General features: G+C 41.1%; 1 protein-coding gene and 1 long non-coding RNA gene across 2 annotated transcripts; both read left to right on the top strand.

Annotated features, from left to right (window-relative positions):
• The first annotated feature begins 17160 nt into the window (after window positions 1-17160).
• LOC144588949 (uncharacterized) lies at window positions 17161-17932 on the top strand. Its single transcript, XR_013544727.1, has 2 exons — window positions 17161-17246; window positions 17517-17932. It is a non-coding gene; the product is annotated as an uncharacterized LOC144588949 (long non-coding RNA).
• A 7944-nt stretch (window positions 17933-25876) lies between these two features.
• On the top strand, window positions 25877-51298 carry PAX1 (paired box 1). The gene is made up of 6 exons (XM_072999549.2): window positions 25877-25880; window positions 26705-27358; window positions 31028-31173; window positions 32308-32533; window positions 36715-36717; window positions 40972-51298. Exons 1-6 carry the CDS (start codon window positions 25877-25879, stop codon window positions 41070-41072), a joined length of 1134 nt encoding a protein of 377 aa, XP_072855650.2. The 3' UTR covers window positions 41073-51298.
• Window positions 51299-72089: the final 20791 nt, after the last annotated feature.

The following is a 72089-nucleotide window of genomic DNA, read 5'->3' on the forward strand; positions in this document are numbered from 1 at the left end:
TAAGTGCTTTGTGGCATTCAACAAAATCATGCTGAGGGGGGGCTTCTAATGGATAATTCACTGGCTCTCAGGGTCAAAACAAACAGGACAGGCAGCTTCACACTTAGGAGGCATTATGAATTCATAAAATGTTATCAATACATTTTTAGAGCTGCTGTGTTCATATGAGCATGTACAATAAATGAAGCCTATTTATGCTTATTAACTAACTAATTTTTAATTTGCTAAACTGTGAAAGACCTTAGGGGGTAATCACAGTTCATTTACTGCTTAAGTCAGCTCTGTATCTAACTGCTGAGTTTTCCATCCAATGTGAGTTTTGGTCTTCAGACTGGTCCTCTGGAGGAGATAAGCATGTGCATAGCAAAGAAGAAGATGCAATTTTAAGATTTTGAATGAAGACAGAAACCAAGGAGAAAACTAAGAGATGCAAAAGCTTTTTGGCTAGCTGAAAACAGAGAGCACAGACTAGGAGAAGACACAAACTGCTCTGTGCAGATCTGTTGCCTATTTTCTTCATCTTTTGCTGTGCTTAGAAATATTACTGTTTCAGACTACAGTAGATGGAGGGTTCTGGGAACTGTAGTCCAAGAAAGTAGTTTTTCCAAGCTCTGCTCCATTGATTAGATTTGCCATGTCTTTCATGTCATTTCTGAAATCTCAGAGCATGGGATGCAGCCACCTAGTAACCATTCTTATAGTTTAAGGACAAGCCATTTAGACGTGCTTATAAGAAGGGTGCAGCCCCTGGCTCTTGGAGAGAAACTGAGAGAAAAATTAGCTCTATTCACACCTGGGGAGAGTTCTCTGTATGAGATTCCTCCCCACACAAGAAATCTTGTAGGAAATCCAGTGGAATTTCTCAGACATTTTATAGTCACTTTTGTCTGGAAGAAATGCCAGCCTGTGCAGGATTGTAAGAATTCCTGCAAGCAACAGAACCTTTCCTGTGCAGGATTCATCAAAACATAATACGATGTGTAGAATTTGGCAGTTTCCTGTCAAATCAATAGGCAAAAACAAACAAACAAACAAAAAGAATTTACAGATTCTCCAGTGCAGTTCTCACAAAATGCCCAAAAAGAGGAGTTGAGGAGTTGGGGGAGATGAGACTAGCCTGCATGAGGAAACTTCAATGGAGAGCTCTTAGCATATTGAGACTCTGAAAATTGCCACAGATGAGGTGTTTTGTGAGCAGTTGTCACATCCCTGGCTCAGAGGCACTCTTGCATTTTTCGTTATCTTACATATTGTAGAGTTGCTGCTGTGGCAGCAGCTGCTGGCATTCATACATTGGCCTTTAAATTAATCGTAGAGGGTCTACATTGTTAGTCGGGCACATATAGACTATTTTGCTATTGGTAATGTTGGGTTTATTCCCCATGACATCACAAGAGGCTGCCCAAAGGTCTCAGATCATGGCCCTGAAATCTCCAGGAAGTGGGTACTGTCAACCCTACTGGTTATATATTTGCAAATAAAGCAAATATTACTGAGGACACTTTACATTTCAGTTCTCTCTCTCTCTCTCTCTCTCTCTCAGCCAAACCAAGATGAAGACTACTCCACTCAGGTTTCACACTGCTGGGAAGGTGGGAACATGTCCGTACTCACCAATGTCTGGAGTGTTTCTCAGGGAGCAAAACCTAGCAAGAAAGAAATGCAAGGGGGAGTGTGCGGGCAGCCAAGGATACTCCTTCCCTTGGTTCGACATTGTTTGTGAATGACAAAAAAAGTGTTTGCAACTGCAGTTATCAAAGCATCATCAAAGATACGGTGCAGTGTTTCTCGATGTTTTCCACCCATGCCCCATTTTGACAAACATAAAAATCTCATTATTTGTTTAGTCATGTCCGACTCTTCGTGACCCCATGGACCAGAGCACGCCAGGCCCTCCTGTCTTCCACTGCCTCCCGGAGTTCGGACAAATTCATGTTGGTCGCTTCAGTGACAAAAAAAAATCTCATACAGCTCTTCAAAATTGCCCCCTACAATTACCTTATTAGAAATGCTGTTATATGCCACCAGGTTGCTTCCAACGCATGGCTACTGAATGGGTTAATGACATCTTGTCATTAATAGCCCTGCTCGGGCTTTTTCTGTTGAAACAATTTGATATATTGTCTAGAAGCCTGTTCATCAAGATGTAACATAAAGTTACACTGATACATATATATGCTTGACATTCATAAATCAAATGCATAATGAATTGTGTGTGGTTCTTGTTTTGACCAATTGTGCAACGCATCAGCAGAAGCACTCTTCCACCTTAACACAATTGTAGCTAATGTGGGTGTAACATGTAGCTACATGGGGTTATTTCTGCATAGCTGCACAACAGGATTTCAGCCATTGCAACTATTAATACATTTAGGAAATGCTTGGGGGAGAAAAGTTAGATTTTGGTGCCAGGGGAGTAGAAGGCTTGAGGAAGTGAACTGCAGTGGAGGATACACAGTAGGACTATCATACAATGAAATCTATACTACAGTGTAATTCAAAGATAAAGAAAAATAAAGGGAAAATAACAGGTGCACTATAAGCATTGGTGCCCTATGTAGTGTAGTGGATAGGGTGATGAATTAGAACTAGGAGATCTGGGTTCAAATCTGTGCTTAGCCGTGGAAACTCATGGGGTGGTGGCAATGGCAATGGTAAAACCACTCCTTAAATATCTCATTTAGAGTGCAGCTAAATGGTCAGATATCAGAGGATCTACTCCGCTTATAAATTTTTCATATTTTTTACTCACTGCATGACAGAAAGGCTGCATTGAATTGGTTCAGGCCTTTTGCTCCCAAGGTGGCTTTATTCCTCTGCTGCTGAGATGCTTCTGCTTTTTCAAGCAGAAAGGATTTGAGCAGACTTTCACCCCTTCAGTTAACTGTAATACATTTTTGTAAAGACAGAGGGTGTGCCTGTAGGTGGTAATTTGGTGATATATAGGCAATTTGTTTGTGACGTGAAGGACTGGGTTGGGGAAAGCATGCAAAAACAAAGCACCATGAATGTGGTTTGCTGTGAAGCTGTTTTCTCATTTAAAACTTCTCAGACTACTACATTTCTGAAAAACATTTCTACAGAAAAGTAACATGAGAAGGTACTTCATAGTTTCAGAATACAGAGCATCAAAACTTTGAACAAGATTTTTGCAAAATATGATGATTCACAACTCAGAATAATTCCATACAGGTTCATTACTTCCCACCAGCCATCCATTATGTCTTTCCCTTACTTTCAAGGACCTCATGCAGGAATTACTGATCTCTGGTGACATATAGTTTTGAACTAATCAGTAGAAGTCTGAGAAGCTTTAATGAGAAACAAGCCTCACAGGCACCATAAAAGGATTGGCAGAGGCAGGACCAGAGGAAGGAAGGAAAGAAGGGGAGCTGTGTGCTGAAAAACTAATGGCATCATATCCAGTATGAATGGTAAACTCTCAGATCAATCCATAGCCCCTTGTATGAGCACTGATTGCAATTTCTAACATATTACAGTCTGAAAATCAAATTACAGCAAAGCCAAATCTTTCCAATTCAGCTTTGCAGTGTAGTCGCAACCTTACTTTGAAATCCCTGTTAGAGTCACCATAAGTCAGAAGTGACTTGACTGCACATAATATAAACACATATGCATCATAAGATGAGGCAATAAGCTATGTATCAAGAAAGGAATAGAAAATTGGTTTTCCTCTCCTTATTTTTCCATAATTTAAAAATATCACACCATACGACAGATTATGTTTTTTCCAGCTACATACATCTCCCATGAAATCCTGGATGCCCCACTGATTTGGAATGACTAATGTGCAGGCTTCTTTTGGATGTGCTTTGACTGCCTAGGGGCCCAGCTGAATTCAGATTGGACACAGATTTGTTATTAACATTTAGCATATTCCAGAATGAAGCAAATGGAATTATTCCATATTTACATCAATGCAAATGCCCATGTGATTTGACACAGTAAATTTTATATCAGAAATTTCTTTTCTTTTTTCAATCTGAACTGTTTGAAATGGTCACATTGTATTGCTTAGCTTTTCTGCCTAGGGCAGTCAGCAAGCAGAGTGGCAAGAAATAAACATATGAGATTGCTTTAAATGCAGTTTGGAACCTTGCCAAACCACAGTTAAGGAGACGCTGGTAGCTTGTTTCAATCTAATGGCGTTGAAGTGTTTCCTTGCAATTAAACATCTGAACATTAAATAGAAACAGTCATTAGGCCTGCTGGTACAAACCCATTAGACCATAGAAAATAAATTATATCAAATGGTTACTGCTTACGCTATGTCTAAAACTGGGGGGGGGGGGAGAGAGTCATTATCAGCAATTTAAAAATCACTGCCATTTAATCCCATTGAAACCAACCACTTCAGACAAATGTGCGCATGCGTAAAGCACATGTTATAACTTCCATGGATTGTTGTTGAACAGCGCCATTCCTGTGGTGAATTTTCTTTCTTACTCCAGCTGTTGATGGTTGATCCAGTGTCAGGATGAGGTCACAGGTTTACCCAAATCTGGACCGGATGGATACATACCTTCTCCAGCATAGGGCCCTTGACACCCAGAATCAGGCAGCCTACTGCACTCAGGCTCTAGCTGTGCATACAAAGCCACGGATCAAAGGCGCAATTGCATTCTTCTTGGCTTTGCTTCTTCAAACAGGAGGGTGGGGTCTTTTAAAGGGAACAACAGCAAAAATAGCCTCATATGTTGGAGCAAAGAAGGGGGTGCACATATGAGAAAGGGGGGCATGTCAACAGTGTTGGCAACTGTTGTACTTCAGAAGACAGATAGAAAAAAAGAAATTGCAAAATGAACTCTTTTGGTGACAGTGTTGCTTTACCACTCCAGTATCGGAAGATATTTGTAGCTGGAGACAGTGTTAACAGCAGCAGCCTAAGTTAACCATAGTCAGGCAGAATATAGAGACTCTTTAGTGTTGTACTCACAAAATGCTCACATCAGCTTCCACAGGTGCAGCACTGAGATAAACCTCCCAGAGTGCTTACCAGAGTTGCAGCTCCCCACACTGGGCCTTGTAGAACTTGCAATGGACACCACTTCAGTCATTGCTCCTTGGGTGACCGGGTTAGTCTGTATCTTGCTGCAGCAACAGCAATAAGTCTTGTAGCATTTTAAAAGCTAACATATTTTACTTAAGATAAACATTTGAAGACTGTAGCCAATGTTGTCAGGTGCAAGGAGAGTACCTTCAGTTCATCATCATGAGCAATATAACTACACAGATGGCTTTTTGAAATTCTCCACTCTGTTGTGGGCATAGTGATGGGGACCTTCACCAAAGTTCTCCAAAAATTTCTCAGTGGGAGGACTCACCAGAAACGTTGGTTATAGCATGCCTTCATCTCTTCTCCCCACTCCAAAGTTTTCTCTTATGTTCATTACCCCCTGCAAATAACCACAACTCCTCCATAACAGTTTCTACCTACCATCACTCTAGGGCATTGCAACCAGCCACCCAAAAACTGGTAGAAAAAAATTTGGAAATGATTCTACTATGTGCCATTTTATTCCTAGGAAAGTCCAGAAAACAAAAATCTTAGAATGTTTTTCAAAAAAATGTATTTCGAGAAATTTTGTCTTAGCACTTATCATTCTCCAGGACTAGCCCCTTTCCTGGACCTTTCAAAGATTGTATTTTTGAGCACTGATGGCAGAGCAATACTATTATTATTATAGTATTTTATTTCTACCATAGATACTTATACAGTAACATGGTTTCTTCCCTTTCTGTAGTGCTGTGGTGAAGGCAGTATAGCGTCACCCCCAAAGGAAAAAAAGGGCAGCTAATAATGTGCTATAATTTGTCCTCAAATTTCCTAAAACAAAGCTTCCATTTTCCTGCTCAATTTTTCAGAGGCTCTTTTGAGTTATGATAACTTCCAAAGTGGCCAAGGTACTGTTTCTGTTTCTTCTTTCTGCACATCCCTTCACCACTCTGCAGCTACTCTCGATGTCCACACTTTCTGATCTGAGAAAGTCAAGTAAGAAGGATTGCCTTGGTTCTTGTCTTGGTTCTGACTAAAGCAGGGAAATATGGGGCAGAGGAATGGCTAGCTGCCCCAGGGATGACAATACAGCAAAAGACCAGACATGCTTTCATGCTTCCCACATTCTCCACTAAGGTAAGTCCAACACTTCAGAACTTCACCTAGGAGAAATGCTCTGAAATTTGTTCTCCTTTGAATTTTTTTCTGAAGGGAATTTACTTCCATCAAATTGAATGACAATGAGTGACATTTACACCGGATAAATTTCTGGCACTACATGAATTTATGCACATAGGGGGAGAAGGGGGAATATGAAATGTAATGGATATGCAACGTGGCCAGCATGGTGATGGTTGCCAGGGAGCACTAATTCTCCTTGTGGGGTGATGGGCACAGGTCCCAATACCAGTTGCTGAGAATTGTTCAAAGGTCATTGATAATCAGGGATGTGGTGGCGCTGTGGGTTAAACCTCAGAAGCCTCTGTGCTGTAAGGTCCAAAGACCAGCAGTTGTAAGATTGAATCCACACGACGGAGTGAGCTCCCGTCGCTTATCCCAGCTCCTGCCAACCTAGCAGTTTGAAAGCATGTAAAAATGCAAGTAGGTAAACAGGTAGCACCACGGTGGGAAGGTAACAACATTCTGCACCCTAGAGGTGGACACGACTGGACTAAATATCAAGGGGAACCTTTACCTTTATATTGATAACCAGCAAATATGAAAAAGTATGGCCCAAGATACACACAGTTGGTCCAAGAGCAAAATGAGAGGTGGCATGAAAAGGAAGACAGAAACTTCAAATTTTTGCAAAGCAGTTGTCAAAAAAGAAAGTGATTAAGAAGCAGCAGTTGGGCAGAAATACAGGCAAATCTATTTAGATTAGCTAATTAAACATATGTGATGAGATGAAATTCCTCAGTTCAAGCTAAAGGAGATAGAGTTGAACGTCTTCATGTGTTCTTGTTCAGCAGTTTAGCTGCCTAGAGTGGTCTTAACCGACCAGATAGGCGGGACATAAATAAATAAATAAATAAATAAATAAATAAATAAATAAATAAATAAATAAATAAATAAATAAATAAATAAAAATAATAATAACAACAATAACAACAATAACAACAATAACAATAACAATAACAACAACAATAACAACAACAATAACAACAACAATAATAATAACAATAATAATAATAATAATAATAATAATAATAATAATAATAATAATAATAATAATAATAATAATAATAATAATAATAATAATAATAATAATAATAATAATAATAATAATAATAATAATAATAATAATAATAATAATAATAATAATAATTTGAATCTTTCTTTGACGTTCTTTTCCTCATCCATAGGCCCCATGAGGTCAGAGATAGCCTGCAACACTGTGATAAGAATGGGCACTGTGGAGTGGGCAAACTGCTGGTTCTGGAAACCATGTTGAACTGCATTTTGACCTGTGGCTTAGTTCAGTTATCATATGAGATTAGAAAACATGAGTACTGCATAGCAGAAGCAGGATTTAGATTCATAAAACCAGTAATATTTGATTAGCAAAGTTGATTATATCAGCTGCTTAACCTGCCACTCCCCAAGATTTGTTTTTTTTTTCCCCTTCTCATTTTGGGATAAAATGATAAATCATAGACAACATGCCATCAGTAATAGGAACTACTTGAGTGATAATGGAGAACTGATTGTCCTATCAAAAGCTTTCTCACCTCCCTGTTTTGAAAATTAGGATGAGATCAGATGACCACCACCCCCAATACATTAGAAAAGGCCACTTTCTCAGTAGAATACTATGCAATATACAGATTAATTTAAAAGAAGTTAAATCAAATACTGTACAAGGGGCATAAGATAAAATTGCCAACACTGAAATGAAAATTTTCCTTTCCAAAAAACATGGATAGCTTTTTAAAAACCTATCAATTTAAGACTAGAGTTAAAAGTGTTCTGTGTTGCCACACATGCCATCAACAATTTCATTTCAATATGTACATGTACCTTTTTAAAGGTGAAAAGAAGCCAAAATCCTGCTAAAACAAAAAGCAAGATGAGCGGTACCATACTAGTGTTATCACAGTGAGAACTCCATCTTCCACTACCCATTGCTGAGCATTTCTAGCTGTTGGGTATTTCTGGCTATAGGCAGCAGCAACAGGGGAAAAAGACCTTCTATTGACAGCATGTGTTTCTTTCTCTATGCAGAGAACTGCATAATCCTCCTGATAGGTTTTCCACAAGGACAGATCTCTTTCCCCATCTTAATGTTGTTGGCCTGGAGTCCTCCAAAGATGACCTCTTAGCACCCCTATATCTCAAATGACCACAAGGGAGATTCAGGCATAGATGTCAGGAAAGCTTGTACAGTATATCCTTTTGTCTCTCTGACCTCTCTTCTCTTCTGAGTCTATTGTTTGACTGATATCTGCAGTCTCTGCCTATCAGTCTTTCTTAATTCACCTTCCTTTCCTGTTTCTGAAAAGAAAAGAAAAACATGCTTCTCTTTTCTTGCATAGTTTCTCGTGATCCATGCAGTCAAAAGCTTTGTTTTAGTTTATAAAACATAGATTTGTCTTCTAAGGTGCTAAGGATTAGGGTTTTAGGGTTTTCCCATAGGGGCTTTTGATAAAAGATTTGCATTAGGAATTTGGATATTCCTTTAGTTGGCAGAGCAAAACGATTACAGAAACACCAGTGTCTTAACAGTTCTCTCTTACCACACAAATCTAGACCCTTCATAGTAAAAAGTCACTCTAGATGAATTTTTAACCTAAAAAAGGTAAGTTTGCTTACAGTTATCAACTTGTAGTTACAATCAAAGGGAAAGATGTAAGAACGGAACAATATCCATGAAGCCTCCCACATGGCTGCTTCTCTAATGGAGGTCAGAGAAAGAAGAGGGAGCAAGCAATAAAAACAAAAGGACCTCAGGTAAAAAGGAACTATGGGCTGGCCCAAAATGCCAGAAGTGGAAAAAAAATTATCAATCCAATTAGTGGCAAAGCAAAATCACATTAGGCTATTAAGCACTGTTGCCCATTATCAGAGACATGCAAGCTTGCTATTTTCCCAACATTTTTTATTTTAAAGGCAACTTTCTCAATAAAAATTTAGTTACTTAATTTTTTTTCTCTTGTCTGTATTGTGGATCTGAAGTAGGACTGACCGCCTGTATATCTATGCTGAATTTCATCTGCTACAGAGCGATGGATTATAATTCTCTCTCTCTCTCTCTCTCTCTCTCTCTCTCTCTCTCTCTCTCTCTCTCTCCTCTCTCCCGTTGTGAACACTCACAACACTTCTGAGGCTGAGATAGTATGCACACTTAAAGTTACTCAGAAGTCTATGACAGTAACAGCAGGGCAAGCAATGCTACTGCACTGAGGAGGATTCCATCCTCCCCTGTCCACCTGACAATATTTTGAATTTGGCTTCAATTGACTTTCACCCACCACACACAACATTTAGTGTAGAAATGTGTAAGTCTTCAGTCTGAGCACTGTCCGCATCTAGTCGTCAGAAATGTATATCATGCTACACAGCTTGGTGACAAAGCATCATTGCTACATCTTAGTGTAGTGGTAATTGCCTGTTAGTGGTTGTTGTGGGTTTTGTGGGTCTTTGGCCGTGTTTTGAAGGTTGTTCTTCCTAACGTTTCGCCAATCTCTGTGGCCAGTATCTTCAGAGGACAGGAGTAGCACTCTGCTCTGGTGCAGTTTGTTTGAGAGCTGAGCATTTATAGCTGTGGGATCAGATTTTGTCCTTTTTAGGAGATGGGTGATTATGGTGATCAGTGTGTTTTTGTCACGGATGCATTGTTGTGATAGGGAAAAGAGATTATCTGTCACTGTGATTGATGGGTGTCGTTAGTTGGTCTTTTGTGTGTAGTGATCACCGGTCTTTGTGGCTGGGTAGAGTTCGTTGACCTTTTGCAGGGTGTATTTTTCAGTGCTGGGAGCCAAGCTTTATTCAATTTTAAACTTTCTTCTTTTTTGTTGAAGCTATACTGGTGTTTGTGGATTTCAATGGCTTCCCTGTGCAGTCTGACGCAGTGATTGCTGGTGTTGTCCAGTATTTCAGTATTTTGAAATAGAATTTCATGTCCAAGCTTGTTTTAGGGCATGTTCAGATACTGCTGAGTTTTCTGGTTGTTTTAGTCTGCAGTGTCTCTCATGTTCTTTGATTCTGGTGTGGATGCTTCATTTTGTGGTTCCAATATATACCTGGCCACAACTGCAAGGTATCCGGTATACTCCTGCAGTGGTGAGGGGGTCCCTTTTGTCCTTTGCTGACTGTAACATTTGTTGTATTTTTCTGTTGGGCTTGAATACTGTTTGTAGGTTGTGTTTTTTCAAAAGTTTCCCCATGCGGTCTGTGACCGCTTTGATGTATGGCAGAAATACTTTATTTGTGGGTGGCTGTTTTTCTTCTTCAGTTTGGTGTTGTTTTCTTGGTTTGATGGCTCTTGTGATTTCATTTTTGGAGTAGCCATTTGCCTATAGGGCCCAATTCAGATGATTGAGTTCGGTGCTGAGAAATTGAGCTTCACAGTTCTGATCTGCACGGTCTACCAGTGTTTTGATTATGCCTCTTTTTTGCTGTGGGTGGTGGTTGGAGTTTTTGTGTAGGTACCAGTCTGTGTGGGTGGGTTTTCTGTAGACCTTGTGTCCCAATAGGAGGTCAGTTTTGCATACGACCATGACATCTAAGAATGGGAGTTGGCCCACTATTTCTTTTTCCACGGTGAATTGTAAATTTGGGTGGATGCTGTTGAGATGTCTGTTAGTTGAAATACTGCATCATAGGTTTATTTATTTACTATTTATAGTAAATAAAGAAACTTATTTTTATAAACTTAATTGCTGTGGGTTTTTTCTGGATTTTTTTCTGGTGTTTTTTTTTTTTTAACTTTTCTGCCTCCCCTTACTATATTTTGACATGAAGGGTAAATATATGACATCAAGGTAATTATAACTAATGAGGCTGGGCCTATCCTTAAAAACAGGTAAGTAGTGCAAGGCCACCAGGAATCCCCTTAAATTCCTCTGCTGGTCTCACATTCTAAATCTTCATTGTTCAGAACGAAAACCTTGCATTTGACAGGATTTCTACCGAATGCTTTAGGACAATATGTTAACATCTACTCTAGTACTCTCTTGCCTCCACAGAGTAAGCTAGCCAAGAAAGTCTGGACCTGGCGTCGGTGGTCCACTCCGCCTTTTTCCACCTTCGGCGGATCACCCGGCTGTGGCCCTACCTCGACACGGGGGCGCTCACCACCTTAGTGCACACGCTCGTAATTTCAAGATTAGACTACTGCAATGCGCTCTACATGGGGCTGCCTTTGAGGTTGATACAGAAACTGCAGATGGTGCAGAATGCAGCGGCCAGACTCCTTCCTGGAGGGAGAAAATACCATCACATTTCTCCTACACTGGCCAGACTGCATTGGCTGTCCATTCGTTTCCGCATCGACTTCAAAGTTTTAATGCTTACTTACAAGGCCCTAAACGGTTTGGGACCTCGATACTTGGCGGAATGCCTGCTCCCACCAAGATCTACCCGGATCACCCACGCGAGCAGGAGGTGAGGTTGAGGAGCCTGACGCCGAGGGAGGCCTGGAGGGAAAAGACACGAAACCGGGCCTTCTCGGCGGTGGCTCCTTGCCTTTGGAACAATCTCCCTCCTGAGATTCGCGCAGCCCCTACACTGGGTACATTTAAAACTCAACTAAAAACATGGCTTTACGTCCAGGCTTTCCCTCCTGCCAGCATTTAATTTAATTTAATTTTCTTTCTCTTGTCTATCTATCATTTATTAATTTTTGGTATGTTTTGTTAATAATAGATGTTTATGGATTTATATTATCTTAATTGTATAGATGTTGTTGTTAGCCGCTCAGAGTGGTATAAATATACCAGATGGGCGGGATGGAAATCAAATAAATAAATAAATAAATAATAAATAGAAAGATCAAGTCCATTTTACTAACTGGGGAGAGGTTGCTGACATACAAAGCAGATGTGTGCATCAATTTTTGAACAAAAGAACAATTGGATCAAAGAGGAGATATTTAGTTCATTTTTAATTCAATTTGTTGAGTAATTAATGGATGAATTCATTAATTCATTGACTAGTGAGTAGTTCTAAATGAGTGGATAGAAATACTGTCCAATAAGTAATGGATGCTATTTGGTATCCCATTAATCAAACATTTGTTGACGGCATAGTTCATCATTCTCTGCCAAAGGCAGAACTAATTTAGGCAATTACTCTTGTTGCCTGCCATTTTAATTTCCTAGAATGCCCTCACTGTAATATTAATATAGGACACATAGAGGTGGATAGTCACTGCCACAAAAATTTTGCCGCCAATGCACCCCTAAAATGTACTCAAACAATGTCCAAGCTTTTCTAGAAATTAAAAGGACAACCACCAGAAGTGGCTGTCAAAACCATCTCTGCGAATGTAACAAATGTTAGTCTGGGGAAGAATGGCACTGAAGAAAAGAAAAGAAAAGAAAAGAAAAGAAAAGAAAGGAAAGGAAAGGAAAGGAAAGGAAAGGAAAGGAAAGGAAAAGAAAAGAAAAGAAAAGAAAAGAAAAGAAAGGAAAGGAAAAGAAAAGAAAAGAAAAGAAAAGAAAAGAGTGGAATAAATGTGAGCAACAAAACATATGACACTTATGTTGGAGAAAATAACAATCTTGTATACAACCTAATATTTGTTTTCAGTGAGAATAAGGTTTCAAAACCTAATTATGCTTTGAAACTAACATCTTAGCAAAATCCTTCTCCCCCTGTCCCACCTGGCTTGAAGCTTCCTGTTTGTTTGATTCCATTGTTTTGTTTGCTCCCTCCTCCTCTGACCACTTCCACCATGTGGTCACAGAGGCAGCTTCTCCCTTGTGTGGAAAATGCAACCTTACTTTTTATTCTTCTGATTACAACTGAGGTTCCACATCTGTAACTAAAGGTTTTTTTTTTAACTTAAGTTACTTGTAGAATGATTTTTATATACCAAGGGCTAATCATTTTGAGAAACAAAGGGGCCAGGTGGAACCAGGGACTTTTAGCCTTCACATTTTTTGTGCTGCAGCTGTTTTTTTTTCCTACTTTATGCTCTGATAACTAAAAGGATCAGTCAGAACATTCCGCCAATAATTTAAACAAATGAGTCATAAAATGAACACTGTAAAGCTGAATTACAAACTGAATAGGTCTTTAACAACAAAAAATGAGTGAAGTACTGAATCAAACAAATAAAATGCTGCACACCCCGTTAAAGAAGTGCTGTTCTTAAATTCTTAAAGAATTATGATTCACAGCAAATTCTGCACTCCTCCCATCAGAATTAATCAGAAGGTGCTGGTAGGTAGGTCACAATTAATTTTACCTACTTTGCAAGCATATTTTATGCCTACTTATATATAATAGACTAAATAAATACATAAGCTGCTGTGTTCTATTCAATATACATATATATACATACACACACACACACAATTGTGATACAAAATTTTAGCAACATTGAATATATGATTATTCCAGGAGGGTTTTTGTTTAATGTTTTGACTCAGGCTGATTACTGAATTTCATTTACTTCCATGTTGAAGTCTTGGTTGTAAAACTGCCCAGATTAGTGGCTTTGCTATTAGACAGGTAGGGTAAGTAAGTAAGTAAGTAAGTAAGTAAGTAAGTAAGTAAGTAAGTAAGTAAGTAAGTAAGTAAGTAAGTAAGTAAGTAAGTAAATAAATAAATAAATAAATAAATAAATAAATAAATAAATAAATAAATAAATAAAAGCCTATGCAGTTGTGAAGGTAAAGAAGGGAATTACGGAACAATAAATGCAATATTACAAAATTCATCCAAGCATAAAATGTGTAAATATGCAAGTCCTTATTAAATGAATGCAATGATGGCTGTAAAGTCTCCTAACACCAGCTCCCTTCCAGCACAGCTGCCTGAAGAGCAAAAACTGTGTACCCGTATTAGGTGTTTTGGCGACAACTTGTATTCCTTCCTACATCTATCTATCATTTTTGTGTCTGTTTAATGTTGTTCCAGATTGCAAATGCTGCATTCTCTGGGCCTAACCAACCTGACAGGATTGCTGTTAAGGATAACGTGGGGAGGAAGAAACCAAGCCTTAAACTGAATAGATGAAAAGTGCAAGGTGGTATAGATGAAACATGACGAAAGAAAACAAACACATTGCAAAACATTGGAGACTGAACGTTAAAATTGTGGTAGTGATATGTGCCATTCACAGCCCCATCCTAGTCATTTTTATGGTTGGGATGTGGCCCCAAAAGTAGGGATTTGTGGCACTAACAGTACGCAAGTAACATAACTCCTTTTTATAGGTTCAGAGAATGTATAGTCTGGGTTACCCGTGAATCTAAGTTATATTTAATTATGTGCCTAGTTTGGACGTACAGAGCCTATCGTTCATGGCTCAAAATAATGCCAAATTGGTACAGTAGTCATGACATAAGTTCACGAAGGATATAAAACTGGACTTTGTGCTGCCACTCCCATTACTCTCGAGAAGGCTCAGTTGAAATAGCAATGTTTCTTGAAATTTCTGTGGACTTTGTGTAGCTTATATTACAATGCTGTAAAGGCAATTACATGGCACACAGACAACTTTTGGGGGATAGTGGTTTAGGCATTTGGAAGCCTTTCATAGAATCTAATTTTCCCCCCTTATTATTGTACTTTTCCTGTTAGTAAGGTTTTAAAGTGGGTTTTTTTTTGTTTTCTCTCTTTTTAAAATTATTTTTGCATGATAACAAATGGGAAAATCTCCAGAGTATTATTTTGTTATGCCTGACTATTTTTAGTGCATTTTTTTTTAATTATTGCTGAGAATTTGGGTTAATTTTGTCTGATGATTTTTAAGGGGGGTTGAGCCCACTCTAGCCCTGCACCCTCCTGGACCTCTGTCTCTGATGTTTCATTCTGGACAAGAGAAGGGATCTCAGTGAAATTCATCATAATGAATGAAAACAGTATTTCCTATTTAATTCAGTGAAACTGTTTAGGAAGGGGTAATAATGAAAATGGGGGCACTTCGGCCCACCATATAAATGCCCATTCATGATCCAGTGGCCCTTCAGAAGGAACCAATTGGCAATTCACTGGGTTTCTTTTTGGTACAGCTTTCCTTCTAGTATGTACTCTAACTTTTTTTTTAATTCCTCAAATTTTCCTTGAAGTCTTTGGGTCACTTTGAAGACCTCAAAATGCAGGTGCCAGAGCCCAGAAACTGGCTCACAAACGTCTTCTCTGGAAGCACTTGTGGGAAATGAAGGTCTGTTCCGCCTCAGTTAATTTACAGAACCACTGTGTCACTACACTTAAAGTACAGATGGCTGTGGCGGATTTTATCACTTTGGAGAAGTGATGGGAACCCAAAGTCAAATGTGAGTAAGGTGGTTTGTAAATATGGCATATGGGGGGGGTGTTTACAGTTTTCTTTCAGAACGAAATACAACAGATATTTTTTCATTTCTCTGTTCCCACTACGCCTCTGTCACTTTCATAATATGTGATCTGGGCTGGATGTTTGTCGTATTAAGGATTCTATTATGAGCACCTTTTATCAAGAAGAGTGCATTTCCAAATCAACGCACTTGATTTGATCCGCCTATGAATAAGTCCCCGTACATTCATTGGGACTGACTTTTAAGTGATTATGCAGATTTAAGCAAATATGTACGTATCCACATTCTATTAATCCTTCCTGATTTAAGCGCAGTTGTGGGCGGGATCAGCGTTTAGCCATGGGAATGAATCCACACACGGCACGCCGCAGTATCACTACCAAAACATCTAGGTAGGTTTACTCGTTGTGATGTCTGGCAAGCAAATCTGTACAAACTCGGACGTGTTACACAGTCATGGTGGCCCGAAACTGAGTTCGCTCCCGCTTTCCACCTCCCGTCTTTCTTCCCACTCTTGAAACTTTCTTCTTCGGGCGGAGACAGTCGGTTCTCTTTTGTTCTGTTACTCTTGAATCTCTGTGAACATGAAGCCCCAATAACAACAAGAGTAACAAGAGTTGTGTTTTAGAGACACCACGGAGTCCGACAAGGGTCTGAGCTGTTGTTGTTGTTTAAATTCAAAAGCGATTGTGTGGCTAAGTGTAGGTTTGCCCTGCCTTCCTCTTCCTCTTCCTCTTCCTCTTCCTCTTCCTCTTCCTATTATTATTATTATTATTATTATTATTATTATTATTATTATTATTATTATTATTATTATTATTATTATTATTATTATTATTATTATTATTATTATTATTTTGTTCTTGTTCTTGTTCTTGTTCTTGTTCTTGTTCTTGTTCTTGTTCTTGTTCTTGTTCTTGTTATTAAAAAACACCAGGCACAGTCAAAATTATAAAAACATTGACTGGTATTATATAACAGATACAAGTTTTAACCAAAAACCTAAGTATCTGTTGAATATCAGCACAATATTACACTGTTTCTAATATTGCCGGTTTTTGTAGCTCTGACAGTGTGGTTTCTGATATGATGATGATGATGACGACGACGACGACGACTCTTCTCTTGTCCCAGCAAGGCACCGACCTTTGGGGACCCACTCAGAGACGCTGCAGAGTGCTTCCCATTAAAGCCCAGACAGGCCCGAGAAGAAGAGGAGGGAGGAGCCGAAGCCTTCAAAGGCCGGCGACGGATTCGTCTGCGAATGGCTGCCTTTGCCAGCAGGGCGTGAAAGGGACGGCCTTTGCCTCCCTTCTCGGACCTTCTCCGCAGCCCCTGGGGTTCAGGTGCCCCCGACTGCTTCCGACTCTGCTGTTACGGTTCATAGTGATTGACAGGCCCTCGCCTTCCTGGAGCAGTCGATCCTTCCTCCCCCCCTCCCGCAAATCCGCGCCCCCTTTAAGTCCAGGTGAACTGGTGCAGGTCTCGCCCATGGAGGCGAAGTACTCTGTGAAGTCCATCATTTATTATGTCTTTGCTATTCTTTCTTAGCCTGAGGGCTGCCTTTCCCCGCAAAAGTTCAAGCCCGCTTACCTGTTGTTCTTCCTCCTTCTCCCTCTGTGTTCACAACAGCCAGGCAAGGTAGGTCAGCCTGGAAGAGACAGGCCGGCTGATGCTCTTGGGACGGCCTTTCTGCAGAACGACCAAATCGCGGCTGGGCTCCGTGAATGCGCACGGCCAGGATTCAGACCTTTTCCGAAGTAAGTGAGCGGCTGAGTCAATAGCCTCTGTCTCGGTGCCCGAGAGTGGCTTGCTCCCAAGGAATCCGATTCCAATGAAGGAAAGGGACGGCGTTAACGGCCTCGGATTCGGGGCTATGGGCGGCGGCCTCGTTGCTCCATTAAAAGGCTCGCAGTTGTTTCCCTGCCTTCCCCCTGCATTCTCCCACAGAGGCAGGCCTCTTTCCCCGACCCGCCTGGAGGCGGAGATCTTACACACATACGAAGTTAATTGCGGGTCTTTTACTTCAGCAGATTTAACACTCGAGTCAACAGTGTAAGTGTAAGAGGATCCGGCAGTGGGAAGAATAAATTCCTCCCAAACCAGCGGGACAAAGAGCCACGGGGTCTGGAACTGGAAGAAGGCGGAGAAGTTTAGCTGAAATTATGTTTGCTTGAAAATCTCCCACCACGTTCATATTTTATGATTTTGATGGCTTTCTCAAACCTTTCCTGCAGAAATCTGAAGGAAACAAGAGACAGGAGGGACTTCTGAGCAGTTTTTCAGGTGTGCTCAACTGGTTGGCCAGTCATTTTGATGTTTTGCCTTCTTTCAGGTGTGGTTATACACCTGCTTATTTAATGGACCAAATAGATTTTTTTAAAAAAATCTGACATAGACTGATGAGTGTTATTAAAATGGATGTCAATTGTATGAATTAAAAAAATACAGATTAATAAAAAAGAACATGGAAAGAGAAATACTTAACTAAAATTTGTGGAATGGTTATAGAAGGAACCAGAAATAAAATTGCTAATGAAATTATCATACTTCCTTTATGCACATCACTGATAGATCACACCTCGAATATTGTGTACAGTTCTCTTTAATGCATCTATAAAAGTGTATTATAGAGATTGAAAATTGGACTGGAGTAAGTCCCAAGTGAGAAAAGCTTGCAAGATTTGGGGATGCTGAAGCTTAGGGCAGTGGTTCCCAGTTTTGGATCCCCAGACGTTCTTGGGCCAAAACTCTCCAAAGCCTTCGCTATTAGCTGTGTTGGCCAGGATTTCTGGGACTTGCAGTCCAAGAACACCTGGGGATACAAGGTTGGGAACCACTGACATAGTGGAATGGGAAGCGGGGAGAGACACTGCCCCAAGTCCTCTTGGATTTTTACCTGTGCTCAAAAAAAAGTTGCTACACATACTGGAATCAAATTGACACAGTGCTAGGCACACATTAGCACAGGCTGGGCATGGTGTCAGGCATGTGGCCATTATGTGATGGTACTCTTGGGAATTTTTGGTTAAAAAGTTTTGTTATTCTTGTTAGCAGAGAACAACACAGAAACACACACAGAGAGAAATGTGAGACAATGCACAAATCTAGCCCTTTCTGTAGTAAAAGTCTCTTTAGATGCATCTTTAAGTTAAAAAAGTAAAATTACTCAGAGTTCTCATCTGCAGTTGCATTCAAAAGGGGAGGGAAGAGTAAAGGTGGAATTTCCAGCATATAGAAGCCCCTGCCTAGCAGACTCTCTAATGAAAACCAGGAAGGAAAGAACCATCTTTTCCACCATACAACTTGCACCAGGTAACTTTAATTTAAGTAGTCCGTGTTTAAAGTAGTGTAAGAAGCTCTACAGGATACTCAAAGAGCAAACAAAAATTAAGGAAAAAGAGTATGTTTGGCAAGTGTTGCTCATTCAAGAACGACTTGAGTCCAGATGCTGTGGGCCTTTCCTCTTCAGTCGGGCTCCACCCCACAGAAGAAAAACAGCTGATGCTACCCCCTTTTTTCCCAGGTCCAGGAAGCAGGCCTCCTTAGGGCTCCGTGAAACTACTCTTTAAAACGTAGGTGTCTTCTGGTGCAATTGATAACAGGACACAGTAGTCTTTCTGTGAGCCCTCTGCTACTCCTCTTCTGGAATACATAAGCATCTATTGTGGAAGGATGTCACATGTATCAAACCCAACACACACACACACACACACACACACACACACACACACACACACACACACACACACACACACACACACACACACACACACACACACACAGGTTCTTGTGTTATTTGTCTTGGCTGGAAAGATGTGGCTAATTCATTTGTTCTCTCAGACCCTGAAATCCTCCCAGTCAATCACCAGTTTATTTATGTTCCAGCTTAACCTGTACATTTTTGAAGCTTACATGCTAGGCTCTAATAGAGTCAACAGAACCATTTGGCATTGTAGCAGTGTTGGTTCTTCTTGTTCATGTACCTTTCCAAGCTGAGGTGGACCCAATCCAACCGATTATGTTGCTGCATCCCAGTCAGGCTCCAGCAGTCTCCAGCCAAGAAGTCGTCCTTTCGGCACCTCTGTTCCCTTTCGTTTTTATCTTGAACGGCCACTTGTCCTTTCCTTTTCCTATCATGTGAGTAAAGTATTCTGTATTCTGTATTTCTGTATTGTGCATGTTTTGCCATTTCATTGTCTTTATTCATTCTCCTTGGACACCTTCTTGATCTAAGGCATTCTTAGCCATAAATGCATTAAATTGTCGTTTAAAGTAAAAAACAGAGTGCCTTGACTGAAAAGAAATGGGGCAGGAACAGCGATCACGTTAATGGTGGCCTTCTAGGGAGTCTCGTAGGGGAGGCTGAAACAAACACAGATTTCCGACAGAGGGCGACAAAAAGCTAACTTCGGCGCCCGTTACCGGTTTCAGTTACATCCCCGCCCGAAGGACCGTTGCGACTCTTACCTTTCAGTCCCCAGGCGAGCGAAAACGCTCCTAGAAAACAGGTAGCTCGGAATTTGCCTTCAGTGCTGCGCAGGCAGACTGTCGCTTTTCTTTTAAAAAGATGTACAATGGGGAAAGGCAAGTTATTTTCACCAGTCCGGAGCCTTTCCTGCGCTTTGCCATCTGCCTGTGATCTGTGGAAGGAATGACGAGCGAACGGCTTCCAAAGGAAGGAAGAGTTGGATCTAGATTTAGTCATGGTACTTGGAGCAGACGCATTGAAATCAATAGGACATGGTAGTCCCGTTGATACCAGTGAGTCTGTAAGCGCGACGAATCTGGTTGATGTTCAGGACAAAATTTATGTTAGAAAAGGAAGAAAATAAGGGAAGAATAATAACTAAATATAAATTATTGGTCAGGCTCAGGGAAAGGCTATGGTTCGCCCCATCCTGATGTTTTCCAAAATAAACTGGTCTGATACAGTATTAGCAACCTGTTGTGATCTACGAATACTTTTCTGTATCGAGATCATCATTACGGTGTAGACTAGCAGCAGAGGTGGATGGTTCAGTGAGTTAGGTATCTGGCTACAGGAACAGGGGTTACGAGTTCGATTCCCCACTGTGCTTTCTAAGAGCCAGCCTGTATAGCCAGCCAATTGGGCAAGAGCAATCTCGGGCGCGGCCGGAAGGGAATGGTCAACCACTTCTGAGTACCCTCTACCCTGAAAAGGGTCGCCATAAGTCAAAACTGATTTGACGGCACACTCTTATTATTAAGCCTGTATAGCATGTTTACAGAATTACTCTATGAAGGGCGGGAAGAAGAACGAAGTCGGCCCTCCCGCCGCGGTAATGTAGTCAAGCCGCTTCGATCGTGGGAATAGTTCTGCTGGGCTTGCTTTTGCTACTTCTTTTGTCTCACCTGGTTCATGATTAACTGAAGATTAGCTAATTTACAGCTGCCACTGATTAAGGCATTCATCCTATGGTAATTTAATCGGAAACAATCGGGAAAAAGTTTTCCTCTCTTATGGTTCACAACACTTGAGAGTGTTGCTTTGCAGTGATCTACCACATATAAAGAAATAACCGCAATGAAGGCTTTTAAATAACAGAGGGCATTGGGAGATTGGCAGAAATGTAATGTCGATTAAATGGGGGAACATGAAACTATTGCCTTTTCGGACCGCGACTTCCAGAATCCCTCAATCAGGGGATTCTAGGCATTGTAATGCAGATGAGTAATTATTCCCTAAACTCTGAATGCGATTCAAGAGTGGACACAGAACCTCAGCGTGGCTGTCTTCCCACCGCTTGGTATGACAACATGCCCTTGACAGAGCCTGCTCGAAAGCAAGTGCTCACAGGACTGTGGTCGCAGTAGTCTTCTTCTGACTTCGCAACGCTTTTAGGCAACCGCGAAACGGACTAACTAAAGAGAATCTGAAATACTTCAGTCGACTGCAGCTTAATTTACGGTCCAGCTCGGACTTGGAACCCAATCTGACGTGCTTTAGGCGTAAGCTCCCAAAGCGAAATGATCTTAAAATGATGGGCAGAGTTCTCAAAACAGTGGTTTTCTCTAGTTCCAGACCACGTGTGTGGGGGAAATAAGCCCGAATCCCTCCCAGGACTCGGTCTCTTGGACAGCCTTCTGCGCGATGCCCTAAAGCCTGCTCCCTCTTAGGGGCACAAGTCACTACGACAACATTTGCGTCTCCCAGAGAGCGCATGGGCCTAGATACAGGAGGATTCCCCTTGTGCCTCCAGTGCCGGATCGCTACAGGTTAGGCTAGCAGGAGATCGCCCAGCGCTTTAGGGCGCGGCAGGGATGTGGGTTTCCTGAATCCTCCACTGCATCACAATTGGCTGTCCTAATCCCCGGACTGTCTCAAAATCTCAGGGAGCCGGAGCTTTCGGGAGGCCCTGAAATGGAGAAAAGCCTCAGTTCTACTTTCTCCCTCCCTCCCTCTGAAGAACTCCTTAGCGGATCGTGCCCTTTACGTCTCCTCCAAGTCACCGGGCAATATCTTCAATCGACAATACTCTCCGCTTTTTCTCCTCCGTGAACGTGCCTTACCCAATATATCTTACAGCTCAGGTCGCGTGCTGACCATATTTTTACCTTGTAATTTATTGCTCTTTTTCCTACTAATTGACATATAAATATATGTTGCTTGCTAGCTAACGATGCTTTTTCGGACCCGCCGTCAAGGTAAAAGGTCAGGGTCAGGGAAAGGCTATGGTCCGCCCCGTCCTGATGTTTTCCATCTGGGGACCTTTGTGGGATGAAAAAAAAAAAAAAACGGCGTCCATTAAGCAACGTCAGGCATGTGAACATTTGATGAGCCTTTTGGCCCGTCACAGAAGTCTACCGGCAATGCCCTACAGGCAGCAGTTCCCATGGGCGATCGTTGGCGCAGGAGGATTCCCCTAGGCAAGGAAAAAGGGGCCCATTAACTCTCCGTCGATAGCTAGAAGTCTTCTGCGCAGGTGCATCAGGTCCCAAGCCTACCTCTGTTCCCTTCGAAGAGATTCTTGGTGTGCTTAATGGAGTTTACTCCTAGGCTATTAGGCATCGGGCTGCAGTCCTTAAATTACAATCCAATGTGCACTAATCGGAGTAAACTGCGCTGAGAAGAGCAAGCGGAACCCAACTGTTCACTCCAACTAGAATAGTCCTATTTACTCATGGGGCTTACATAAACCTTTAACAAGTTCGATTATTCAGAGAATCTACTCTCATTGGGAATAATAACTGGATGTAGCCCATGGGAGCTTCCCACCAAGCACACACCGATAGGACCTGCTGTTAGTTCCAGACCGACTGTCATTTTGAGGTTCTATATTCTGGAGTTTAGATAACTACTTTCTGGTGGTTGTTATTGCGTTTCTAGCCTCCAACGTGGCAGTCTCTTTTAAATTTACTGTACACTGCATCTACACGGGTGTAGTTTGTGAACTACGCCCGAATCCGTTGTAGGGTAGAAAGACAGTTTATAAACGAATGAATGTATAAATAAATGCACGGACATTGGACATTTTCGCACCTTTGACTTCTAATTACAGCTGGAAAAATAACAACCAAGAAGTAATCTGGAACCCTTAGCCGAAATCAAGTGCCAAGTAAGTCTTTCACAATGCTACCTTCTGAAATAGAGGTTATTGAGACCGTTCAGTTGAAACTGAAACCACTGTTTATCACTTAACATTACGTTCCCATTGGATGTAAGTGTAAGATACTGTTTGCTTAATATTTGCTTAATTCTGTGCCATTAAAATCAAAGGCTGAAATCCAGGAGTAAGTCCCAACTAGAGCAGGCCCATTGAATCAATGAGGACTTGACAACTAAATTTATGTAAGCTCCATTGATTCAATGGGCTTTTTCTAGCTGCGACTTACTGGATTTTAGCCATGGAGGCTTTAATTTTGGATGGATCGCTTCCAGAGACAATTAGCCTACGTGCGTTCTTCTTCAGAAAAGAGAGTTTCACTTAACTAGAACAATAGCTTCGATGTTTGATTTCCCTGCTTAACCCGATGTTGACTTCCAGATCATTTAGTTTTGTTTACAAAGTCAGTTCTTGAGGACCTGCTCTCCCAAATTAGTTAAGCACGGTGTGCCCCCATTGATTTCAACGCGAGAAGTTTAATGTCTCCCATTGAAGTCAATGGGACTTTGAATGTGGCTTGTTCTAGCTGCTGGTGATCAAGGAGGGAAGAGGTTAGGCAGAGCCAGCCTACATAAACATTTACACACCATCAAACCAAACAAACGATCGCCATCAAGGGACGCTTGTCAAGCGGTTCGCGGCTCCCCTTGTGTTTCTTTTCTGCAAGGTGTTTAATTCCTTAGGCTAGCGACGGGGACAGGATCCTGACTGGGGCAGATTTGGACAGCAAATGAAGACCACCTGGCAAATGAAAAGAAATCACGCTGCCAAATTACCTAATGAAATTTTAAATTGACCACTGGTCAAGAGGTAGCAGCAAATTTAAAATATAAGAGAGGCTTGAAATGCGTTTAAGAAACAGATTCTCAAGGTATGGAGGAAGCAAAAAGCAGGCGGCCAGACAGAACTGCCATGTTAAAGCCACATTGGTAGCGCATAATGGAAAAGAAGTAATCTTTATGTCTTTCACAAATGTAACAACAAAATTCATCGAGGGAGATAAACAATCCTAAACGATATATATTTTTTAAGCCTTTTCTACCCCGGTGCTAAAGACAATTCCTTGGAAATAATTTGCTTTTAAATAATTGGTATCTATTAGCAATATCGCTAGGATGGCACTGCGCAGATTTGAGGAATTGGGTCCGATGTATTTCCTTCAATAACCGCCACCACCGACGCCCTCACTTTACAAATCTTGAATAAATCTGAGGACAGAATTTCTAGAAACCTGCTTTCCTCTGTCGTTTCTGAACAGCTTCTCCGCTGAAAACCTCCCAGTTAATGGACGGTAGCCTTCCAAGCACCTATCTTTTAAAAGCCGAGGCCAAACTGCACTCATTCAGAAGTAGGTCCCGTTCAACGCTATGGGGACTAATTTCCTTAACAGTCTGACATTTTAACAAAAAGCATAGGCAGGAGTGCCATCCTTGTATGTTTATGTCCCGACCCTTAAAAAAATTGCCGCGGGCGACGCCAAGGGAAGGTTAATTTTCGGGAAACAGATCTGATATTATTTCAAAGGAATTTTAGAAGGCATCTCTTCTCTCCACTCCACTAGGTCCCAGGTCTAGGGAAATCAAGGGTGATGCTTGTTAGTGAATTGTCCCCCTCCATTCTCGGTAGAGCGTCACTCTCAATAAAATGTTTCCTAAACGCCCTGGAGAATTCCTTCCCAATGACGAGGCCGTCCAACAGCTCTTGCTGCAGATTACCTGCGTTAGGTCCCAATGAAAGCTGTGCGGAATTCCTTGCAGGCCAACAAGGCAAAACATCAGGCGGGGAGGGCCGCTTCATTCTGCGCCAGCCGGGAGCCGTGTCCCGCGCCTGCTTATTCGCAGCGAACCGACGGGGCCTCTGAACCGCGTCTGTTCGTGTTCCCTGGGAGGAAAGTCCGGCAACGCGGCTTATCGCTGAGCAGGCTGGCACAGAATTGCAGCGTTCGAGGGGGTAAAATCTCGTGAAAGTCTGTGTGCTTTGCTTGTATGTAGAGGTGGCTAGGAGATAAGCTGTGTCTTTGAGGAGACGTGGCTCCTTAACCGGACACATCCATAAAGGACATCTGATCCACCCCGCCTGATAACCACACAGGCTACCAGACGCCCAGTGATCAGGACCCTTTTTCAGAAATGGGAATAAATACATCAGCGATCACCGTGTTGGGGAAAGTGTGTGGTGGCTCGAACGGTGAGGAGCTGCCCCGCCTTCCTTCATCCCCCCCCCTCCTCCCGCGGAGGGCAGCAGCAGCAGAGAGCGAGGGAAGGAGAGGAGGGGCTGGGGCTTTGGCCAAGCGGCTTCAAGCAAGCGGGGTGGGGGGTGGGGGTGCGGCGGCGTTGGGATCTAGTCGAGCTCTGCTGAGCCAGAGGGCGGAGAGAGAAAGAGACAGCCGGGGCGGAACCCAGTCAAGTCCTGCCCGCTGCTACACCTCATCTGTGCTTCCCTGGCCAGCGCTGGCCGTGCCAGGAACCCCCCGGCAGGAGCCAATGAACGGCCAAAGCCCTGCCGGCACCTCCACCGAGAGCCTGTAGGTCGACGTGGGGCAGAGAGGCGTCCAGTGGCCCCGGAGCTCAAGCGGTGGGTTGAGCGGCCCCTTCCCCCAGTTGGATGCGGGGCGCGCCTCCTCGGATTCAGTCCGGAGCCCCAGGACTCAAGATCGAACCGGCGCAGCAGCTCCCCAGGTCGTTTCCGGAGAGAGTCCGGGTCTTCTTTCCTCTATGCGCCCGCTTCCTAGCGGGTGCGGCGGGCGCCTTTCCTAGCTGACTATGGGTAAGAAGGAGGCGATCGGCGCGAGGGCGGCGGGCAGAAGGGAACGGAAGGCGGCTTTCGAAAGATGGTGCTCCGCTGTTTCTTGGGAGAGGGAAGCAGGAGCTCCGGAAACCAGAAACGGGCTGGGCTCTGCCAACGCTGCGGCGAGCTCCCTAGGCCGCTTCTAGCCAGGGGGGAGCCGCGACGCATCCACCCTGGCCCGGCTGACCAGCGCGGTCTTCTGCGGCATCCCTTCTGCTGTGGAAGGGGTGGGGGGTCTTTCTCCGAGCCCTTTCCTGCCCGCGGAGAGGCGAGGTCCCGCGGCGAAAAGTGGGGCCGGGCAGCGTGCGAGGGTTTCCTCCGCCTGCGGCAGGCTTAGAAACCTAAGAAGGGCTGCTCCCAGTAAGGTTGGACACCCCTCCAGGGAACCCAGCATGCGGTTTCCGGGTCGGGGACCGACACCTCTAGAAAAAGTGCTTCCCCCCCAGCGTTCGGTAGAGCTCCCTTCTGTGCTAAAGAGCCTCTGGAGCTGGAGGTTCTATTTCGTTGTCTCGGTTTTGCTGCCATGTGAGACAGCTGCTGTATCAAACCTTTCCGCTTGCCCCTCTTTGCGGTTAGCTGTCGTTTGTATCTTGTGGCAGGGAATACCAGTAATTGTACCTCAACTTCTGTAAGCCGCCCTTAGTGTTCTCATACACTGCATGGGGCTGATTTTTGACATAAACGGGCCTCGGGGTCTCTTAAGGGTTAAGGCAGGGGCTTCCACCCGTGGGCCCTGCCTCCCTTTCTCGCCCTGATCGCCTAGACCTCAGTGGGCCTCTTTCTCGCTTCCTCTCTTCCTCCAGAGCAAACCTACGGCGAAGTGAACCAGCTGGGCGGCGTGTTCGTCAACGGGAGACCCCTGCCCAACGCCATCCGCCTGCGGATCGTGGAGCTTGCTCAGCTGGGCATCCGGCCCTGCGACATCAGCCGGCAGCTGCGGGTCTCGCACGGCTGCGTGAGTAAGATCTTGGCCCGCTACAACGAGACGGGCTCCATCCTTCCCGGAGCCATCGGTGGGAGCAAACCTCGGGTCACCACCCCCAACGTGGTGAAGCACATCCGAGACTACAAGCAGGGCGACCCGGGGATCTTCGCGTGGGAAATCCGGGACCGACTGCTGGCTGACGGCGTCTGCGACAAATACAACGTGCCTTCGGTGAGCTCCATCAGCAGGATCCTGAGGAACAAGATCGGCAACCTGTCGCAGCCCGGAGGACCCTACGACGGCGGCAGCGGCGGCAGCAGCGGCTGCAAACAACCGGCCCCGCAGCCGACGCTGCCCTACAATCACATCTACCAGTACCCTTACCCCAGTGCTGTGTCTGCCACGGGCACCAAGCTAGGCAGCCACCCGGGAGGGCCCGTCTCGGCAGCCCACGTCAGTCTTCCCCGCTCTTGGCCCTCAGCTCACTCCGTCACCAACATTTTGGGCATCCGCACCTTCATGGAGCAAAGCGGTGAGTGGGCTCCTTTCAGCAGAGGGCGAGGCGGCGGGGGAGAGGAGAGGTATTATCATTATTCCTATTAGCTGTATGGACGGCTCAATGAGTTAGGTACCTGGGCTGCGGAGACAGCGGTTGGGAGTTTGATGGTGCCTCCAGGGAGGAGACCCAACCTCTGCGGCCTTAGGCAAGCTGCACAGTCCCCGAGCGCCCCCAGAAGAAGGGAATGAATGGTCAACTAATGCTGAGCAGTGCGTACCTGGAAAACTTTAAAGAGGGTCGCGGTAAGGCAAAATGGACTTGAAGGCACACAATTATTATTTAATACTATGCTATTGCTATTGCTACTGCATGGTGTTTCAGGCCGTCACAATTAAAACACAGGCCCTGCCCCCGCAGGCTTTACAATCTGGAATATGACTTAGGAGAAACAATAGAAGGAGGCATGGATGAGCAAGAAAAGTATATGAGGACAAATAGCATTCATAAGCTTCAGGGAATGTATAAAGAAAAATAGGGAGGGAAAGGCGACTTCCAAACAACCAAATTTTAAAAAAACTTCCCCGCTTGTTTTTTTAAAACTATCATTGTTTTTGTATTTTAATTTTGCATGCATAACAACGCCAAATGCAAACACATTCTTAAACCAGTGACAAAGATCACAAGGCACTCAGAGCAAGAACATACACAAGCTTCAGCCATAAAAGTTCTATTGCTACTATTTTCCCCCCTAAAATCCTGCTTATACTCTACAAAATGCTGCCCACTGTTCTTTTCAATCCCCATCCCACCGCTCAATTTAGACCTGGGCTGAATAGCTGAAAGTCTTGGAAATCAAGTGAAACTCTACCTGGCTCTTAAACTTTGCCAAACTTGGATTAGGAGAGTAAATAATAATAATAATAATAATAATAATAATAATAATAATAATAATAATAATAATAATAATAATAATAATAATAATAATAATAATAATAATAATAATAATAATAATAATAATAATAATAATAATAATAATAATAATAATAATATACAGACATATTCAGGAGTGAGCAAAGGTAGATTCTGTATGAAATGGGGGCGGGGAGGAGAGAGATCCCCTTGTTTATTTTTGTGTGGAGGGCATATGGATTCCTCGAAAAGGCCCAAATGTCAAGTGTTCTCTGTGAAAGCCTACCACGAATTTCGTGACAGAGCCTGTCATCCCTGGAGAAGAGGGGTGGGTGGGCCTGTGTTGGTGGCGAACCCTTTCATATATTACCTCATGTCTGTGCACGCGCTTACGTGTACATTTTCCAGTTAATTCTTCTAAAAATGGCTCTGAAGGTAGGTGTTCAAGAACCGCACCTGCGAGAGAGCCGCCATTTTATGTTTACATGTTCGTACTTGTAATATTAGTAGCAGTCTTGTCAAGAGAAATCTGTTTCCATCAAAGGGATTTCCGTCTTTGTCATGCACTCTAAACCTGTTTTGTGTGAAAGGGCCATACCGCGTGCAGAGCTCCCGGATCCTCTTTTTTTTGGGAATAATCAGGTGCTTTGACATGGGAGGCATCTCTCTCCGTGGCCTTCTGGACGCCGCTCCCTTGTGTGACAGAATGCACTTCTCCCTCCCCTGAAGGACTTAAGGCCCTCCACTAGCCATCTAGAAGGATGACCGCCTCTGAGGGGCAGCGATTTGCCCAAACCTCCGAGTGCGCTTCTTAGCCGAGCCCGGATTTGAACCGCAGGCTCCCACCCACCTCCGACCACTTACTTGCGCCCGCTCCCGGCCACGGCGCCTCTGTGCTGGGAACCCAGAGGCATCTTGGGAGCTGCCGCCGCCGCCGCCGCCGCCGCCGCCGCCGCCACAACCCGGAGGGCCAGAATTTGGCAGACAGAACTCCGGCTCTTGTTGGAAAGAAGGCCCCGGACATCTTGAACTTCTTATGGAAAAATGTGGAAAATATTTTCGTAGCGATGATAGATTGCTAACCGCAAACTCCGAACCCCTAACAGCACCCCTCCCTCGCTTTTCTTTTTCTTGTTTGGCGAAAAAGTGGCCCTAACAAGTTCGTATCGCGACGGTTTCGTCCAAAATCAAATATTTGGAAGGGCGTCTCCTTCTACCTCCTGAACTATTCACTCGCCTTCCGATTGAAAAGACCCCGTTCTTCCCGCCACGTCCTCCTTTCTCTTATCGCCGATAGTCTGCAATGACATTGTTATAGAAGAGCTGGAAACCCGAAAGATTCCTTGCGAGAAGGAGGCCGCTGCAAATTACAGGGAAACATATTTTTAGACTTTGGTTATCTGCTACGCTTGGCTACTTAGGAAAGCGACTTATATTTTCTTAGTTTTCATTTTTGTAGTTACTTTCTCAAGCTTCTGAAAGAGAAACCATTCCACTTCCTACCTTCAAAACCCGACTAATTCTAGACTAGAACTTCTGTTTGGCGACTCAAAAATTCGTCCTTCTAATACATATACTGATTAGTAAAATGAGGGAGCTTCCCACTCCCTTATTTCTCTCTCTCACACACAGACACACACACACACACACACACGTGTGTCCAAACTCACTCCGAAAGGCACACATATTCATTTACTTTAGAGGACCAGTGACTATATTAGTAATAATGTGCTATAAAACAAGGAGTCCCAAATGCCTTCAAAATGCATTTTCCCTGCAAGAATATTAACTGGAAGAACAGCCAGTTGGATAGTACTGAATCTTGGGACTATACATTGAACGCCCCCTCCCTTAATTGAAAATGGCGCCCCCTTGAGAAGGGCCTTCTAAACGATATGATACGGAGCCAAAAAACCTGGCCCGTGAAAATGAAACAGGCATGGAGACGGGATATGTTTCGAATGAAACCTTAGCAAAAGCTGTTTGCAATTTAAGACCCCCGCCTCTCTCTCTTTAACTCTCTCTCTCTCTCTGTGCCTGCGTGCGCAGTCGCCTTTGTTTTTCAGCCTAGAGTTTATAGAAAGGGTAGAGTCGGTCCGATGCGACCATAAAATACAGGAGGCCATAAAACATCTGCGGCCCACGAGTGTCTTCCGAAAGCTTAACTCCCCACCCGGGGAGTTTCTTGTTGAAGCGCTTCCCACCCAAACAAAGTCTGGAGCGGAGATGCTGGGAACGAGTGTTTCATAAATAAATCTGGATTGCGTTTATTGTGAGCCCCCTTTACGAGGCTGTTGCGCCGCAGCAAGGATGAAATAAAAATCAGTATCGAAGAATTACATTAGGTTTGCACTAGTACCAAAGAAAGAAAGAAAGAAAGAAAGAAAGAAAGAAAGAAAGAAAGAAAGAAAGAAAGAAAGAAAGAAAGAAAGAAAGAAAGAAAGAAAACTGGGGGAGGGGATTTGTGGAATCCCAATCAAAGACCCATTTAGGTCTCCAGTTAAGCAAATGGTTATTTTGGGTTTGTTTTCTTCTTGTGCTACAGGCTGGACAGACTGTCCGCCAACCAGACCTCATTTTCCTGCCTTCCTTGAAAGCCACGTCCGTCTGCTTTGACCGAAGGGCCCAGGGTCCCCTTGAAGTCCAGAGACAGATCCTCCCTTTTACAGGCTGGTCAAGAGGCAAGATTACCGCTGAGGAGGTGGCTTCTGGGGAGGCTTGCCTGAACCAAGCTGTAGGGAAGAGCTTGTCTCTCCGCGTTGCTAACGTTTTCCCCGATCTCTCCCATCCCAGGAGCTCTGGCAGGGACAGAAGGCTCTGCCTACCCTCCCAAACTAGAAGACTGGCCAGGTGTGAACAGGACCACCTTCCCTGCTGCTGGGCAAGGTGTCAACACGCTTGACAAATCGGCAGCGGAAGCAGACATTAAATACCCCCAGGTAACGGCAGGACAAACACTGTGGCAGAAGCAGGCAGGGCCTGCGGTGGCTGGGCTGGGCAGGTCGGGGGAGGTTTGCACTAGTAGGTTTGGGCAAGGAGAAGCTAAGAAGTGGAGGTGAAGAATATCCCGGCGGCAGTTACGATGGTCTGGTGAGGGAGTGGGGGCTGCAAGTTTCATTGCTGTGACATCTGTGTCTGGCCTTGTCCAGCTATGGAAGAACAACGAAGACAACCACGTAGTAGTTTTATCCACGTTCCATATTACCTCAATGGGCAGTGAATTGAGTTCCTGGAGGAGGGGAAAACCGCTAACGATGATGATAGAGGTCACCAGAGCCTTCGTTTTTAGATGTATACCTACCTACTCTTTAACATCCGCAAAGAGAATAGAACAGAAATTCAGCAGCTCAATGTGGCGATGGAGGAATAACAAGAAGGAAGCAGAGGGTTACTTTTTAAAAATTATTAATTACACAAACTCTTCCTTTGGTTCACGTAATTTAATTTTTTTTTACATGATAGTGATGATGAATTGATAATTTGTTTAGGGCACATTTTCCCCTTTCCCTCTTTAGCTCACAGCATGGCCATCTTGCTCCCGATTGTTGTTTGAAACTTTAATTTTGTTTCTGTTTTTTTAAGCAGCAATTTTATAACCATTTTAAAAAAGTTATCTCTGTGGTTAGTTAAATGTCCAGTATTGATTTCGGAGGACCTGCTGCACTTCTGAAAAAAAAAATCAGCATGGGTGTACAGCGGTCACGCTTAATGCAAGAGACACTTCCACCCATCCCCAGTTGTGGGTCCTCAGTGACTTCCTACTAGTTCCTCTTCCTGTGCCGCAGTTCTAAGTATCCTGCTTAGTTTCACACAATCCTCTACAGAAAGGAATCTAATAAAAACGCAGATTATAGAGGATGCCTATCATATCAATTTGAAAGCAAACCCTATTGAATGCAATGGGATTTGCCCCAAGGTACCTATGCCAAGGGCGCTGGCCTTCATTTATCTCCACGTTAATGAGTTTAGCATCTAGACCAGATTAAGCGCAGCCGCATCCAGGGGCTCTTTTATTAGGGCTTTTCCTCCTTCCCTGTTGTTTAATGTTTTTCTTCTCTTTTCCCTGTTCGCAGCCGCCTCCTGGACTCTCGGCTGTGAGTACTTTCCTGTCCCCTTGCGCCTATCCCTCCTCAAACCAGTCCGGAGTCTACGGGGGCCCTGGCGGAAGTTACCTAAGTCCGGCCCATCATCACTGGCAGACTCAAAGCAGCCCTTTGGGTCACCACCATGGGCCCAGCGTGGCTTTACACGGCGGAGAGCTGGCGCACACGGTGGCCTTCAAGCATCCCTCGCGGGAAGGTAAGGAAAAGCCTGATGGGCAGAGCCTGCTCGGACAAGAGGGAGAGGAAAAACAGTGGTGTGGGTGGGGGCGGGGAACCAAGGAGGCACGAAATATTCAGCCGTGGCTGATATTGTGCAAGTCTTCTGCAAACACATATCGTGACAGTAAATGGCACTAAAATTAGGGATCTTGTTCCAGGTAAAATTCAGCGGCACTGCATCTCCATTCTAGGAGAAATATCTCCAGGGTACAGTCCGGCAGAAAGAAAAACTCACAGAATTTTTTTAACCTATAATGCAAACAAAAATAGTTTAGGTTGGTGGACAAGAGGCTGAACCAGTACCTCTTCTGGTTTTTGCACTTGGTAGCCTCCCTCCCATTCGGTTTTTCCAAATATGATCCATCCTTTCAAACAACACGAAGCCTTGGTGTCAGGAGGATCTGTTTATCTAGCAGGGGCTCAAAAACCGTGGGGAGACACAATGGAGGTGACGAGAGAAACTCCTGGGTAGGGAGACTCCTGCTGTCCCAGAACTCAGTTTATGTGAAACCCCCCCCCCCCCAGCTCCCAGAGTATTTATTTGGAAGAAAAGCTTCACTACTTTCCAAACGCTAAGTCTTCAGTGCAGAGGGACGGCCGAGAAAAGTTCAGGTCCAAGTCACATTTTATGACATCTCTAGGAAACGTCGCTGGAATAAACTCAAACCTGGGTGACATGGAGGGACGAAGAAAAACCTCCGATTCTTCCTGTCCATTAAATGTCCTCGCTAGAGAGAGAGAGAGAGAGACTCGCCGCTGTTCAAAGCCTGCTTCAAACTGTAGTCACTGTTCAAGCAGCTGTGGGAGTTAAATCATCGGTGGTGTTTTCCGGGTGGGAAAAGAAAAACCCCTGTAGCCAAAATATTTTCTTTTCCTTTGCATTCCTCCCCCCTCCTCTCCTTCCCATGCCGGCACAGAGCTACCCCTCCGCCTTTTCTATAGCTATACCTTTTATTTTCCTTAAAATCCATTGGTGCGCTGTCCCACACTGTGTGTGGTCCCTTCTGGTGTATTAGATCGAAGTGGGCGTCATTTAGCCTGGCGAAATAATTGACAATGATTGACGACACCGAAACGGCGTGTCCCCGCGCATGTGGATCCGTGTCCCCAGACTCACAACAGTCTTCAAACGTTAGCATAAGAAATCAGGTGATAATTGTTTCAGGAAAGAAACATAACTCAGGAAAGGGTTGCGCTGGGATCCCCTGTTTTTTTTCTTTCCTAATATTTTGTAGCGCCGCATTCACGTTACTAAGAGGATAATCAGAGCCGAGCACTTGCCATTCTCGTTCCCTCACTCATCGCCTCCGTTCCGATAAATGGGACTTGAGTGGAGCGAGCCGTGAGTGCAAGCTAAATCTCACTAATTTCTGTAGGATTTACTCCCGAAGAAGTGCGTTAGTCCAAGTTTGTAAACAGAATTGCCTCATGGGGTGGATCATGGTATTTACTTAAGAAACAAAGCGGCCGTACTTTCCCACTTGCTGTGTTTGATGGACACGGTATATTAAAGTACGAATGAAAATAGGACAAAATTAACTCCTCCCCCCTCCCGCATGAAAGGCAATAGCAGGCTTTCGAAGTTCCTTTTTTTGTATTATAATTTGAACATTTTGCAAAACCAACCAAACAGAAAGTAAAGGAGAATCTGAACTATCTTTACATTCTGGAGAAAAAAAAAGTCAGTGCTTTCCTAATCAAAATACGGCTTCTGGGAAAAGCTTAGGACTGGTATTAAAACGAAGGGTGAAAATAGCATTTGGATTTTTTTTTCTTGCAGCCCATGGAACAGAAAACAAATTGGGTAGGAATATACTGTCCTTCTGCACACAGAGGCACATACACAGAGGGGCGCATGAGGAGTGGAAAGTGACAGAGATTAATTTGATATGAGAGAAATAATTTCAGTGCCATGGATAATCATTTTTCACGGAATCACTTAATCATAAATTACGATGGAGGGCATGTCAGTGTTCTGGAGTAATAAGAAGCATTACCTTATTTTAGTCAGCCTAGTTATTTCTCTCTCTCAAATAAACTCTAAAGGAGTGTGGGCTTCTTTAAACATGAATTAATTATAAAAAATACATTATATGGCTTGATTTTCAAGTCTGCTGTTACAGTGGGTCTATTTTACAGTTCCTGCTGGACTTCGCTTTTATTCCTTTACAAGCCTCCCTTCTCAACTTTTGTCAGGAATAAGTCCCTTTGTCTATTTGCTAGGAAATTAAGTCCCAGTGGGAGACTTTTCAAGTAGACATGATTAAGGTTGAACAATAAAGGTTTTTTGATAAAAAAATTACCAGTAAATATTCTTTTTTTCCCCTACACTGAAATTTTTAGTTAGAGGGCCAGTTCACATGTTGATTTGGATAGAACACCATTACAACCAGTTGTCAATGTACTCATCAGGGCGTAAATACACTGAAGAGTGATCCACAGAAATGTACACCTCCAGTTCAGATGATTTCTTTAATAATTTAATTATGTTTATGTCAGTGGGATAAATATCATTTGTTTTAATTATTTAAATAAGTATCTTCATCTTTCCACCTGAAATCAATCCATAGTTAGTGTTTCATCGTTGTTGCTATTGTTCATTCACTTAAAATTAGTAGTATGGCATTCAAACAGTCAGATTTGTTTGGAGGTTTTTATTTTCTATTTTTATTTTCTGTTCCACCCAGTTTTATAAACCAAAGAGGTGGATTCATTTTCAATAAAATATAGTTAGCTCCCCCTATTTCTCTTATTATTTCTGCCAGTCAAAGTCTAAACGTGCGAAGAATCTATTCAAAGCAAAACGTATTCCAGCCCTTCTTTAGGCCTCTTAACTTTTAGTATCAATTTGGGATCATAAACAGTTTGTAAGTAGGTTGCGACAGAAATCAGTGGGTCTGAAACTATAGCGTTTTATTGGGAATGATAAGGAGGGACAGGAGAGCTCTTGATAGCCCCAACCATCTTTTTCACAGGGTAGTTAACTTGTTTTGGAGTAGATGTGGTGGAGGAATATTTGTTTACTACTTTAAAATGTAACTAGCTGCAACAACAATCTAATTAAAGATGCAACCATCTCCTCGTAGTACTCTGGATTCTTATTTTAAGGCCGTATAATCCTTGCATGGTTTTGCTCCTGGGCTAGTTATTTCCTTTCAAAGTGTCTTGCCTTTCTGAGTGTATGAGGCTTCACAAATATTTACAGCAAAACTAACTCCCGCTATATGTTGGACTTTAACATTAGGCACAATATGACAACTGATGATGTGGGAGATGGGTGTGTGGTGGTGAAGTGTTGCAGAACAGAGCTACGTGGACTACTTGGTCTACTCTTCATTTCTTAAATTGGCCTTCCAGAAGACACTGTGCCATCGCCAGTGTCCAAATTGTCAATCCTATCAGTTTTTGTATAGAGAGGGCGGGGAAAGAATAGGCACACAAACACCCCCCTTTGCCTTTAGGCTGCAAAATTTCCTATGGGACGGGTGAGTCGCAAACTTCATTTTAAACGGAGCGCATGAGAGCTATTCAGTATGTAAGTCAAAAGTTTTACCTATCTTGTCCAGCTTCGAGGCTGTGTCCCCTCACTGGTCATGATAATGGGTAGATTTGCTAGGAAATCAATACTTCTGAGTTAAAATCTTACCTGAGCCAGTAACTAAAAAAGCAAAACAAAATGGGGGTGGAAAAGGTAAGCCCGATTGTTTATGATTCAGGACCCTTCTTCTACTCTGTGGAAATTAGGGAATAACATCACCCTTGACTAAGCTGACAGACAGAAAAACAGCAGTTGCCTAGTATAGAATACATTTCATCGAGGACAATGTAAACATGCTTACTGTTGTTCTATCATTACCAAAGTTACAACTGCCCCAAGTTGCAGATTCTGATTCAACATGAAAGAAAATACAGGTAAAAAACTCTTTTGGACCATTTGAATGAGATATTAGAATTTGAATGTGACATACTTGTAATAATCAGTGGCAAAGCCAAACATGTTTACAGTAATCTCCCTGGCAAAACAGTTTTTTGGGTTTTTTTATAACGCCTATGGTTAGAAAAATTTTGATTAGTTTCAAGCTAGAGTCCGTATCAGGATTTCATCCACAATTTCTAAACCAATAGTTGCCAAATTGCTTTTGCTTTGTCTCCCATCAGCAGGTACCCTGAATTGGTATTAACTAAGTGGCTTGTGAAGGGAGTGTTTCCACCTAACTTGTAGGCATAACAGTTTTAGGAATGTCAGTGAAATGAATAGGAGGCTGTAATAATGATGAATTAATAACAATACTGTAATTTGGAAGTAAACTAGTTACTAAAATGAATGGATCTTACACCCATGTATCTGTTTAGATATATGTGAATGAAGCTACAGGAAATGTTAAGTACAATTCATTATTCTGAGTATGAGTATTTTTTGCTGGGTAAAAATGAAGGAAATTTTACTTTTGGACCATTTGATTTAAATCTGCAGATTTCTTCAGTCAGAATGGGCTACAGACTAACTATAACCAGATCCAGAATTTTAGATGCTTAATTCTTAAAGGTCTGGGTTTGAATTTTTGGGAAGGCAACTATGTTATTGCTGATTTTGGGTTGCCACTTCTTTTTTTTTCTCAGAGGTTTCTCATCTTTAAATTCTTATTTGAAATATTGGTACATGGGAAGATAATCTTCATATTGGGAATTTGGGATGGGTAAACAAATTGCTTCAGTTAGTTACTGAATTCCCCCCCCAAAAAGTTTGCAAATTGCATACTTGAAATAGAAAGAACCTGTAAAATAATTTTCAAAAAATGATGTGGGAGAAATTGAAATTGATAGGTTTTGTGTGTGCTTCTTAATTTTGCTAACAGTAAACCATTCTTAAATGCTAAATTGCTGTTTTCATACAGGAGTCTGCTTCTTTTTGTAGTCTGTTGCCAATGCAATAGATCTGTTTGTCAACTGCACCAACATCTAGTATCCTTTGAAGTCCATTGTTCTTGCACTGAAGTTTCCAAAGGACCACATCTGCACTGTTTCAGAAACTCTTCTAGTGAGGTTCTTCCTGAGGAACCAGTTGTTCCTGAATTATTATTTTGTAAGAAAAAGGTAGAGGTGGTGGCACAAAATAAGGTTGATCATAATATACTGTATATATTAGACCAATACATTTTAAGGCTAATCAGAAAGTTATACAACATTTGCAAACTGCTGAGTCCTCTAGAACAGAGATCTCCAGAACTGTTATCAAGGTAGATAGGAAACAAAATGGAAAAGGGGCACAGAATGATATTAAAGCTGTGGAGTATGCCCTTCAAAACAGTTGTAGGGTGGAGTGTGGGAGGAAAGATCAGCTCTTCCTTGGGTCAAAATCCAGGGTTGAGTTCAGTATGTAGGAGTTACTGTCCTTCTTTGGTATCAAAGTTTTAACCTGAGTCCCGTCTAGGAAAGAACTGGGATCACAGTATAGTTATCTGAGTAATAATCTTTTATCATTTTTCTCTCCCACACACTCACCATGGTATATGCAAATAACAAATTATTCAAATAAATAAACAACTGTGCCCGAAGAAGAGTCTAATTAAGCAGACAAAACCATGAAGTTTGAAACTGTTTGAGACAGCACTGCATCTATCAAGGAGCAACAGCAACCTTTTCCCACATTCAGTCTCAAGACTGTCACTAAATGCACACTCCATGGCCCTGGCAGAATGTGGACTGACCAAATCGATGGGTTAACCCTGAAATGGTACATGGTGGTGCCCCTTCTTTGATCCCTGGGTTGTTCAAGCACCATACCTGGTTGAATGTTTTCAGATAAAGCTTTTCAGATAAAGCTTTTAGTGCAATCACTCTGTCTCACTAGTAGAATATTACTGGGGAAGAGGAAACATGTATTATTGATTACCTTAGCTCACTGGTTCTTAACCTTGGGTTACTCAGGAGTTTTGGACTGCAACTCCCAGAAGCCTTCACCACCAACTGTGCTGGCTGGGGTTTCTGGGAGTTGCAGTTCAAAAACAACCGAGTAACAAAGGTTAAGAACCACTGCCTTAGCTCTTTCATGCCTTACCACCACCTCCGTATTCTTCTTACAAAAAATTAATAATAATTTAGGACTCAAAGATGCAATAGCTGGATAGGGTATTTGACTGGTAGCACTAGTATCTATACTTCTGGAAACATCTAGCATTAGCCAACATTTTGCTGCCCCCCCTTTACTTTTCTGGTGAAGTTTGTGAAAACTTAAAATCTTGCACACAATTTTGTGACATGTACACATAAAATTTACATAACATAAAGTTTTATAACCTACACCTGTAGCTCCAAATATTTGTTTGTTTCTCTTCTGGGAATTCCTAGTGGGCAATATTAAACAAGGTGGGCAGAACAAGGACGTACAGTATGTGCCTTCTGTGGATGGAAGAGTTCAGCTCCCTGAAGGTCTACACTCAATGGTGGGGGGGGCATTTGCTTTCTTTTTCCACATCAGGTTCACCCTCTTCAGCCAGATCCTCCAAGCCATTGTGCAACATTTTCAAGGGACTAAAGAGGCTGCTGAGAGACAGGAATGTTCACTTCCACCAGCCCAGATCCAAGTGCCTAAGTATGGCTCAAACTTGATATAGTACAGTATACATGAAGTTTTACACAACAGCTTTACAGATTATGCAACAGTAAACCTTCACTTATCACTGGTATTGGGGATGAAAATTATTTAAGAATTTTTCTCCTCTCTGTACAGTAAGATTTTTCTTTTCAGTGTCAGAAAAAAAATTATCCCATTGTGAGACCATTTTGTACCTGCCTTATCAGAACTTGGGTTAAGGATGTTGTCTTCTATGAATTAGTAAATATAGTAGTACTGAGTGGCTGTTTGTGGTTTTTTTAATTTGTTAGCCCCTCTGTGATTGCTATGTGCATGTGTACCTACAGATATGACACAAATTTTGCACTGCTGCATTTTGCACAAAATGAAGGAAACAGGCAGGGAAGGTCTTGTCCTAATTTCTTACGGAGATTGGAGACTTCTCAACAGGCTGACCCTCCAAAGCAAGAGTGGCCTGTTTGCAGAAATTAGCAAGATTCCTTTCTGGAATACATTTACTTTGTATGCAAAACATATTACTGTACATACAGGAAGCCAGACTTGATTCAGATCAAGCCTAGATCAAATCAAACCTGGACTATCACTGGAGGCAAACAATGTTGAAACTGAGGCTGTCCTACTTTGGACACATCATGAGAAAGCAAGATTCTCTTGAAAAAGACAATAATGCTGGGAATGGTTGAAGACAGCAGGAAAAGAGGAAGACCAAATATGAGAAGGATTGGCTCCCTAAAGGAACTATAGGCTTGAATTTACAAGAGCTGGTCAGGGCAGTTGAGGACAGGACATTTTGAAGATTGCTCATTCACAAGGTCGCCATAAGGTGGAGGCAACTTGATAGCATATAGCAAAAGCACATTTACTGTACCACAGTGCAACAGCTAAATGTGTCTTATTACTAACATTTCTATATAATTTATAAGTATGCATTCTTGTTGTGTTGCATTTAAACACTGCATTTTAAATTGCTATGTAAACACTTTGTCATGTATAATTTAAATTGACACAAAATACTTGTACACAGGTTTCGTACAACTATTAATTCCCTGCACTGCCAGTTAAGACAAGTTGCACTTATTTCATTTTTTTCTTTCGTTAATAGATATTATGTTGGGAGGGGGAAAAAAGAAAGCAAAAAGTGGTGCAAAAATTTGCTAATTTTTTCCGACCTCCTCAAAAACGTCGCGAACAAGGCAGGGACGAGTGCGCCATAAAGCCTATTCTACAATCACCACTTCTAGCTCCCATAAGCTTTAAAAATGGTTGCAAATGTAATTAAATCCCATTCAAGTCAGTGGAGGGAACAATTCAGTCCTCCCTTTAATAGAATTCAAGGCTTTCTTAGTGAGGCACTAAACCTGCCACTGTGAACAGGCGGTGTTGTAATAATGATGAAAAAAAAGAAACTAATGAGGACGGAGAAAACCTATCTCCACGAGAAAGACAACAGGAAAAAAAAAGAGGCGAATTTAAGACTCTTCTGACATTTAATCTGTCGTGTGTAAAACACAATCCCACGAGGAGCAGCAGAACCGGCACAGACACCGGTTGACTACCTCTTGTGTGTGACTCGCAGGCCGAAAGGAAGGGGCGCCCTGCCTTCGTGCTTTCAGGGTGAGGCGCCCCCTCTGCTTGGCCACCACTTGCAACTCGGCTTCAGCTAAGCCTGGGATTTTGCTTGCTTTTAATTATGAAACCTGGCTTGGAACCATAGTTCGCTTTGGCCGCGTTCAGGATCTCTCACTTTTCTGGCGGCCAAACGTGCTTCGCTTTGCTCCTCTAACCCTCTCTCTCTCTCTCTCTCTCTCTCACCTTTGCAGCCGGCGACCGAAAACCAGCGACCAGCTCTGGAGGCAAAGCGGCGGCAGAGGCTCTCGCCGGCATCCATGGCCTCCCTCCTGTTCCAGCCTCCTCATCGTAGAAGGAGAAAAGGCGGGAAACGACGTCTGAGGCGAAGGGAGGTTTCGGAGGCGGGGAAGGGGTCGGAGAGGAGCTTCTTCCTTCACATTGCGGTCAAAGTGTGAGGAGAGCAGCTGCAGGCCCGCGAAGCCCTGCAAAGGGCTGCAGGGCCCGTTCTGCATTTTCTCGTGGCACGTCGCCAAACGGACATGGAGGAGTGGGAATGGCGGGCTGGCCTTTGACTGACTAGTAGACCAGGCATCCCGTGAGGGGGCGAGGGTAGCAGGCCGCAGAGAGAGAGAGAGAGAGAGACATAAAACCCAGCAAATATTTGTCTTTTTGCGGTTGGAGGCACTGAGGAAAGACATACCTTTGGATTTATACAGCTGAAGAAGACCCCCGATTTGTGGCGAGGCAAGGAAGCTAAATGATACCCACTCTCCCAGTCCCGGACGGTTGTTGTTTTAAGCACGTATTGGAAATTTTATGAGGTTTGTGTGTGTGTGTGTGTGTGTGTGTGTGCCCCAAATCTGTTTTATATTTGGGTTTTGCCCTGTCGCTGCAACCATGACTTCACCTCGCAGCAGGATGCACTTTTTCTTCGAGCTGGGTGGAACTCAAATTGCCACTGAAAATAAATATTTTTCTCTTTTGGAACCAAGCCCAATTTTCAACATGCAAACAACTGTTTTCATTCAAGAGAATAATTCTCCCTGAATAAAAGCAAATGAAAATTATGCCCCTGTCCTCCCACATGTCTTATTACAAATTTCCTTACTAAGATATATTTTTATCTAGTAATAAACACTGGGAGAATGAACCGAGGTCTGTAGGGTAAGGGAACAGTACAGTTTTAGAACAGGGACCCTGAAGAATCAGCCTATGAGCCTAATGGCATTTTATTCAGTCAAGCAAAAAGCGAAAGAGGAGAGGAAAAGTGTGAGGCATTACATCTTCCTTTCACTTACCTGTGAAGATTCTCAGTCATCCAGATGAGGTTCTCTGGAAGTTGAGTCATGGCAACTGGCTTTATTAGGTCGAAGCGTTTTGCTACTCATCCAAGCAGCTTCTTCCCTTGGAAGTAGCAAAATGTTTCAACCTAATAAGAAACAAGGACAGTTGCCATGACTCAACTTCCAGACTTCCTTTCACTTGTTTCTCAGTCTGATGAAGTTCATAAGGCCACAATTCAATATACTACTACTACAACCCCCAGTTTCACTAGTGTAGGCATGTCATTAATCCCTAATGTGAAAGGCCAAGGCAGTGACAATCTTTTCTGATTTTATATTTTTATAACAAATCAATAAAATACTGATAACACTGTTTGCATCTTCACTGTTGTTTTCTGGTATTCTACCTACTTTAGAGTATGTTTGCGTGTGCATGCATGAATTTCATGATTATTGACCTCTTTACAGCCCAAATGTAACCAATTTTCCCCTGCAGCATAAGTTTCACCAATTAAAATTCTGAGTATGGTGAAATTTTATCTAAACTCTTTATATATTTGTCATCTCTTGGTTTATTTTGGCAATTGCCAAATATGAAATCTCAGAACTGTCATTTAGTACTAGGGCAACAAAAAGAAAGCATTGCTCAGATATTGAATGTATCTGCATGCTAACACTCATATATACAATATTACTATCAAATTGTATATACGATTGTATATAACAGTCACATATATACAATAGAATATCAGCTATCAAAACTTGTTAATACATACTACAATGTTTCTCGGGGCCATTATGAATTGTCTGGATGAGACTTTTCATTTAAAATGAATGGGTTTCTATGTTCAGCAGGACCACTCTTTGTTACCTGTGAATGCCTATGACTCCTGTTTAATTTTCCAGCCACCTATGCCTTGCTTTCTTTTTGGATTCTCCTTTCCATCTCTCCTTTTTTTTTCAAAAAAAAAAGAATCCTCTCCCACATTCCAACAGATACCTAGCATTCTGTGGCCACTCAGCATACTTAGTTCTCAGTGGGTGGTTTGGGATGGCATTTCTCTCTCTCTCTCTCTCTCTTGCAAATTTTTCATTACTTTTGCAAACCTTGGGATTCCACTTTAGGCAATTATCTCCACCTTGTTTCTTAGTAGCCTTGTTTTGACTACATGACTGACACTGCAGCACCAGCGTTCACTATGTGCATAATAACAAAACATGAACAATTTATTTTCTTAGAGATAAAATGGAGAGTATATGTGTCCCCACTTTAGGTTGACAGTACAGTATTAATTTTAGTATTGCAGCTTCATCATGAGACCAGTCCTGTCAGCAGTACTTGAACTTTCGAGATAGCCAGCTTTTGGACAGAAGCAGCCTCTAATCATTAGGACCTAATTCAATAGCTAAGGGAAATGATGTATTTAACTTCCCATCTACTTGGAGTTTCCCTGGATGATAAAGTGTCTAAAACAAGATGGTATAGACAGGAAAACAAACAACTGGTGATGTTAAAGTATTGCTCAATAGAGAGAAAGAAAATAAACTCTAACAACCTTCCTCCCATTAGAGGCTTGCCTGATGTTTAGCATGTGAATACATTCAGCCACAGAGAGCCTATATATAACAATAATTCTAAGCCTATATACATACATACACATACACAGAGAGAGGGGGGGGCTTAGAATTAATTATAAGCAAGTTTCCCAAGGATTCCCTTATCTAAGCAGACCAGCAAAAATAATCACTCAAAGAAACAATATTTAGTTACAAAATTATGTGATCAAAATTTTAACATGAAGACATGGGATTGCTGGGGTGAAAAAGGTTAATAATTTAGTCTGTTAAAATGGTAGAAAATAGATTTTTCTTTCTTTCTCAAACTCATGGCTCAACATAACATTGAGAGAGCTCAACGTAACATCACCCACACAAGATGAAGGGCAAGCAACAAGAATCAACAGAAAAACAAATGCCTTAGATTGAAGAAGGTTAAGCACCTAGTGGTGGGGAGGAAATAGACCTGTTGATTGGTTGCTTGAGAAAAAGCGAATAAATAAGTTTTCCTAAAGAGGTTTTCTCTTCTAAAGGGGATCATGTGACCAACTGTGATTGTAATTAGTCCATGCATTGTTATAGGTTGCTACATATTTCAACATATAGTATGTATGATATCCTTGAGTTTTATAGATAATTTTAAAATTAATGAAAATGTTATAGCAAAACCTGATGCAAAGAAGAAATGGAAGCACTGGGGAAAGAGTACCAGTAAGAATACAAACAATGGACAAACCTCTGGGATGGGAAGAAAGCAACAAATTCTTTCTGAACCTGGCATATCTATGACCTAGACTACATCCCACATCTCTGAAACTATTCCTATTATCTGGCTGGTAATTCAGTGATAGATAATTACCAGGGATGTGATTTTCAACTATCATGTTGTATCAAAAGTGCACGAAGACAATGTGGTGAAGAAAATACTTCAGAAAACAGTGAAGACATAAAATATTCACAATGCAGAATATATTTGTCAGGTGAAACAAGCATTTCTCTTACTCCAAATAGATTTTCCCATGGCCAGTATGATGCTAATGTGTGCCATATGTACTTTCAGGGAATTTTTAGTAGATAGATAGATTAGTTAAAGCAGAAGTACTTTTATCAAAGTCACATTAATTTTAACATTTAGTTGTATTTCTTTTCTTTTTTGTGTGATAATTAAAGAACTGATTCAATAGTTTGTGGTGTGCAATATGTCTGGTTACAATGTGACAGAGGCAAATCTAATGCACAGTAATTTCAGAAATTGTAGCAGAATTGCACAGACTATGACAGCCATGAGTGTATAATTTCATTTGACAGCACTAGTGGGCTCTTTACAATGAGGTCTGGTCAGATAGCAGCACTTTGCTTGCATGCCCTCCTAAAGTCTCTGTTGAAGATGCCAAAGATTATCACAGCGTTGGGGATTACCAAGTAGACATACCTTTCCCAAACCATCTTTACTATTATGCTAAGATTAGCAAGAGATTGGACTCCTTAGCTAGCTAAAGTCAGCAAATTTGACCTTAAAACAATTGAGCTATTTCTGCTGTCCATTGAGGAAGAGCTTCTTAAAGTAATGCTAGCCACTGCTTGGAAATCCAAGCATGATGATGTCCCATATAATAAAAGGGTCCCCCCTCTTTTTAAATTTTATTGTTATTTATTATATTTTACGTATAAAATACTGTAATAGAATAATAAAATAACATTATTATTTTATTATTTTATGACTATTATTGTATTATTTTATGAATTTTATGTTTGTTTATATGCATTTACATTAGAGTTCAAATATTATTTTTAATACTGATCTAGTCTATGCTCTTGTGTACAACCTGACCAGTTACAATAAAGTATGTATGCATATTTTATATATGTGTTTTGCCTAGTTTTTTAACGGCTTTAGAAACTGTACAGAAGAATAATATTTATGCATTTCTAAATAATTAAACATGAAAGAGCAAGAGTCACAAAAAGGCTTTTAATGGTTATTTTTAACCAACACTGAATGCAAAAGCTATTTCACACTGATGGACCCATTTTCAGGCCACAAAAATGTAGCAAAAATCTCTCTTTGGTGATAAATTTTACATGTTTTCAAGGATGGAGACTTATAAGAGCAAAAGGTAGCAGCATTTGCATGCTGTCGCATCCTGCATCCATTTTGATATCATTTGGTTTTGCCACAAGCTAGATCATGTTTTAACTTAATGGTCATGATGTTTTATTTAAAGCCTCTCATTTTGTGTATATGGCACACCACTTTCCCCATAGAAAGGTCTCAATGTTCTGAGGTAGAATCATTCAAAGTGAGGCATTATGGGAAACATGGGTCTATTGGCTAGCTGAAATGAGAGTCACCACTACTCTTATTTACAGTGGCAGCCAGATGATACTTTTACAAAGGGTGGTAATGAGGATGGGCTGTCGCCGCCTTTCCAGTTAATTCACTATCTCTGAAAATCTGCAGAATTACTCTCCTTTTCTCACCATCCAAATGATCAAATCCATTCCCCATTTTCCCTCATATGAAAGAGCTCCTGAGAGAACTTTGGCTTACTTCAGTTTGGACCACCAAATTATGTCAATAGTAGTGGCCCTTTGTGACATTAGCAAGACACTTAATTGAAAAGTTTTTACAGTCTAAGAAGGTGGTTGCATTACAAAAAAACTCACACCCATTTAATTCAGGTTTAGGCTTGACTTAGACTAAGCAGTACCCTGTTTTCCTGATAATAAGACCTAGCATGATTTTTCAAGATGCTCATAATATAAGCCCTATCCCAAAAATAAGCCCTAGTTAAGAGAAACCCTGCCCTCCACCATTGTACAGCATTGTGCAGCAACCAGGAGAAGATGACATAATTGTATTTGAATAAATGTAGATTGTTTTATGTGAGCAAAGTAAAACATCCCCTGAAAATAAGCCCTAATGCGTTTATTGGAGGAAAAATTAACATAAAACCCTGTCTTATTTTCGGGAAAATACAGTACATTACAAGTAGACTATCATTAAAACTGGAAATTTATGTGTATTAAAATGCATAATTCAGGCAGACTCTTTTGATGGAAAAATCATATATATCTATATCTATATATCCATATATCTGTATCTATACATAAATCTAAGCATCAGATTTATGATTTAGGAAAAGTAAACAATTATGGTTGAACAGTAGGGTGCTGATAGATGCGCAGGTGAATAATTAGTGCAATACAAGCCCAAAAGATATGGCAACAGTGGGGGGAGGCCGGATGGTCCTGGACTTATTGAATGTTGAGATGTTACATCATTGCTTTCCATAGCTTTCTTTCTTAGAGCATCCTTGATTCTTATTATGTATTTCACATTCTGTTGTTCAACAGTGTTTCACCACACATTTCAGTTTTGAGTGAGTACTTCCCAGCTAACATGGTTTATGTTAAAATCTTTCAAAGTTGCCTTCAGTGTGTCCTTGAATCACTTATTTCATTTACCTTGCAGCTGAGCACCTGCAAGTTCTCCAGGGAATATTTACTTCAGAAGACAATAATCTGGCATGATGACATGGCCAGCCCATTGTAGATGTTGAATAATTACAGTTTAAAACGAGAGACTATTAATTCTTCTTTTCCTGGCTCAGTATATACAACTTAAGATACTTCTTGCACCTCCAAACTAAATGCTGACAAATTTGCTAATTTGCACATTTAAAGAAAGAGGTTTGGATAAATCTATGAAGGATTCATTTTGTTTATGGGTGCTGATACATTTTATCATTTGGTGTCTAATTCAATCAATTTTGAGGTATAATGCCGTAGTTTGGAACCTCACATTGCAATGTGGTAAGAGCTAGAGAAATTTAGTGCATTCAGGAAATACTGAGAACCTTTAGCAAAATGACTCAGTGCACCTCCAGCACATGACATGGGTATTCCTCTTAAAGAGACTACTTAGGTTCTGAAAGTAAAGAATAAAAGCCACTTCTGAAGCTATCCTTGCCATGTTACAAATAGTGAAATGGCTCAAGTCTGGACCAGCTGATAGCCTTCTATAAGAGACTCTATTTTGTTCTTTTTTTCCCCTCCTTAAATTGACATTCTAAAAGTTTATAGAAAGTGTAAGCACTATATACAAGTTCCTAAGACAGCCACAGGAAAGGGAGGGAGTGACTTTAAGGGGGCAACGGGCATGACACTCTTAGATTCCTTCTTAAAAGAGAGATACAGAGAGCTTGCTCTTCCTTCTTAATACCTAAAGCCTGATCTCAGCTTGTTCAGTTTCTTAGCCCTTTCTTTTTCCATGCATCAGAACAGAGATGTATTCAAAGAAGCAAGAAAGAAAAGGAAAAGAAAACAGTTTATTTCTGCTGAAATAGAAAGGTGGGAGAAACCCTCCAGTCCTGCCTCTACACTTTCTGTTTTTTCCCTTCCCACTCTTTCGTCTTCCTTCTCTGAACCTAAAATAAGTGCTGCTGCATAAACCCTTTTGGTGTGATGGTGCATGCAGGGCATGATATGACTGAGGAAATGAATTTCTAAATAATAAACTTTAATGATTTAGTAAATGATTTCAAAGAATGAAAGGGAAGGAATGTTCATTTCTAAGATAATCGAGAAGGAAATTATGCTAGTTATCTTAGAAATGAACATTATATATTTATATATTTAATTTCACAAATGGCAAGTTTAAAATGAGGGATCCTTGGGAGAATTTGAACTCTTTGCACTGCTTCGAGATCACCCTAGGAAAGCGTGTGCCCTGATTTACACATTTGTCCAAATACAATGCACATCCCTAATATAATCTAAAGTCCAGTACTCTAAGAGACATCTAAGCATCCTAAGAAAACATTAAAAACACACAGAGATGATAGTTTGAAAACAACAACAATGATTAACAGTTGGCAAAGCAGTCTGCCAAAACCTGCTCCCAGTCTCATGAAAAATATCTGGGAATAATAAACTGAGCCAGCTCATACTTTTCTTGTACAGTGAGGACAAGTAAGTACTAGGCTGCAAACGAGACCACTCAAATGCAAGAGCAAGATGCATTTCTGACTCCAGGGGGCCCTGCCATTGTCACTGCCGAAGGAGGAAAATTTCAGTTCCTTTTTCATTTGTGGGCTTCCTCTTACTTGGTACAGATGGTGGATTTCTTTCTTTCCTCTCGACTGGGCTTCAAAAGGCTAGGAAAAAGGAGAGAGAATGTAGAGGAGCTGAAAGTATAATCATCTGAAAGATAAAAGTTTAAATTCACCTGCATCCAGACAATTGGACTATATTTTAATTGATTAGTTCATCTTCCTAACCTTTTGTAAAATGCAACTTAATTCCTAATCTGATGCTTTGTTGGACCATCCCACAATAGCTTACAGTTCACTGTCAAGCTAGGCATTAAATTATATTTTTCTTTCTCTTCCCTCAGCAAAATGGTGAGATCAACAAATAGCATGTGGAGGCAATTCCACACTTCAAGTTCTTCTAAGAAAAAAATAGTGACTTTCAAACAGTTTCAAATGAAATACACATTTCCAAATGCTACTTGAATGACAAAATATATTCTTATATGTAAGAAGTGCCCTACAGACATTAAAACTCTTTTCTGGCTTCAAGTAGGGAGACAATAACGATGAGAACACAAATAGCTTGTCTCATTCCAGAAGTTCTTTTTCTGCTCCTTCTGTATCACCTGGTTCACCACAAAATGTTTCCCCATAATTAACGGCATCTTCAAGTAATAAACATTTTAAACAACTGTATCCAATAATATAGTCAGTAGCTTCATTTGTAGATAAGACCATATCGGATGATCAAGAAAAATTGACTGGGCTCTGGCAAGAGCATTTTTTCCAACCTGGAATCCTACTGTCATTGATAATGCACACTAGCAGGAATCTTTTAAACATTTAAGGCTATCATACTGTTTGCAAGCTTCCCTTAGAGTGAGATATGGATGTGTAACAGAGTCTATGTGAGGAAAAATCAATAAAGCAGTAGCTGAAATCCTGTTGCTTAGTGTTGTAATTCATACTAGAGTAGACCCAATGAGTCAGTGGAGATTTGGTGAGTCATTTCCTCCATAAGTTCCACCAATTCTGTGGGCCTACTCATTACAACTCACTATGCTAAGCAATAGGATTTCAGTCATTGTGGCTTCCAGTACTTCCACATGGCAGTACAAATGTGAGGAGAGAAGGAATCATGAACTTTGTGATAACATATTAACCTGCTTTCAAAATGGATGTATCGAAACAGGAGATAATATATATATTACACAGTATGCCAGCTGTAAAATCTGTGAAGTCTTACAGAAAATTGGGAGTGGACCAGGAATGCAGTCTGGGACTCTGCCAAATACACGCCTTGTGTAACATGATGGTAACTCCTTTGCACAACACAGCCTCTGATTCTTCATTTAGTTCAGATTTGTCCATCTACTGCAACATGTGAAAGAAACTGGTCAATGTTTGCAAATACATCAAATCAAGAAATAAACTGACATCTGAAAGCTTAGAGAAGCTTGTTTCAATCCAGGCTAAATCTTCTTTTGTACACATGGGGGGGGGGGGAGACATAAATTGCATGCACATAAGTGCTGCACTGAAAATGTGCAAAGAAGTGTTTGGAAATAGAGGTGGTTTTGTACCAACTGAAATGGTAGAGCAGTGGTCCCAAACCTTGGGTAACCAAGGTGTTCTTGAACTGCAATTTCCAGAAGACTTCACCATCGGTTGTGCTGGCTGGGGGTTCTGGGAGTTGCGGTCCAAGGACACATGTGATAGAGTATCTATAAAAACTAAAGCAGAAATAAACTGAACTGAGTGCCATTTTGAACTGCTGTATGGCTTGGTGTTGTGTGCTATGACAGGAGTTGCTATGGATCCAGTCTGGTTTCTTGGAGAGCATCATTTTGTCAAAGGAATGATTAAACAAGATTATTGTTCCATGTTGATTCATGCTTCCTGTATTGCACGGTCAAAGATCATACTCGTTGTATGATGCATACATCCATGGTTGCTTTAGAACCAATATCACTCAGAGATATTGGCCTGCCTCACTTGCCATTCTTCTCTGCTGATACAGGCACTCTGTTCTCCATTTCTTACGCTCCCTTTACACATTGTTCCTGCCTACTGGCTGTCTCCCCTGACACATAAATCAATATGAACTACAGTTTTTGAGACATCAATTTACCAAATGTATTCGTTGTTCATGTATTTCATATTTCTGTTACCTATAGCTGTTGATTCAATGTTCTTTCTACAACCAATGTAGTGCAAAAATTGTTTATCATTGTATCAGGGTAGCTCAAAACCTCTACATGTTATGAACCTGAATAATCATTTCACTTAAAGCTATAGTTTTCAGAGAAATAGATTTACCAAAAGATTTTTGGTGTACATGTATTTCATACCTTCACTGTATATATCTGTTGATGTAATGCTCCTTTAAAAAGAAAGATGGAGGTCTGAAGTGGTTTAGTAGTATTAATATAGTGAGAACTTGCTTACATTAAGTACCAGAACAATATTTCACTTAAAAACAAATTGATCTAGCACTAGAATTGATGTAACTCTTTTTAAAAAGGGAAAGAAAAGTTCTTATTTCTGTAGCAATGCAGATCGGAAGGAGGAAAGACCACAAAAGTGTTTGCCTGATACCATACCTCCCTGTATACACACTGATCTATGTTCTCAAGACAGTGTCTTAAAAGGACTGAAAAATCATTCACACAATATAATTTCAAGCTAAAAACAAAACAAAAGGAAGAAGAAATACAGATATAAATGGACAGACAGGCAGACAGATGAATGGGCACAGGAGACAGCAGAGAGGGGGGAGTGATGGAGTAGGGAAGAGAGAGAGAGAGAGAGAGAGAGAGAGAGAGAGAGACTGGAGTGACAAGGGCCAAAGCAAATGTACCTGATACTCACTGATATATCACAGATTTACTCAGGATTAATAAAAACATTATCTGGTTTTCTGAGAAAATATTGAAATGATTAGTGAGGAACATGGGACAAAGAGCAGGACAAATGCTGGCTTGTCACACCCTGATTAAATTTATTGTATATTTATCGAACATTTGTTCAACCCTCCCACCAACTTTTTTTATGGGGACAAGTGCTGGAGGAGAAAATTAGATGAGACATAATTTTCTTTGTTTATTTTTCCTAAAATGCATGGTATCCATTGTTTTTTGCCTGCTTTTCATAAACTGGCAAAATCACAGAGGTTCCTTATAGTTTGGGAGAACAAAAACTGTCTGCAATTATTGTCCGAATAAACTGTACTTCTAATGTGTCAAACATGATAATTTTATGCCAAACCAAGTTGCATGTAATACATTTTATGTTCCTAAAGTAACAACATGACTTTCAGTCTGTAAAGAGTGCTACTACTAGTACTGATTTTTTCCAGTTTTTCCAAACATTTCTATGTTATTTACATTTACATACACAAAGAAAAAGAGAAAGAAAATATGTCCTTCCCCACTTAAGGATGTTAGTAGAAGCACAGTTCCTAGGATGTGACCAGTCAAAGAATACTGTGCAGATATTCTAACTTGCCCTCTACAGCAGAATTTCTGTATTTAAAAAAAAAAAGGAGGAAGAGGCAGAGGAAGCATAAATTAAAGACAGCGATATTAGGCCTCTCCCATGAAATTCTGTTGATAAGACAGGGTGATTGCACAGTAAGAACTTTGTTGGAAAGGAGTAAAAATGATTCAATCATTTTTGTTGTAGAATTGTAACAGAATTAGCAGTCCACTAAAAAAAGTTGATTGGAAAAAGGCATGGACATTGGAGCCACAGGTTATTAATTTTATTTATCATTCATGATACAGCAGTGGTAATTTGCAGACCTGGTACAGTGTGAAAGGAGGAGTCTTAGCCAAAGAAAAATCTAGGTGATTCGATTAGGCAAACACGAAGCCTGGTTTCTCTTGCTTTCTGGCCAGTCAGAGAGAATGTATAGGAGAGGAAGAAGAGGGCAGATCCTTATCTTTATCACCTTTCCCAGGAAGTGTCATGCAATTTGATACTTCAGCATGCTTATTTAGGCAGTTCAGGCTGGGTTTTTTCTTCCGTGTTTCTTTAATGAATTCTCTGCCAGTCCAGCCCACTGCCCAGTGGTGGCCAAACTCTACACCTGGCTCACTGCCAAGTGTTTTTCCTTGTACAATGTACATCAATTTTCAGCTCCCCTTGTAATGAATGATTATCCAAGTAGAGTGGCAGTTGGTGGTGGAGGAGTATGGGGTTGTTGTTCTTTCCCAAGGAACCAGTGGGGTTGAGAAAACATGTACTGTAGTTTGAAAATAGCATTCTGAGAATGATATTTCTGGAGAGAGTTCATTCAGAAAAATAGCTGCAGTTCAGCACTGTAGTGCATAAAGCAGTTTGCTTAAATACCAAGATAATGAAAAGCTCTGGAGTTAGGGATCTCATCGTTTATTGATAAAGCATTTGTTAAACGGATGTTGGGAAAAACCACTGCATTGCCAAATCTTTGTTTCTATGTTTATCTTCTGGGAATGCCTTACTACAATGCTATTAGTGTGCACACAGGTATACCAGAATCCTTCAAGTTTTTAGGCTTCTCACCATGGTGCCTAATCTGAGACTTAATGTGTGTCTGTGAATGCGACTTTTTCACACATGTAAATAAATACACACATGAGCATCAAGGCACCATGTAGTGCATTCCCTGCCAATGCATATGCAGACAACGATTGAGTTAGTGATTGAGTTACACATTCCTTTTCCTAGCATATATTTTAACCAAAGGAACAACACCTCTTTGGTTTCTAATTGTACTGAGGAGTGAATGACACAGTAAAGCTAACAGTAAACCCAAACTCAAACTATCATCAGAAATGACAAAATGGCTGTGTCCGGTTAAACTGGATTTAGCTACACAAGAACAGGCTATGAACATTTCCAGGTGGTGAGAAGTGGGAGATTTATTTTACCAGTACCTATAGTTGGTATGGTCTTTATTTAACCAAAGGTCCCTTTTTTCTCCCTGAGATACTCACTTCAAAACGAAGGCAGGTGAAAAAGAAAAGCAGAAGAGGACAGAGCACTTGATTCTTTCATCACTGGCCATTTCCTCACTTCAAATTGTTCATATTTAAAAAGACATTTATCATGGAGACTCCTGTAGGAAGAATGAGGATGTTTGTGCTGTGTTGTGTGCTGGCAAGTTGCATCTGATGTATAGTGAGGGACCCTAACAGGGTTTTCAAAGTATGTGAGATATATAAGGAGTGGTTTCACCAATGCCACACCCAACTGAGTTTCCATGGCTGAGCAGCCATTTGAACTCAGGTCTCCTATCTCATGGTCTATCATTCTATCCATTATACTACAATGACTGTACAAGACAATTGTAAAGCAAAGACCAGAGTAGTTGTATTCTTGAAGGCTTTTATGGCTGGGATCTGATGGTTATTGTAGGTTATTTTGGGCTGTTTGGCCATTCTGAAAACCTTCAGAACATGGCCAAACAGCCTGAAAAACCTACGATAACCACCAGAGTAGTTGACACTTTTTATATGAGGAACAGAGATGGGCAAAAAATGAACTATGAAGCACCCCCCCACACACACACACACAAATTGGGCTGTTTTGTGGTTCATTTCAAAACCGCACTGTAAACCACACTGGAAAGGACCACACTTGCCTGGAAAGAAACAAAACACTGAACTATTATCACCATTAGCGATGTGTACGTTTCGTGGTTCGTGAGGTTCTGGACTTTCAGGAGCGGTACAATGGCCCCTGCTTGAGTTAAAGCTGTCAAGACCATGAGTCTTCAGCTGACTCTCCTCACCCCCCCCTCCAAATCTGATGAAGATTGGAGTTGGAACATCTGAGTGACAAACTCTGCAAAGAGGGTCCCCCCTAGGAAAGTGCTCTTTAACCAGCTGCTAAATTTCCAGGAGAGATTTTGGCCTCCATTTGGGCTTTAGCTGTCAACGTCCTTCTGCTTTGGTGGTTTCTTTTTTTTGCTGTAGAAATTGGTGCCACATATTTTTGTTTCAGTTTTTAGCATGTTAACCTCCTCCATGCAAGAGGAGAACAAGCTGCGGTGATTTCTAGTGGTGTGCAAACTGATTTTAATGTGCCTAGTGGCTCATCACCCTCCGAATCATCTGAAAACATGCTAATACCCCTGTTCCCAGGGATGGAGACTTGAGTCGTGTGACTTGCTATCAAGTTGCACTTAAGTCACACGAGGGAGTTGACTTGCACTTCACTAGCCTGTTTTTTTAAATGACTTGGAGACGTTTTCCTAAGTTACTTTTTGAGTTCTTATTCCTTTAAATTTGTAAAAAAAAAACAAACCACTAGTTTTCCTTATCTTTTAGAACACTCTGTTTTCTGGTTGGAACACTCTTGTTTAACAGGCTGCAGAGGGAAATTGCACAGTAGAAGCCACCCCAGGCTCCTCTGTGTGTGTGTGTGTGTGTGCGCGCGCGTGTGCGCGTGTGTGCGCGTGCACGCACGCATGTGTGCGTGTGCGTGTATGCGCGCGCATGCGTGCGCATGCGTGAGTGCGTGTGTGTGTGCATGTGTGTGTGTGTCCATATGTGTGTGTGTGTGTGTGTTTGTGTGTGTGTGTGTGTGTGTGTGTCATTTTGAGGAGGAGTATGTGTGTCTCTTGCAAGAAAGCAGCTCAAGAAGAAGTCACCCACATGCTTTGCACACACACACTCTCTCTGAAAAATGATGCAAAAAGTTGTAGATAAGAGCTCAGGCAGCAAGTTTAGCAGCAGCTCTTGTCAGTTTTTCCTCCCTCCCCCCCAATACAAAAGAGCCTGGGCAAAGGTAGGAGGAGTCCGAAGCAAGCCATGAGAGGTTTTTGCAGTGGAATTTCCTATGTCTGCAGCCTGTTAAAAAATAAGATTCCTGACTGAAAACTGAGCCGTTTAAAAGATAAACGAAGTAAGATTTTTAAAACATAAAAAAAAAACCTTTTGAAAAGTTTTCGGGAGAACACCAGAGGGGAACAAAAGTGAGTGTTCAGACCTCTCCACACACATTCCACACAGACCCCACCCACCCCTCCCTTTTTTCTATGAAAAACAGATTATTTTTAAATAGCGACTTGAGACTCAGATTTAGGGCTTGGGACTTGGACCCCAAAGACTTACCAATATTCCTGCCTGCTCCACTTTGTTTGGAGTCTTTTCTCCAAACTAGTGTATGCCCCTAATAGACCCATGTGCTGAGCCACTGTTTGACCAAGAAGTGGGAAGAATGAAATTCAATTTCTCCTTTGTGAGAAACCCAGTTCTAACTAATGATTTTTAGCCTTTATATTTTAGGAAAGGCACATTTCTAAGGAGGAACATATAAATATTTGTGAAACTACCCATAGTGTGGACAAAAAGGCTTCCTTTATCTCCCCTCCAATGATACTGAAACTCATGTTAACCCAATGAAATTGGAAGGGGTAGACTGTGGGTGCACAAAAAGAAGTACTTCTTTGTTTCCCATGTGATTTGTGGAATTTGCTCCTGAGGGTTGGGATAATGGCTCCAACTGACAGAGGTGTTACAGACCTTCATGGGGAATGGATACATCAGTGGCTATAGACTATGGCAGCCAGTTAGAACCTCCATGTTCAGAGACGCAATGCCACTGAGATGCCAGTTGTTTGATCCAAAAAGGGGATTTCCTCCCAATGCAAGTAGAGGAAACTTCCTTACTCTTTTGACTTTGAATACTTATCAGTCCCCCAGTGGCTGGTACTTGCATTTTCTGGGTCTGAACATTAAGTGCAAACAGGTATTTGCAAGTCTCATATAGTTTTGCTCTTAGATAAATTGGGTCACCTTATTTCCTAAAGATGTCTCCTTTGATCAGACCACAGGCTGCCTGTAGATACAGTGGTGATCCGTTTGCCAGTCTTGTGACCCTAGCTGAGTGTTAATATTCTGATGTTTACCTGGGTTCTTACTAGACTGCACCAAGTGTTTTCAGTGCTTCATGCTGTCTGATAGGAAAAGTGAAGATGAAGTCCCTCTCTTAAATGTAGATACACATAGCTCTTCTAATTCAAAGGAAGCATGCTAAGATGAGATTCTGTAGTGTAGACTTAGACCATTTAACTCCAGCCATAAAAACCAAGTATGTGTGCATATTCCACTTGAAACATATTCTCAATTTGAACAAACGAATCCACATCACCCTTGAGAAAAAGAAAAATTATGCAACCTACAAAATTATGATTTACCTCGTTTTATATAGTCTAATTTTTATTCCTTACAAAATTTGTTTTGCCTCTCTTGGACATTGGGAGGGACAAGGAACTCTAGATGCCTCACCTTCTGACTGCTTACAGTGGATCCTCTACTTACGGAATTAATCCGTATTGGAACAGTGGCTGTAAGTCGAAAAGTCTGTAGGTCAAGTCTCCATTGACCTACAATGCATTGAAAACTGATTAATCCATAACCGGCCGTTTTTGTTCCGTTTTTGTTCCATTTTTGTTCCATTTTGGTTTTTTTCTGGTCTGTAGGTCGATTCTCTGGCTGCAAGTCGAACCTAAATTTTGCAGCCAGAGAAGTCTGTAACTTGAAAAGTCTGTAAGTCGAGCTGTCTGTAAGTCGAGGGTCCACTGTACTCAGAAAACTCCTCTGGCTCATAAGATATTATTCTTTCAAGCATAGCTCATAACCATAAGGCGCAGGTAGAGGTGAGAAGAAAAAGAAAAGGCAAATCCTTTTGTCAGAAAGAAGGCTCAGCTCTGCATATCATACTACATCTTAGAGAAACACATTTTAGATTATTGTTTAATTTGTCTTTTAATGTTAAATTTATTGTGTTTTTAATTATGTGAATTTTAATGTTGTGAGCCGCTTTGGGTCTCTTGTTGGAAGAAATGCATCATCATCATCATCATCATCATCATCATCATCATCATCATCATCATCATCATCATCATCATCATCATGTCAGTGATACATATGTCACTGAATGCAGTTAATATTAGTAACTCAGTAATACATTTATTTTAAAAAGGTAAAGGTTCCCCTTGACAATTAGTTCAGTCGTGTCCGATTCTAGGGGGCAGTGCTCATCCTCATTTCCAACCAGTAGAGCCAGTGTTTTTTGTCCATAGACAATCTTCTGTGGTCACGTGACCAGCGTGACTAGACACGGAACGCCGTTACCTTCCCACTGTGGTGGTACCTATTTATCTACTCACATTTTTACGTGCTTTTGAACTGCTAGTTTGAACTGGATTTGAACTGCTGATCTTTCAACCTTGCAGCCCAGAGGTTTCTGCGGTTTAACCCTACATTTATTTTAGGGGTAAATTTATATTTTTCCTTTTCCTTTTTTCTTTTTTTGCCAATGAGCAAACAATTGAGAACAACTAAAGCTGGGGATCTAATGATTTTAAAACTCCAGAATTTTGGACTTTCATTTAAGTAGCAGTTCTGCTGTATTTTAGTTGGAAGAATGGAGTAAGTATGAGGGCAGCCACATTTATAGACATGGAAGGTTGGGAAAAACTGTGGCTTGGGCCTTTGATGGATGTAAAATTTCTCCCCAAGAAAACATTTTGTCCCTATTAATGTGAATCTACAAAACATATATGATTCTAAATGAATGGACCATAACCATGACAATATTATGGCTCTTACAAGCATGTGTATGATTTACAGATGTTAACTTGGCATTTGTACACACTGACACACACAATTCTTCTTACATTTTTGATCATTTAGTGTGATCTGGAGACACTTTACTGTTGCCACTTGAGCTCTGTAAAGTGATTCTGAACACTAATTACCTCAATTTCTGATATGCAGTGTACAGATGTAAGTTATAAGTAAAAAATAAAAAAATAAAAATATGCAAAATTTAGGATGTGATCCAAGCAGTTATGCCAAGTAACCTTGCTCTGCTTCTTCTTCTTTGCAATTGCTCTGACTGCCAAAATGACAACCCCCTGCCCAGATTATTAAGAAGCAGCTGATCTTTTTGGCAGTGGGGACAAATGCACTAACCCCAAACATAAATCCCTTCAGACAACCCATTTGAAAGCGGATTTGCTAGGTCATTTTGAGGACTCTGCCACAATGACAAGCTGCCTTGGGTCTCTTTTTGGGAGAAAAATAGAATAGAAATAGGCAGGCACGCCGGCGGGTGGGCAGGCGGGCGGGCAGGTGGGCGGTCAGATAGATAGATAGATAGATAGATAGATAGATAGATAGATAGATAGATAGATAGATAGATAGATAGACAGATAGATAGATAGATAGATAGATAGATAGATAGATAGATAGATAGATAGATAGATAGATAGATAGATAGATAGATAGATATGGTGAGAGCCAAATCTCAATGTAATTTACAAGCAGGAACCAAAAACAAAATGCAAGGGGGCATCATCTTTCTGTTTAGAGTTTCAGCCACTTCATCTCCCTCCCACCTGCTCCAATTTCCCTGTTTTTTTTTTTCTCTCAGCAGCATACTGTGCCCACCAAGCATGCTCAGTGCTAATTGGGCTGTAACAGGTGGTGCCAATGTTGGGTTGGGGCAAATGCATTTTCACTCAATCCCAGCTAAATCAAATGTCTGATTTTTCCACAGATGTCTATGGGGAGCTTTCATTTCTGGCCATGGGAACATTTATGCTTCTCAGCATAAATGAGGGCATGATGTTTCAAGTCAGTGAAAGAGCTCATTCTATTCTTTTCGTACAAATGCCTCTTCTTCCCTTTCAGCCATTCCAATTTATTCCTTCACCTTTTCAACATTTTATGCCACTGAAACATCAAAGGGCTGGAATTAGGGGCTTGGGATTCTCCACAAAACACCACCAAAGATTTTTGGGACACCTGGCAATCTCAGGGTTACTTCAGGTTACCTGAAACCTCCCTTTTGTGCATTTTGTCTATAGTGTCAAAAGCATACAAGGGTCTGAATCAGAAAGAGCAAGAATAATAATATTTCATAACACTTATACTAATAAATACATGCATTTAACATTAATATGAAATACCTAAATATAAACCAATATTGTACTGCTAAATATAACTTGGAGAAATGAGGGCAGTCCTTGAAGCAAGTACAATTCTGTGGCAAAATGTTTGGCTCTTTACGATTCAAAAACTCCTCTGAAATTTCAGTTTATCAAATTCTTGATGCTGACACTTCCTCATTGTGAATGCAGAGATGTGATAAGCATCTAAAAAGGATTGTCCCTAAATTCACTTTTGAATCTTAGCAAATATTAAGATTTTTTAATGAAGTAAATGACAGTATTGCACAATAACACAGAGAGAGATACACACAGGGACCACTCAATAAGTAAGTAAGTGAGTGAGTGAGTAAGTAAGTAAGCATAAGCAGTTAAAACTATTACAGTGATTTAAAAGATTTTAAAAGCCTAGGTGAGGACAGCGCTCCAAAAATGCAACACTACAGCTATTTTGTCAAACAGCTGGAGCATCCAGAAGAAAGCCTTAAATGACAATTTCAGTGATCAAGCAGAATGTGAAGCTTTCTGCAAAATACTTTTGCCAAAGGTTAGGCCAAATTGTATGCAAAAAGAAAAAAGGACCAGAGATTAAGACTTCTTTATACTTGAATGATTTAGTATCTCCAAGATACAAACAAATTATTATCTCCAACAAATTTCAGAAAAGTGAATCCTTCTTCAGGATATTCTAAAACCACAAGGAAATATATATATTTCAAATTATATGAAAGTATACAAAATGCCAGTTCCTCCTAACATGAACTACAAAGCATATTTTCTGACAGCTATTTAACTTTGCATCAATGTACGAACTGGATAGCTATATTTTAACTTCTTGTCATTGTTGTTGCTATTACTATTCCAAACTACTTTTTGAAAAAGTTGTAATATTTATTCAAATTTACAATCTATTGCTATTTATCCTTCAGGACAAAATAGATTAAAATTTGTTTCTCACCAGTGCTTGTGAAAAGAAACCTGAAATAGGAGGAAAGGGGGAGCAAATAGACAGGGAAAATAAGCCAGGTAGGCTCAAGGAGCTCTTCTTTGCCCTTTGCCTTTCTAAGTAACTACTTGTTGATATTTAGACTGTAACTCTGTTTTTCTTCTGTATTGATTATTCTAGAAATGGCTAACTGCCGTGCTTTTTTTTACAAAGAGGGAGAGACATTAACATGTTTATAATAACTGCAAGCTCATCTGCACTCATTGAAACCAGTATTAGAGGCACTTTTAAATTATGTTAGGGTTTCTTTCCTGATCTACCTCTAAATGAATTTCCAGAAAAAGTAAAGCTTAAGATTCCCTTCCCTTCCTCTTTTAATTACAAGTGACTGCCAAACTCTCTCTCTCTCTCTCTCTCTCTCTCTCTCTCTCTCTCTCTCTCTATCTATCTATCTGTCTGTCTGTCTGTCTGTCTGTCTGTCTGTCTGTCTGTCTATCTATCTACTCACTCCAGATAAGCAGTCTTTTCCTGTAAAATTCACTGACTGAAAACACAACAAACAGGTATAAGAATACTGAAACTCTGAACATATGTTTTTGCAGGGGGGTGAAGGGGGTGGAGTAGGAGAACCATATCAGCCTTTGTTATCTGCAGTACTGAGGCTTTTTATTCCCTTCCTGTGCTGACATAGGCTAAAGGAAGTAAGCACAAACACTCTGAAGAGTGTTCAGAAGTCGACAGGAGCCAGAAAGCACATTCTTGACAGATGAAATATGATCTGCAATACCTGATTCCAGTTATCACTTGAGACCTGTATTTTTAGCTAACTGCAGTTTCTACACCATGAAACTATTGTTCAAAGATGCTGTGTTTGCAGCACCCCAGCGGGGAGGTTGTGGTGGAGCATATAGTAACAGTGGCCAAGAAGGGCCATGGCTGACATTCCAGCTTCTGGTCAAACCATGGAGTCTTTACATATTCACATTTGCTGATCACTATAATATACTCCTGGCCACTCCGGTGAAATATCAGTTTTTAAACCCCCCCCCCCCAAAGGCACACTCTTCTATTTGCATTTCAGTGCAATCCCAGGTGCCCTGATACATTACCACATCTGCGCATGTACTCCATAAACTGAGCCATACTCAGATTGTCAGTTCCTTGTGGTAGAATAAGAGGACATGTCCACAAGGTAAATGACAAATGGATATAGCAAATCTGGAGTTTTATGATTTTTCTCATCTGCCAATCAGTTGCACTGGAGTATCGTTTGCACTGTATTATGAGTAGAAATCCATAAAATCTCTGGATATGGATGCTTGCAGGATTAAAACTGCTGAGAGCTGATATTTACATCACCTATATTAGGTAATCCATTCCTACAGCAATACCCCTATATTCTTGTGGCAGTCTCAGGCCACAGGATCTCCTGATGCCAATCTGTAACTTAGGGCCCCTGAAACTAGCCCAGGCACTTCATGGGAAATGCTAATCACAAATGTGAGTGGATGGACACATTGCATTCTGTTATCTCCTTACGGGTTGAATTACACTACTCATTCAATCATTTTTGCTTGTTCAGACAATGAGGGCAGGTCAGGAACAGGCAAATAATCCTTTTAGCTTGTCCGCTCTGAAGTGACACAGGAATGAAGGGAGCATTTTAGAGACAGATCAGTTTCCATGGTAAGACTCTACAAACAGGCACACACATTTGCAGCTTAGTAATTTTACCTTCTACTTTTTTGGAAAAAAGAAAACCAAACAGCCATTCTTGTCATGATGGCAAAGAGATGAAACAGCAAGTGCACAGGTAAGCACGTTTTCCAATGATGAACTTGTTTATCTGTCAGCAGCAAGACAAGAAGAGGAACGAACACCAAATTAGATACCTTATTTCTTCTTAGGCATCCTTCAGTCTCGAGAGACACACTGTATCGAGAACTTGGAACAGCGTTTAGTGTGGCTGAAAAGGCCAATTTGAGCCTTTATTTATTCATTAATTCATTAATTCATTAATTCATTAATTCATTAATTCATTAATTCATTTATTTATTTATTTATTTATTTATTTATTTATTTATTTATTTATTTATTTATTTAACTTATATGCCACCCACTCTACCCAAAGGTCTCTGGGCGGCTTACAACAATGCCTGCTCTATATCAGAATGCAACAAATTGCGGACTACCTTTTTGCTGTCTTGGTTTGGCTGCTCTTAAATGTTTGTGAAAAACATTGCCCCGATCCACAAATTATTCTGTGGAGAGGCAGGCTGTTTTTGTATTAATATATAGGATGTTCTCCTTGCTAATCAGAGAGCTGTTGCTCTTCATCTAGAGAAGGGGGGAACTGGGTGCCTAGATTACCCTAATGGTCAAAACTGAGTTCAGTTTGTGCTCATATAGTCCTGGTTCTCAAATGAGACCCATGCTTACATCTGTTGTCAGTGTATTATGTACAGTCAAGCCATCCAGCCAAATGTCTGCACACCCATCCAGCATAGCCATCAGGCCATGTGACCAGGGCAGAGCAGTGGGAGAGGTGTGCCTTCACATGTCTTGAGATGAACAGATGAGGGTTGAGTGAGAGGGTGAGCAAGTCCAGCATGGTGAATTTTTTTACACATAAGTAAGTTTTTCACATATAGGTTTATAGTTCAATGCATTCACATAGTTATCTCAAGAACAAGCAGGTTAAAAGAGGATGAAGATTCTTGTTTCTCTAGAAGTTGTACAGAACAGTGAATTCCAGCAGAAAAAAGCTAACATCCAGTGAAGAAAAAAGTTTTAATACACTGAAAATCACTGTAATGGCCAAGTCTGGGAGTACCTGGCCATGAGTATTATCTATGTACCTGGCATTATACTGTATATTCAAAATTAGTAGGAAGATGTTCTATGCACAACTATGCCAATATTAGTTTGTGTCCCACCCCCATTCACACATTCACATAACCACAGCAGAAAATTGCAGGTCTCCACTGGAACAGAATTAATGCAACTGCATCTCAAGGTTAAGGGGACGTGGTGGTGCTGTATGTTAAACCACAGAAGCCTCTGGGCTGCAAGGTTGAAAGATCAGCAGTTCGAATCCACATGTCGGAGTGAGCTCCTGTCGCTTGTCCTGGTCTACTCGCACTGGGCATGTGACCATGGAAGATTGTCTACAGACAAAAATCTCTGGCTCTACGGCTTGGAAACAGGGATGAGCACCGCCCCCTAGGGTCAGACATGACAGGACTAATTGTTAAAGGGAACCTTTACCACCTTTACCTTTTATCTCCAGGCTATGGAAGGTTTATATAGCACTCCTTGAATTTATGGCAGGACTTCAGAGGCCTACAAAGTGTAAGCTTAAACTTTTAGGCTGATATATTGTGGTTTTCAAGGTGTGTTTAGGCAACATGTGATGGAATCCTCTGGATACCAAATTAATTTAGTGGAGGTCTGTACAATGTATGGCCCACCATGTCAAACACAATACAACATCCCTCTGCTTCACAGATAGCTTGAGCAGGATGCTTACTTGGACTCTTATGGGCTCCCATTTATGTCTGCTTAGCTCTGTTCAGCATGGAGTGTCACAAGCTGTGGAAGCCTAATTTAATTTATCAGTCTGGCTAGAAGGACTAGAAATTTCAGCAAGCTTCCTTGTTTAAGGAAGTAGCTTCCATTTACATGCCACATACCGAAACAGCAAATGTGTTGTCATTTCTCACCCTAAGCTTGATAAATGAGCATACAGTATGTGAAAGAAATATCAGAAGGCAATAATAAAAAGCATAAGTTCCCACCCAGGTGATTCTGCTCAAAGACTGAAAGATTTTTGGCACAATTCAGCAAACTAAATCTCACTGAAAACAATGGCATTGGATTTTGCTTGTGACTAATGTTTGCCAAATTGTGTCTTGCTGTTTTAATTTTCACCCTTAAAGGGAAAGGAAGTTAGACGCGGGTAATGTCAGTATGTGGGGGGCCTCTTGGGTTCCCTTCATTACAAATGTACCCCTAAAAGTGGATTCACCAAAGAGCCAATCCCTAAACCCAGTGGTTTTCTTAGTCATCTCAGTGCTATCCCATTTCTTGTTTACTTCCACACATATGATAAATAAAGTATCCCATATTTTATGTAGAGTGTAGGAGCCCAACATGTGGATTCAAAAGACAAGGAAGGAGATTTTGACTACAGATAAGAATGAAATTCTTGATAGCAAAAGCTGTTTGACAGTGGAATTAATTACGTCAGAAGGTGGCAGACTTCTTCCCTGGAAGTTTTGAAAGAGAGGTTGGATGGCCATTTGCCAGGGAAGCTTTAGCTGTGGATTCCTGCACTGATAGGGGGCTGGAGAAGATGAGACTTGGGGCTCCTTCCTACTCTACAAGTCTATTATTCTAAGTTACAGTGGCACAATCTATTTATCATTAGAAATTTTGAAGAAAGACCTCTAGAATAGGCTAAAAGGAGACGAGACTGTGCAGGCAAAGTCATACCTCTGAGGGTTAAACTGAAAATGGGTTTGCATATGGGAATCTTTTCCATCTTGACTCTCTACAACAGTGGCTCCCAAACCCAGCCTTAGGTCCCCAAATGTTCTTGACTAAAACTCCTAAAAATTTTCACTATTACCTGCACTGGCTAGGATTTCTGCCAGTTGTAGTCCAAGAACATCTGGGGAGAAGTCTGAGACACAGCATGGGAAAAACACAGGTTGGCAGAAACTGGCATGGAGGGAGGTAGAGCACCTCTAGCCCTAGCAGTAGCTGAGATAACATTCCAATTGTTTTTTCCTAGATTTCCCCTCACATTAAGGTAAAGGTAAAGGTTCCCCTTGACAATTTTTTTTTGTCCAGTCGTGTTCGACTCTACGGGGAGGTGCTCATCCCCGTTTCCAAGCCATAGAGCCATAGAGCCAGCATTTTGTCCGAAGACAATCCTCCGTGGTCACATGGCCAGTGCAACTTAGACACGGAACGCCTCACATTGCATTGCTCCAATCACATTTGCTTCAATGTCCTCTGTATCTGGCTGAAGCTTGGGGTTATAAAATTTTATCATGCAATTAAATCTTGTTGCTTATTTTTATATTTATTTATTTATTTATATTTATTTATTTAAACCTATGCATACAAAACATCTATCATTCAAACAAACTACAACAAAGTATGAAATAAAGAAAAAAATAACCCAAAATAAACCCACCCCTCCCCCCTACAGAGGACAGAGATTCCAACCTCCTTTGGATCCCAGATTTCCGGTGAGCCTTTTAAAAAGTAATAAACATGAAACATTTTGCCCTAAACTTTTGACTTTTCCTGAGTCCAAACATATATTAATTCCCAACTTTGTTTTACATTGTCTCTTGGTTGTTCTTGTAGTGCTTCTGAAAGTGTATCTAATTCTGTGATATCCAACAGCTTCTTTAAGAGCTCCTCCATAGTAGGTATTTCTTCACTTTTCCATTTTTGGGCCCAGAGTAATCTAGCAGCTACAGTGGTGCCTCGCTTTATGACGTTAATTCGTTTCAGCAAAATTGCTGTAGAGCGAAAACGTCATAAAGCGAAATAAAAAAGCCCATTGAAATGCATTGAAACCCTTTCAATGCATCCCAAAGGGCTGAAAACTCACTATCCAGTGAAGATCCTCCATAGAGGCAGCCGTTTTCAGTGCCTGTGCAGCGAGGAATCCGTCCCTAAGCACTGAGGCGGGCCATTTTCTTCAGCCGGCGGCCATTTTGAAATCCGACGAACAGCTGTTTTTTATCGTCGTAAAAAGCGAAAATCAGTTCCCAAAGCAGGGAACCAATCATTGCAAAGCAGAAAAAATCCATTCAGACCACCATTTTGCGATCGCAAAAACTTCACCGTCAAGCGGATTCGTCGTTAAACGGGGTAATTATAAAGCGGGGCATGACTGTACAAGTATATACATTAAACAATATTTGATTTTCTTATCAGTAATTTCTGACATAATATTTAATCGTGCTATTTCAGGTTTAAAATTTAATTTCTGTTGTATGATTTCTTTTATTATTTCCCACACCTGTGTTCAATATCTCTTGACTTTTTCATATGTCCACCACTTATGAGAATAAGTTCCTGCTTTTTTTGTACACTTCCAACAAACATTGCTATTACCCTCTGACGTTTTTGCCAACCTTATAGGGGTATAGTGCCATTTTGAGGACATGTTCTCTTAAATTTACCGCCTTAATCATTTTATGACACTCTTTCCAAATCATTGTCCAATCATATTGTAACCAAAGTTGCTTGCCCATGTTTTAATCGTCTCCTTTACACTCTCATCCTCCATATCATATTGCAATAGATATATATATACATTTTTAAATTATTTTCTCATCAGTATAAATCCACAGTTTATTCACCAACAAAAAAGAAAGGAGTAGCTATGTATATCAGGAAAGATCTGAACCCAAAATTGGTATTTGCCCCAGAAGATGGGAGATTATTGATGGTGAACATTTCCTATGAGGGAGAAACACTACTGGTGAACATATATGCACCAAATGCATCCCAACACAAATTCTATCTTCAACTGAAGAATCAATTGATTCCAAAGGCAGAACAGAAAATATGTATCATGGGAGACTTTAATGCAATAGTAAATAAAGAAAAAGATACATCAATGAGGAATGGAAACAAGAGGAAAAGAACAAGAAATGTGATACCTAAGGTATTCCTTGAAATGGCAGAAGAACTAAGTCTAATTGATATATGGAGAACCAGATGTCCCCAAAGAAGAGACTACACATTTTACTCAAACAGACACAACTCCTGGTCAAGAATAGATAACTGCAGGATCTCAGCGGAAATCATTCATCAAGTGGAAGAAATTGAAATATTACCAAAAACATATGCAGACCATAACCCATTATGGATGATTGCAGGACAAACACCAAGAAGATGCTCATGGAGGTTGAATAGTCATCTACTGAGAGAAGAATCCTTCCTGAATAAAATTAAAAAGGAGTTAAAATTTTACTTTCAAATTTATAAACCCCAGGACACAGCAATGACAGTGATATGGGACTCTGCAAAAGCTTTTTTTGCGGTTGTGCGATAGAATAAAATACACAAAGAAAAAAAGGAGAGAAGTAAACAATACCATACTCTAATAACATCCTTAAAAAAGGAGGAAATGGAACTAAAGAAGTCTCCAATCAACAAGAATTTATAAGGGGAGATGGAGAAAAAAATTAAATTAGGAAGGCAAATAAGCCAGGAAGATGGTTAGCATATAGAATAAAAAAAGAGACAGAAAAAAAAAACAAAGATTACGGAAATACTGGATAAGCAAGAGAAGGAAATATATAAACAAAAGGAGATTGAAAAAGAAATTCAAAAGTTCTATGCCGGACTTTATCAAAAAGAGAGAAGTAGAACAGGAGAAGCAAATGGAATATCTGGATAAAATTCCAGTTTGGAGGTTTAATTCGCAGCAACTCAAGAAACTAAACAAATCAATCACAATGAACGAGATCGGAGAGGTATGGGAAAAAACAGAAAAGTAGGAAATACCCTGGCCCAGATGGACTACCAGCTGAACATTATAAGGTGTTTGAAGAAGTCTTAAGTCCTCAATTTAAGAAGTTAACTGAAGACATTGAGTCTAAGGGGAAAATTCCAAACTCATGGAAAGAGGCATATATTACTCTAATACATAAGGAGGGGATGGAGAAAAATAAAATCAAGAATTACAGACCAACCTCTCTCTTAAATGTTGACTACAAGATTTTTGGGCATCAGGATTAAAGGAAATACTGGGAGAAATAATACATAAAGATCAAAGAGGTTTCATCCCTAAAAGGAAATTGTCATCAACATAAGGACAATAATAGATATCTTAGAATATTTTGAATTACACCCAAAAAAGCAGATGATGTTAATCTTTCTAGATGCAGAGAAAGCCTCTGACAACCTCAACTGGGAGTTTATGCTGTTACAACTAAAGAAAATGGAAGTGGAATGAAACTTTCTACAAACAATTAAGGCAATATATTCCAAGCAGGAAGCCAGGATTAAAGTCAATGGCATTTTAATGGAGAGTATACTGATTGAACAAGGCACAAGACAGGGATGTCCATTATCCCCTCTTTTATTTATATTAACTTTGGAAATTTTAAACAGGCAGATAAGGGCTAATAAGAGAGTTAAAGGGCTAAAAATTAGAGGTGAAGAATTTAAGATACAAGTGTATGAAGATGATCTGGTAATAATACTTGAAAATCCTCATGGAAATTTGGAGGAACTATTGAGAATAATAGATTATTATGGACAAGTGGCAGGTCTTAAAATAAATTATCAAAAAAGAAAATTTATGACTAAAAACATAAAGAAAGAAGATGTGGAAAAATTGGTGATGGAAACGAATTTTGAAGTAGTACAGAAAATCAAATATTTTGGAGTTACCCTCACCAAAAAAACAAGTACTTAATGAAAGAGAAATATCTGAGAATACAGAAGGAAATCCAGAAAGATTTGGAAGAATGCAGTAAGTTGCAATAATCTCTGATGGGAAGAATTTCGACCATAAAAATGATGATATGCCCAAAACTTTTATTTCTTTTTCAAAATCTGCCAATACTATTAAATTTTAAATACAGTGGTGCCTTGCAAGACGAATGTAATTCATTCCGCGGTTAATGTCGTCTTGCAAAAAATTCATCTTGCAAAACGCGTTTTCCTAGGAATGCATTGAAATCTAATTACTCCATTCCTATGGGCAAAAAAAAGTTAGAACAAAGTCAAATTTGGTTTACAAAGGGTTTATTAAGTGCTCTTTAAAGCCATACTAGTGCAGGTGATTTCAAAAATTTCAATCAAAAAACTTTAACTTTTTAAACAACTTAGAAAAAAAATTTAAAAATCACAAACAGGACACGTGTGACCCAAGCCCTAGTGTTGGATCACCACAACACGCACAGCTGGCCTTTGTTGACCTTGTGCTTCTTGAAAGCCCATGGGTTGTCTGAGTGGTACACCAGCAAGGGCTTTATCTTCAGGTCCCCACTGGTGTTGGCATAGAAGAGGATGGTCAGACAGTCCTTCATGGGCTTCTGGCCAGGCAGCCTGCTCTCCTCTTGATTGAGGAAGGTCCTTTTGGGCATCCTCTTCCAAAACAGCCTGGTTTTGAAGACCTGCTGTGGAAGGTATCCCTGTGTTGTGACAACCTCCAGGAACTCCATGGCAAAGTCCACAGCCGCAGGAACGTTGGAACTGGCAGCCTCTCCATGCCTGGCCATGCTGTGGATTCCAGATCTGGTTCTGAAGTGTTCAAACCAGCCCCTGTTTGCCTTGAAGTCTTCTGGCTCAGCTGAGGTTCCTGGCTCTTGCTGCACTAGGTCTGCATACAAGGCCTTGGCCTTTTCGCAAATGACATCTTCAGTCACTGTGTCCCCTGCATGCTGCTTCTCTTGCATCCAGATGAGCAGCAACTTCTCCACCTCCTCCAGAACAGCTGGCCAATTCTTCACAATCCTGGGGACTCCCTTGGCTACATCTGTTGCAAGGATCTTCTCCCTCATCTTAAGGATGGTACCGATGGTGGATGGATTCCTCTGGTACTCCCTGGCAATGTCTATCACTCACATGCCTCTGTCGTGCTTCCTGATAATCTCCTTCTTCATCTCTAGAGTAATCTTCTCCTTCATCATCTTCCCGGCCTCTGCAGAAGCAGCCTTCTTGGGACCCATGTCAGCACAGCTGCTACGTTCACAAAAACAAAAGGCAGTGCTTCACATCCGCTTCACACACACCTTCCCACACATCTTCCCACCCCTGGTCAAAACTGCCCTGGACAAACAAGTGGCATAACACCCCCTCCCGCACAAGCTAAGCCTCCTACCTTTCCTCTGCAACTTACCAAAAAACTTAAAAAAATTAAAATTGACATAACACCCCCCAGCACAAGCTAAGCCCCCAACCTTTTCTGTGCAACTTACCAAAAAAATTTGGCATAACACCCCCCCAGCACAAGCTAAGCTCCCTACCATTCCTGTGCAATTTACAAAAAAATAAAAAATAAAATAAAATTGGCATAACACCCCACCAACAACAACACAGGAGAACAAAAGGACACCCTACCTTTTGCTGGCCAAAAAGTTCTGAAAACTTTCAATTTGTCCAAAGACAGGATGCGTCCACACAGACCACACCAACTTCTCCAAAGACAGGATGCTTCCACAACACAGACCACACCGAACACAGGATGCGCCCACAAGACAGACTCCTCTCGAAGTCAACCTTGGAACTGCACGTGCAAAAGTGAACCCAGGCTGCATTGGGGAGGCTTTTAAGACCTCCCGGCACAATGCACAATGCATCCTGGGTATTAACGGTTGAGATTTGAACCAAAACAAAAAAAAAAACCTGAAAACATTCATCTTGCAAAAATCGTCCATAAAAACATTCGTCTTGCGCGTCATCAACCCAATAGCCAAAAACCATTCATCTTGCGGGTTTTTCATCTCACGAGGCATTCATGTTGTGAGGCACTACTGTATTTCAAGGACTTGGATCATCTGACAGTGAACTTTGTATGGAAGACTAAGAAACCAAGAATAAAACTTAGGCTGTTACAGGACTTGAAAGAAAGGGGTGTGTGTATGTGTTCAGGACTACCAAACTGGCTATTATAATATAAGGCTTGTGCTATGACGTGGATAAAAGAATGGATAATTCTTGTAAATCAAAGATTACTGAAATTGGAGGGACATGATTTAAGAATGGGTTCACATGCATATGTGTGGTATGGGAAATACAAGGAGCAATCACATTTTATGGAACACATTGTGAGAAAGGCACTATGTCTAGTGTGGCAAAAATTTCAAGCACAAACTTATAAGAAAATCCCAACATGGGTAGCGCCTATAGAAGCATTTACTTTGAAAGTGTTGAATCAGAAAGGAGCATTACTAACATATAAAGAATTACTTAATAAAGAACAAAACAAAAAATAAGCAAGAGCTAGAGGAACTAGGGGTGGCAACAGATTGGTGATCTAGAATTGAGATACAAAAAAAGATAAAATTGTGGGCTTCTTTGAGGATGAAATCTTGTTGCTTAGAGTAGTAAGTTGCACTAGATTTGGTGAGTCAACTCCTCTGCAAGTTTCATTGCTTCCTATGAGCCTACTCTAGTTGTGACTTATTTTAGCATAGTAAGTTGCAACTAGTAGTAGACCCATATGAATCAAAGAGGAGTTGAAGAGTGGCCAAATCCCTGTTAATTCAGTGGGCCTGCTTTAAAGCAACTTACAACACTAAACAACAGGATTTCACTCTGTGTGTTTTCCCTTGCAACATTTATTTTGTTTTGGAGCACTGTGGAATGGGGAAAGCGTTTGCACAACTGGCATGGGTCACCCAGTGAAACGGAATGAGGAATTCCCTGAGAGAAAATGTGCTGGCTCATAGCTCATGCCGCTGTAGAAATGGTTAGATGACATTGTGGTGATTAGTCTATCAGTCAACAGAAATTTGCTACAGCGCTGAATAGAACATTCATGTTCAGAAAATAAAAAACTTTTGAAACAACATAGGAGACAGATAAATAGGGATCAGGCATTGCTTTTATGTGGACT

The sequence above is a fragment of the Pogona vitticeps genome, chromosome 4, assembly GCF_051106095.1.
Source record: "Pogona vitticeps strain Pit_001003342236 chromosome 4, PviZW2.1, whole genome shotgun sequence".
Classification (NCBI taxonomy): domain Eukaryota; kingdom Metazoa; phylum Chordata; class Lepidosauria; order Squamata; family Agamidae; genus Pogona; species Pogona vitticeps.

Bases quoted from the DNA above. Each gene is read 5' to 3' on its own strand.
- PAX1 (XM_072999549.2), top strand. The intron at 27,359-31,027 runs GTGAGTGGGCTC...CTCCCATCCCAG, and splicing joins CACCTTCATGGAGCAAAGCG to GAGCTCTGGCAGGGACAGAA. The intron at 31,174-32,307 runs GTAACGGCAGGA...CCCTGTTCGCAG, and splicing joins CAGACATTAAATACCCCCAG to CCGCCTCCTGGACTCTCGGC.